The sequence below is a fragment of the Chenopodium album genome, chromosome 11, assembly GCF_948465745.1.
Source record: "Chenopodium album chromosome 11, dcCheAlbu1.1, whole genome shotgun sequence".
Lineage (NCBI taxonomy): Eukaryota > Viridiplantae > Streptophyta > Magnoliopsida > Caryophyllales > Amaranthaceae > Chenopodium > Chenopodium album.
In genome coordinates this window covers 19724893-19796981 of record NC_137844.1, presented here as the reverse complement: position 1 = coordinate 19796981, position 72089 = coordinate 19724893, and the positions used below count along the sequence as shown (strand labels likewise).

Genomic DNA, 72089 nt, shown 5'->3' with positions numbered 1-72089 from the left:
GCCCTTTGATTATGTTGATCTTACTCCAACTTTTCAGAAGTTTTGTGAGTAATGAATTCTCTTTTAAGGCACTTGTAAAGTTCTTTTGAGTATTCTTGATCAAGTATTCTCACGAAGCCCTTTTAAGGTCTTCCGAGATTCTCAGTTCTAGTTTGTTGCTAATCTTGATGGTCATCGAGTTCATTTTTCTCCCACTTGTCGTTTTGGAAATGTGTTACTTTCCAAAAAGACACTACTTAGAGCAACAAACATTTATGTTCTCAATTAGGTTGTGGAGGTAATGCCTGTAGTCTCACTTGAATGCTTACAAAGAGACATGTATATTGTATTTGGGTAAAAGTTCGTTATGAAACAAACAGTTAGCTCCCACTTGAGCTATCTTAGCCTTTAATGAGCCATTAAGCTCCCACTGAGCCACCTAGCTCTTGCTAAGCCGGTGAGCTCCCACTGAGCCACTTAGCTCCCACTGAGCCAGTGAGCTCCCACTGTGGCTAAGAGTTTTAGACATATACTTGAAAAGACATTTATAAGTTAATTCTATCCATAACTGAATATGGTGTCCTTTCTTAGCTCCGACATTTTGTTTAGTGTAACATTAGTCATTTGTGCAAATCTCTAAGAACTTTATAGGAAGGGATGTGATCCATCATTGTTCGAGTCATTTTCAAATAGCATCGAGGTCTCCGTGAAGACACACTATGTTCTTTGTGGAGTTATTTATGAAAATTTCAATTCATAACTTTGTGATAATCACGCTTGGCTCAAGCAAACATCGCTCGATCTAATCTAGACGTTTTGATATCTTGCCAAGTCGATTATGTACTTCACTGAACTCTTGAGCTACTTGAGTCAAGTTTTGTTCACATTTGATGAATATAGCCATATTCTTTCAAATTCTTTGTGAAACGTTGAAGTAATTGAATCCTCTTTAGCTTTCAGAGTCAATTGTCTATGCCAAGAACAATAGCTCTTTACTTTGTCGGTTTTTAACAAGTAAGACTTGCTTGTCTTAGAAAGATTCTGAATCGATCAACTGTCAAGAGCCTATATAGCCTTGATTACGTTCTTGTTAATGTGACATTGCTAAAGATGTTCAGAACACAAATCATGCCTATGATTTGAACTTTGTGAGTTTTCATGTAAGTGAAATGTTTGTTTATAATCAAGCATTCTTGACTTATGGTTTATATAACCATGCCATTCAAATAAATTCGCAGCTATTGCTCTTTACTTCGAATGTGAGTCTTTCCGTGTGTAAACGGATTATTTGCTGATTATGGAACATAATAATAACCATTATTTATTCCAGCCTTAGTTTTAAAAGGTCTTTAAACAAAGCATAAAACCTTACAACTGATGTAGCACCACTTGCTTCATTCTAAGCTTGTAAGTCAATAACTTAGCTCTATTTCAATGGTTTGAGGTCACTTACAAAGTGGAACCCTCAAGCAGTATCCAATACTTATGAAGATAACGAGTTGCTAAGTTAACTACAATATTATGAACTCTTTAGTAGAAATGGAATTTTATTCCTTTTCTTTTTTCCTCGTTTCCTATATTTCTTATCATACTTTATCTCATAATCTTTCAGAATCATTTGAGTTTTGAGTTTTATACTTTGTTAGGCATAATTAAACATCTAGTGCACCGTATAACAAAGTTCCATATTTTCCTTTAATTCGAACTTAAATTAATTCATCAATGAGTTGTACTCACTAGTGTATAAAGCAAAAAGATATGTTGGTTGTCAAAATTGACAATTTGAGTTTTCAACTCGATACTTCATGTTATCAAAACTACATAGTATTTTGAATACACGATATCCAACCGTCCTTTCGGACTTAGTTATAAAAGTCATTTATGAGAATTGTATTTTAGAAATGTCTTTCCTTTCTTTGAGAACTATTCTCAAAGATTTCCTTTACCAGTCATTGAAAACAATATAGTTTGATTTGGAATTCTACAAATATAAGTGCAAAGTATAACCATTTATCAAGAAAATAACATAATAAGTTTGAAATTTAAAAGCATTCATGCAAACTTTCAACCTTATTAAGCGTCTTATCCACGCATTAAATTTGTCCCCATTTGGCGAGAATAAGGCGATTCCAAGATCCAAAGAATCAATGAGTGATTAAGCATGCTTTGGCTTGTCTTAAAACTTATTACTCTAAGGTAAGTAACTCTTTGCTAATGGCTCCAAGCCACTCTTGGTTAGATAAATCATTGCATCTAATGCTCTCTCAATAATTTATCCCCTTTGCCATGACATGTTAGGATTCCATCACTCATATCGTTGAGTCTAACCAAAACCAACATGCATACCCAGTATGCCTTACATATCCTAGGGAAAACTAGTGATGCCTCGCTTTGGCGTAGCCCATCACTACTCTCAATAGGTCGGTAAGTGTTGTTTTGGAATGGCAAGTTTTACTCAATATTATAGGGACTTAGGGTTTCTTTGTGGAGTTATATATATATATATATATATATATATATATATATATATATATATATATATATATATATATATATATATATATATATATATATATATATATATATATATATATATATATAATCACAAATATATATCAAAAACATAAGTAAATGATGTATTTGGCAAGTAGCATGACCCCTTGAGTCTTCAAGGGTCTTCTTTTGCAACTTCATGCCTTCGTCTTCCAAGAACCTCCGTCTTCAAGACATGACCAGAATAGTGCAAATACTAGTATCTACGATTAGGACTAATCTAAATATTAAGGTACAAAAATACTAAACGGTTCACATACCGTATTTAGATTTACAAAAGTACATGACGGAACGCAGTTCGTATTTTCTATCCTAATCGTGTCCCACTAGTTGCCTTTTATAAAACCTGTGAGAGAATATACATTCCATTCATCCATTCACTATATGTGAATGGCCCATGCATTTTATAACAATAATCAAGTAACAATGCACAAACACGCGTAAACTAGTAACTAATTTAGGTGGTTAATCCAATTAACGCGCCTAATTAAAAACTAGTCAAAGTTGTTTAACCGATTATGTAATTTAGCGCAACTAAAATTGAAGCTCCCACTAAATTCTGCATCCATCTTAATTAATTCAATTAATTAAGCCGGTAAATCCAAAATTTTGCCAAAATAAAATTTTGCAAGTGCCGCTCAAAACCGAGGCCTAGTCTCCAAAATTTGAATTAAAATTAATAATTATAATTAAAATAATTAAAATAAATTAAATGGCCAAAACGCGAATAAACATAGCCTTAAAACTGGGGCTTATGTGCCAAGTGTGGGATTGTGCGCATCGTGCCGCAAGCACGCAGCACACCCCACACGCACTGCCCGCTGTTGCACTGAGCAGTGCACGCACACCGCCCGCACCAAGCAGCAGCCTGCGCCCACAGCCGCAGCATGCTGGTGCCTGGCTGCTGCTGCTGCTGTTATGTGGCGCACCAGCCACGCAGTTAGTGTGGTGCGCACCAAGCGCACCCAACCCTTGGCAGCCACATGTGGGCTGCTTAGCAGCCCGGCTGGCCGAGGGTGGTGTGGCCTCGGTTTGCGTGCTATACTCCCGAGATTAATTTTGAATTTTTGCGTAACTTAATTAATTAATTCCGAATTAATTTAATGAGAAAAATGAAAATTATAACAAGTCCAACTTAAATAAATTCATCCAAGTGCACAAAACCAAAAAAATTTCCAAGAACTATTCTTTAATAAAATTGGTTCAACTTGATGCAATAAAATGAATAAGGCTATTCTCACTATTAATTTAATTAATTTAAATTAATCATGAGGTTTGACAAAATAAAGGGGAGTTGGAATTATGAACACAAAATTCAAATAAAGATTCCAACTTTAACTTGTGAATCCTTGAAAAATTATATCTTTCAATATGAAGATAAATGAAATTTCTATCACAAGATTGAAACTTTATGATTCCAATCAACTTGATAAATGATTAAATCCAAAAGTTCAACAAAAATTCATGGAATTTAGTAACTCAAAGTTTCAACCACTTAAAACAATTAAACATTGGATCTTTAGTACTTAGATGCCTCAAATAATAAATTTTTCACACTTAATGCAATGGATTTGCAATTATGTGAAAATTTAACCAATCTTTCAAGAACTAATTACTACAAAATAACCATGCTTAAAGAGGTGAAAAAATGAAGAAACATTAAGGAAAGAACCAAATACATAATCACCATAAATATGCCATTAAGATTCAAGGTTAAAAGATTTAAAAATTTTCGTCAAAAACGAAAAACCCTCAAAAAAAGGCATTTCTGGTCGGATTTTGGCTTTTTCACAGTCCTTAAAAGGATTGAAAAGTTTCCAGAATGCTGCTTACACCCAAAATTCACTATTTTTGGGTGAAAATCTGGGTTCAGGGCTAAAAATCATATTAAAACGGGATTAAAATTTTTAAAACCAAACTACTAATCTAATTAGTAACATAAAACCTGAAAAATAAAGCCATAAAACACCTTGAAAATTTTTGTTATAAAAATAAATGAGCAAGGCTCCGATACCGCTGTTGGGTTTCGATGAGTCCGACTCACCGCGGAAATAAAACCCGAGCCCAAGGAATACTCACAATTAATATACCTAAAGACATAAATAACAAGATTAAGAAAAGACTAAATTACCTTTGAATCGTGCTTCGCTCGACCACCGGAGCTCTTACTTGAGAAAGCCAAGTCTCACAAAGGGTGATGACCTCCGATGGTATCCACCCACAATACGACCCGACCAGTCTACTACTTGGAGGTTAGCCAATCCGACCAAAAAGACTACCCGAGTAATTAATGAGCTTATAGGTTTTCTCTCAAGTGGAGATGCCTAATTGAGCTCTTACTCAAGTGAACAATCCCAAGGTATGCCTTGGCTATTTATAAGGAGTGCTTACTTGTGAATTCCTCTCCTCTTTCAATGTGGGACTTTTCACAAAAGGATCCCACATGGAAAGAATGTTGAATTCAATTCCTAGTTAAATAAATCAAGGAATAACTAAGTAACAAGTGTCACATGGTTAGGTGAGGACCACTTCCTCACTTGCTCCCCAAGGCAACTCACATCCATTGTGAGCTAACCATGTGGCATCCAACCTTGAGCCCCAAGATGGGTTCGGTTGGGCCGCCACCTTTCGGCCCGCATCCATGACCCGGGTCCGCGGCCCTTGCCACATGGCGCTGCCAATGTGGCGCGCTGCCACTTAGCACGCTGCCACTTGGTGGCTGTCAACGTGTGCTGCCACATGGCATTGCCACGTGTGCTGCCATGTGCGCTGCCACGTGGCGCACTTCTATTTGGCGCACTTCCCTAACCTTTTGCGTGGCTAGGGTTTTTACTTGTTACTTGAAACATTTTCCCGTCTCGCCAATTCCTAACTTTTAAGATTCGGTTCCGACGCTCTAAGCTCGGAATCCGACATCTTTGTTCACAATACTTGAGTGACTCATTAATTCCTTTCGTATTAATTCGTAGTGTCGGATCGTTAGTTGCTTGGGTGTGACCCGAAGGGTTCGATCAAGATTAAGCTGTAATATTAATTATACATTAATATTACTGATCGGAAGCCGCCTCCACCTAGGCATTCCGATCACTTGAACTTACTAAATAATTAGTTTTCTAATAGCTCCGAACCCTCTATCGAAATAATACACTTATTCGAAGGACACCATTCCTTTCAATGGTAACTGCTTCACCCCCATTAAACTAAAAAATACCCCGTTCACCCTCCATTCTAATATAAACATAAGAACTATGCTTAACTCCATCAACCACAGAATATGTAGGCTTAGGAAAGTCAAGATAATCAGTGAGCTGAACTAATAGTGGTCGAAAAGGAATACTAATTTGTTCACTACATGAAGAAGTCATATCCTGAAATGTCCAAATTATCATATTTTAGTCTAAGAAAGCATGGCAGTCAGTACAAAAAGACAATCTAGCACTAAAAATAATCTATGAATATAACCTTAGTTAGAAATCACATAAAGAAAATAAAGCTTCTGAGTTTGAGGAGAAACATCATGAAGTATAGATTCTCAAGATTATCATGAAAAGTGTACATGGAAAGATCATTTTACTCAGTTTAGTACCAAAAATCTAAGGCTTATCAGTAGTCTATGACTGTAGTGTACATGGAAAGATCATTTTACTCAGTTTACTACCAACAATCTAGGACTTCTCAATAATGTATGACTATATATAAAAGTAACCATAAGTGAAAGGATAAGAATGGAGTTCTTCACCATGGGAAAATAGGATGTCACTTAAAATAGAGATATCTAAGATATTAATTAAATTGAAGTAACTGACAAATATACAAGGCCTATCTTAAAATAAAAACAATCAAATAAGTAACATTGTTTGAAAAAGAAATGGTATTCAATACAATTTATCCACTTTTATAGCCATAGAGCAGATATCTGAGCTTACATAATTGTCAATTAAATCCTTACTATCAAGCACCATTGTTAGAAGTTTAATAATAATGAAAAAGAAGATATAGCCTAAACAATTATGATTTCTAATCTTGATTGATATGCATAACAATAATAGCAAAAAATTTCATGTCACTAATTTATATCTATTTTATGTTTAATTTAGTAATTCTTTACTTTTTATCCATTATAAGACAAGAATTACAAATTTTATAAACACATTTTCAACAACTCAAATAGTATTTAATAGAACCTAGAAAGGCATTGCAGATCATCAAAAATTTACAATTTATCACCAACAAAAATTATTATAAGTGTTTAGGCAAATCTCAACAAGGACATATGAGAATCTGCTAGGTTTGAGGGGTAATAACAATCATACTACCAAAAGCATATAAATTAACAATAAAGCAATAATAAAGCAATTGATAGGCAATGAACAAACAATAAACAAACAGAATGAACTCTATTGTGAAAAGAGAATAAGTTTAGAGATACAATACTGAATAAGGACAAGCCTCCTTCTTCAGTAGGGATGAAGTTCCGTAGGTAAATGCAGAGTAATTCTATTGTATTTAGAGTATATGTGCGTACATGAATGTTCAAAATGTCTAATTACACTTAGGGATCTCTAGGGTTTACAAATATATTCGGAATATATTTAAAATGAGGAAGATCCTCTTGATTTATCTTCTTCCCTGTTCTGTAGGTGTATCTTTGGCAAGTATCTCCTTGATTGATATCCTTGATGCTGCTTTCCTTATTTGCTCTATTCAAGCCGTTTGCTTATTTTTGCTGGATTATTGATCTTGGATTGATGCCCTAAATGTAATGGGTCGTATTATAATACGGGCCCAACAATTGCCCCTAATTTTTATTTCCAAGTATTGGAAGTGAAAATTACCTAAAGAAAAGCTTTAGAAAATATTTTGAATTTCAGAAATTATTCCAACGGTTAGCAAAATAGAAAGTGGTGGTGGTTTTAAGGCAACTTCCTCAAAAACTGTGAAGGGCGGTTTATTTCCGTCTTTGGTATTTATTAGGTGTGCAGGCTCTTGTCTAATCACTTCAATTGTTTTGCCCCAATTTCAATTTCATCAGGTACTTTTTCTCTCCTCTCTATTTGCTCTGTTTTTTACTTTGTATTTTTTCTCTTGTTTTTGCGATGGATGATCATGTGAGAGTGATGTTTGCTGGGGTGGATGAGGGTGTGAAAAGGCCAAACTTGGTGGTGCAGAACGTCTTTCTTGCCAAAGATGTCTATCCTTCCACCATTACGAAGGAGGAGGTTCAAAACATCGCTGCAATTGCGCGGTTACCTGAAGGGGTTGTGGTGAAAATTCCATCTTCTAGGGAGAGGGCTGACTGGACTGCCCCTGGTTGGGTGTGTTTCTTTGAGTATCCCTTTGTAATTGGGCATACTTTTCCTTTTTCTGCTCTTGTTCGTCAATTTCTTTCTAGAGTTAGGGTTTCACCTTGTCAATTACTGCCCCAAACTTGGAGGGTGTTGAGAATTCTGGATTTACTGAGTGCAAAATTGGGTATAGAACTTGATGTGAGGGATTTGTGTTACCCTTATACTATCAGGACCAGTGGTAAGGGTCGAGTTGGTCTTCGCCTGAAGGATGGTGTTGGTCCTTTGGTGACTGACTTGGAGAAGGCGTTTGACAAGAAGTGGTATCACAAGTTCTTCTTTGTGAGGATTGACTCGTTGGGTGATGATTGTGATTTTTTGATTGACACTGTTGAGGCTGAAGGTATTTTGTTTTCTTATTCTTTTATGTTCTTCTCTCCTTCTTTGTTGATTTGGGCTTATTTGCTTGTTGGTTGCAGTGAGTAAACTGAAGCAGCGCTCTCAGTCTCCATCCTTGATAGACAAGTTGTATGAGTTGAGTGCAGACGAGAGATCTTTCATCAAGTTGACATAGCCTGAAGCAGTTATTCAAATTAAGTCCTTGGACGAATCTGATTCTGAACAGAAAGTTGCCCCAACCATGTCTCAGGGTGTGTTTTCTTTCTTTCTTGTGTGTTTTGATGCTTTGTTGTACTAATAATTTTGTGGATGTGTGGTTGATGCTAGTTTGTTTCGCTTTTGATTGGCTTAGTTTTGTGGGTTTTTAATTTGTTTTGAATCAGCTGTATCCTTGTTGAATATACTTGTATACAATTGTTAATTTATTTGATTCAATTAGCATCCTTGCTGTATACATTTGTTGTGTTCCTTGTTGTGCTACCTTTGAATTCTTCTATGTTCCTTGTAGATACGTCAAGGTCACTAAGGTCTCATGATCTTCTTAGTTCATCTTCCATCTTGTGTCGTCTCAAGTCTCGCTCGTCCCCCCAGGCTTCTAAAACTGTTCCCATCAAGATGGTTGCTTCTAAGGGTGTCCCTCCTCCACCTCCGCCTCGTGCTAGTCTCAAGAGGAAGTTGGAGATGCCTATTGATGTTGACGCTGCTGAGTTTTCTTTTGACTCTCTGGCTCCGCATGTAGATACCCTGTTGTTTCCTTCTTTCAAGGATCACCAATCCTCGATGACTTTTGCTGACCTTTCACAAGAGGCGGCCGTACAGTCTTTCCAGGTATAGTATACTCCGAATTTTTTTTAATAAAATCAACATTATTGAACTATGCTTCTTACACTTCATCTTTGCTTTGCAGAGCCTTCAATCTTGCCTTGGTGTCTTAGGCAAGGTGTTAGAGTTTATTCGGGTGTATGAGGCTATGAAGAAGGAGCGTGATGCTTTGTCTGACAAGTACAAGGCTGCTACTGAGGCTCTGAAGGCTGAACGGACTAAGCATCGGGACTGCATTTCTGAGCGGGATGGGCTGAAGGGTACCTTGAAGGAAGCTGCTAACGAGGCCATTGATGCTGCTACGTACTACTACGGGAAGGCACGTCTTGAGATGATGGAGGAGTTTCAGAAAGGGAAGCATGAGGCTTGGGACTATGATGGTGACAAGGCGTCTTTTAAGAAGGCGTTTCCTGAAGGGACTGCTGCTCCTGGCTCACTGCTGCTAAGCTTTGCTGATGAGGAAGTGAACTCTCCTCACAATGAAGAAGTCAAGGACGCTCCAGAAGTGATGAAGCCTGTTGCTGAAGAAGTGGCCCCTGCTGACAACATGGGGGAGAATTAGTTTGGCTGGTGCTGCGTCACCTTAAAAAAAATGTGAAACTTTTGAATGTTGTTTCTGTTTACTGCCTTAGTGCAGTTTGGATAATTTGTTTTTTGTGCTACGCTTCTGTAGCTGGATGAGTTGTTTAATTTTGTTGCAATGCAACTAAGTATTTCTGTCCTTCTTGCTGTGTGGATTATGTTTCTGTATAGTGTGTTGTGATTGTATTGTAGTTGTATCACGATTGTATTACAGTTGTATCACGATTGTATTACAGTTGTATTACAGTTGTGATGCTACTTACATGTGTTTGTATGCCTTGTAAGGATAGCAGGTTTGTCCTGTTCAAGAATGACTGGTCATCGTTCTGTGGTGAAGGGACTTGTTTCATTCTTGCTCAGTAATGTCAGTCGTGCTCCTTGCAAAACAGAAGAAGGTGAGGGGTGGCCGTGGGTTTCCCCAACGGCCCTCCGATGCCAAAGTCAGTACTCGTAATGATCATAAATCAAATTGACAAAGAATAGGGAGAGATGAGTACCTTGTCGTGCTGATTTTTTTTTTTTTGTTTTTCTTTTTTGTAAATTAAAAGACAAAATTGAAATAATAACTACGTACTTTTCTTCAGAAATGATATAGTTTTAAATGTGTTGCGTTCCAGCTTCGCTGCACGTCTTTTCCTTCTGCATCCCTGAGTCTGTATGCTCCATTACCTACTACCTTAGTGATTTCATAGGGTCCTTCCCAGTTGGGTGCTAGCTTTCCTGCATTGACTTCTCTGGTGTTTTCATATACCTTCTTGAGAACCCAATCTCCTAGCTTGAAGACTTTGATTCTGACATTCTTGTTGAAGGATCTTGCCACTTCCTGCTGATATGCTGCCATTCTCATTTGTGCGTCTTCCCTGAGTTCCTCTACTGTGTCTAAGTTGTGAATTAGTTCTGCTTGGTTTCTTTCTTCTGTCATTAGCCCGTACCTTGTTGTAGGTACTCTCTGTTGGGATTACTGCTTCACATCCGTACACCAGTGAGAAAGGGGTATGACCAGTAGCGCCTTTAGGAGTTGTTCTGTCTGCCCACAATATGTTGGGTAGCTCATCTGCCCATTTTCCTTTGGCTCCTTCCAGCCTTTTCTTCATGTTGCCTATAAGAACTTTGTTGCTTGATTCTGCCTGTCCGTTTGCCTGTGGGTACCTTGGTGTAGATGTGATAAGGGAGATGTTCCATTCTTTACAGAACTTGGTGGTTTTGTTGCTGATGAATTGGGACCCATTGTCTGTAATGATCTCTGCTGGTACTCCGAACCTGCTTAGAATGTTCCTCTTTATGAATGAGATGACGTGCTTATCCTTGATTTCCTTGTATGCTTCTGCTTCAATCCACTTGGAGAAGTAGTCTGTCATTGCTAAGAAGTACACTCTCTGTCCTGATGACGGGGGTAGCTTTACTATATCCATTCCCCACTTCATGAATGGCCAAGGTGTCAACGTTGGGTGTAATTCTTCTGATGGCTTGTGTGTCAAGGGCGCATGTTTTTGGCATGCTAGGCATTTCTTAGCGAACTCTGCTGCGTCCTTCCTCATGTTGGGCCAGTAGTATCCCATTCTAAGTGCTCTGTTGGCTAGATTCCTTCCTCCGGAGTGATTTCCGCATTCTCCACTGTGCAGTAAGACTTGCTGGGCTTCTTTTCCTTCCAGGCATCTTAAGAAAGGTCCTGCTGCAGACTTCTTGAAGAGTACGTTGCTGATCAGGCAGTACTTGGAGGCTTTCTGAGCGAATGCTTGAGCTGCTTCTTTCCCTGTTGGTTTCGTGTTGCCCAAGAGGTATTCTTTCAGAGGCGTTGTCCAACTGTTGTCTTCTTCTTCTGTAGGGCTTGCTTGAATTTCGTAGACACTCATGGTTGACTCTTTCTCTATGGCTAGTGAGAGTACGTGTACTAGTGGGATTGCTCCAAATTCTTCTGGATTGATGTTTGACCCCAAATTTGCCAGTGCGTCTGCTTCGGTGTTCAGGTTTCGGGGTACTTGTTCTATCTTGAACTCCTTGAACTCTTTGATGAGCTTCTTTGTGACTTCTAGGTAGGCAATCATTCTAGTATCTTTTGCTGCATACTGCCTGTTGACTTGGTTTACCATGAGTAAAGAATCAGAAATTACTTCCAGGTGTTGTATTTTCATGTCCTTTGCAACGGTTAGCCCTGTGATTAGTGCTTCATATTCAGCTTCATTGTTGGTAGCCTTGAAGTTACACCTTATTGCCTGTGCTATCTTGTCTCCTTGGGGTGATGTCAGTACCACTCCTAAGCCTACTCCGCGTATGTTTGCTGCACCATCTGTATGGAGTGTCCATTTCTGCGCAGCTTTTGGTTCCTGTAGTGCCAGTACTTCTTTCTGCGCTTCTGCTTCAAGGGTAGGGCTGAAGTCTGCTACGAAGTCTGCCAAGGCTTGAGATTTGACCGCCGTCCTGGGTTCGTACTGTATGTCGTACCTGCTCAGATGTAGGGCCCATTTCTCCATCCTTCCTGACATTTCTGGCTTTCTCACGATAGCTCTGATGGGATAGTTGGTTCGTACTTGTATGGAATGGCTCTCGAAGTATGGACGTAACTTTACTGAAGCAGTGAACAAGGCTAAAATGATTTTTTCTAGTGATGCATACCTTGTTTCCGCACTGAGCAGGGTCTTGCTTACGTAGTAGATTGGAAATTGTTCCTTTTCTTCCTCTCTTGTGAGAACTGCACTGACCGTCCCTTCAGATACTGCAAGGTATAGCTGGAGTGGTTCTCCTTCTTTGGGCTTGGAGAGAATCAACGGGTTGGCTAGGTATTCTTTCAGCTTCTGGAATGCTTCATCGTGTTCCTGTTCCCACTTGAACTCCTTGTTCTTTTTCAGTACCTCGTAGAAAGCTCTGTTCTTTTCTGAAGACTTTGAGATGAACCTGTTCAGTGCTGCGATTTTTCCTGTTAAGCTCTGTACATCCTTCTTGGATTTTGGTCGCTCCAGATCTAGGATGGCTTTGACTTGTTCCGGACTGGCTTCTATTCTCCTTTGTGTAACCATGTATCACAAGAACCTTCCTGATTGTACTCCAAATGTGCATTTTGTGGGATTTAGCTTCATACCGTATTGTTTCAGGATGACGAATGCTTCTCTAAGGTCTCTGACGTGATCTTCTGCTTTCTTGGATTTAACTACCATATCGTCTATGTAACTTCCATTGTGTTTCCAATTTGTTCTTCAAACATCTTGTTTACCAACCTTTGGTACGTTGCTCCTGCATTCTTCAATCCAAAAGGCATCACCTTGTAGCAGTATATTCCTTGACTGGTAATGAAGGCTGTCTTCTCTTGATCATCCTTGTGCATGAGGATCTGGTTGTAACCACTGTAGGCGTCCATAAAGGATAGCAACTCGTGTCCTAATGTGGCATCTACCATGGCATCGACATGCGGTAAAGGGAATGGGTCTTTTGGGTAAGCTTTGTTGATGTCTGTAAAGTATATGCAGATTCGCCATTTCCCATTCTTCTTCCTTACTACCACCACGTTGGCAAGCCATTCTGGGTACTTTACCTCTCTGATCTTCCCCGTTTTCAATAGGTTTTGAATTTCTTCGTTGATGATCTTGTTCCTTTCTAGCGCGAATTTCCTTCTTGTTTGCTTCACTGGTGTATGCATTGGATCAACGTTTAACTTGTGGGTGATAACCTTTGTGGAAATGCCTTTCATGTCTTCATGGGTCCAAGCAAACACATCTTTCTCTTCTTCTAGGAAATTGTAAATTTGTTGTCTGAGTTCCGCTTTCAGCTCTGATCCTATTCTGACTTTTTGATCTGGATGTATGGGGTTCAGCTGGACTTCTGTAGCTTCTTGCTCCTCTGATATGCTTAATTTCTCTTGGCCCAGCTGACCCTCTGGTTGCTATGCTGAACTTTTCTCTGCAGATGTTGCCTTCAATGCTATCTTGTAACATTCTTTGGCTTCTTTAGGATTTCCTCAGATGTCTTGAATTCCCCACCTAGTAGGAAACTTAATGACTTGATGGTACGTAGAGGGGATAGCTTTCATCTCATGTATCCAGGGTCAAATTGTGAGGAATTTGTAGTGGAGAAAGATTTGTGAGTGATTTTGAGTAAGAATGTAGTGATTTTGGTGAGGATTTGAGTGTTTTTGGATGATGAATGAGGGTGGAGGAGTGCACACAAAGGAGGGTTTGAATGAGGGTATGAGTGAGGAAGATGAGGGAAGTGAGAAAATGAGGGGAAAAAGGAGGAAGAAGAAGATAAATGCACGTCCAGCATCTGTGCGGCTGCACAGCACTGATGTGCGCCCGTACACACAGGCTGTGTGCCCGCACATGCCTCGTGTGCGGCCGCACATCCCTGTGCGTGCTCCTTCCTTTTTTTTTCTCAAAGATTTGATACTTACTGCCTATTTGGGTGCGCACATGAATCATGATGGTGATGAGGAACATCATAGGCAGTAGCTAAAATCATTTTCAAAGTCCTCAAAGTTGAAAATTCATGTGCACACCACAAAAATTCACTAAGTATCAATTTCCTCCAACTTTCAAAATATGAAATTCCTATCTTACCTCTCTAAAATTCTTACCCTTTTACCTCAAATTTCGACTAGAATCGAACAAAATATGATTTGTGCCATGAACACCTTCCATCCATCATGCATATTTGTTGAATTCCAATCCCACAAACGGACATCCTAAAAATCCAAATAAAGAGAAAAGTAAAAGAAAAGACAAAGTAATAAAAGAAACAAAAATGAGAAAATTCAAAAATCAAAGAGAAAGGTTAGAAACTCCGGGTTGCCTCCCGGGAAGCGCTTGCTTAAGGTCCTAAGCTCGACCCTTCCTCCTAATCATGGAGGATCAAAGAACACCACCTTCTTCAAGGTGGTTGATAGAGCAAATTCTTCTTCAACCTTGGGCAACTTCTCATTAATGCTTGATGAAACTCTCACAAAATTCTTTTCAAATTCTTCTTTTTCACTTCTCAACTTCTTCCTTTTCCTTGTTTTCTTCGAGTCACGGGCCTTTTTCTTCGGCTTGACTTCAACATCCTTAATCATGGAGGCTTTCTCTTCCTCATGAGAATTAAGCTTGAACCAATTTGGAAAACCAATATCTTTCTCATCCTTTGGCTTTTGAATCACAAATTCTTCTTCACTAACGTCATTAATACTTGCACAAACATCATCAACAATCTCAAAAACATTGTTAGTAGAAGAATCAATCATGCACATACCATCAATGGAACGAGAAAGACTAGCACATGCGATATCTTGGACACAAGATAAAGACTCATGCATTGGTTTTATCTTAAAACTCTCTTCTAATTTCCCACACCTCAAAGTAATTTGACCTCCTTTGACATCTATTAAAGCTCCCGAGGTAGCTAAGAAAGGTCTCCCTAAGATGATTGGAATATGTTCATCCTCCTCAATCTCTAGAACAACAAAATCCACCGGAAAAACAAACTCTCCAATCCTTAAGGGGACATCATCAATTCTTCCCTTAGGAAGCTTAATAGAACGGTCGGCCAATTGAAGTGTTATCTTGGACGGTTGAAGCTCACCTAGATCAAGCCTTTCGAAGACCGAGAAAGGCATAATGCTAACACTAGCACCAAGGTCACACAAAGCATTTTCAAAAACCATTTCCTTAATTCGACAAGGGATTGAAAAATTCCCCGGATCCTCCATCTTCTTCGGAAGTTCACCATGGATAAGAGCACTAAAGCACTTCCCTCCTTCCACCGAACTACCCTCATCAAAATCCTCTCTCTCTTTTAAGATCTCCTTAACAAACTTGGAGTACTTAGGCATGTCGGGAATTGGTTCGGTAGCGGGTGTAGAATCATGAACATCCTTAAAAGCTTCAAGGAACTTCCCAAATTGCTCATCCATTTTGAATCTCAAATATTTTTGGGGATATGGTAGATCGGGAAATCTCTATATCTCACTCATCTTTTCACCAACACACTCTTCTCTTTTGTCAACCTCACAATAGATTTCCTTAGACTCAACCCTTTCCACTTCATTCTCCTTAGCACCACTCTCATCTCTTCCCTCTTTTGAACAAGAAACTCCCTCATCAAAATCATTTCCACCACTTGTGGCAATAGAGTACACGGGTTTCTTTGGTTCAACACCTTGGGAAGGCAAAGATGAAGGACTAGCAAAATCCTTAATAGTGCTTGCTAATTGAGTAATTTGAGTCTCAAGCATCTTATTGTGGGTCATCATCTCATTGAATTTCTTATCACTAACCGCCATATAGGTGTTAATGATCTTGGTTTGATTATCAATCAACTCTTCCAAGGTTGTCTTAGGAGAAGAAGGTTGTGAATAGGAATTTTCATTTTGAGTCTTTGGAACAAAACCGGGTGGGGGACCTCTTTGAGCATTGTTTTGAAAATTTCCCCTTCCTTGGTTGTTCCAATTACTCCTATTTTGATTTGAACCATAACCTTGATTATGGTTACCGCCACCATGATTATGGTTTCCATTACCTTGGTTATGATTTACATAACCTTGGTTTTGATTACCATAATTATGATTTTGATTACCATAGTTTTGGCTTTGATTTTGGCTACTATAACCTTGGTTATGGTTACCACGAGAACCTTGATTCCCTTGGTTCCTATAACCACCATTATGATTATAGTTGTCAAAATTGCCTTGGTTTTGGTAATTCCTATTCCATTGTCCTTTTTGATTATCAAACCTTTGAACATTGTTGTTTGACACAAAATTAACATGTTCACACTCATTGTTGTCAAATTCATCAACACATTCATTAGGACAAACACTAGATTCATGATCATACGATCCACATGCATCACAAAACAAGCAACCCAAAGGCATATTATGTGAAGAGGGAGGGGGTTGAGAGTTAGAAGGAGTACCTCTCCCCTTAAATTGGGAGGGAAGATTAGAAGCTTGAGAAGAGGTAAAAGTGCTCTCCAACTTAGCTTTGATTGCGGTGACCTCCTTTCCTAAGTTTGTCATTTGGGAGGAAAGGTTGTTGATTGCATTGAGATGGTCCACCGAATACAATGAAGATTGCTTGCTTGAAGAGTCTCTCTCCCCATCTTGCCAATCCCTATAATATGTCACCACGTCCTCAATGATGTCCACAACTTCTTCTTCGGTTTTGTTCATGATAGGGCCCCCGGCCCCTCCATCAAGGCATGACTTGCCTTGGGGACTTAAACCGCCATAGAAGATTTGGATCACTTGGTATGTGGGGATTCCGTGGTGAGGGCACTCCCTTTGATACTCTTTGAATCTCTCCCATGCTTCATAAAGGCTTTCACTCGGCCTTTGCTTGAACCCTTGAATCAAGGCTCTTGCCTCAGCCGTCTTCTTTTGGGGATAGAAACGGGACAAGAAAGCCTTTGTAACATCATCCCAAGTTCTCAAGGAGTTGGGCTTCACTTCCTTGTCTAGCCACTCCAAAGATCTTCCTAATAGAGAGAAAGGGAACAACTTGAGGCGGATGAATTCTTGAGAGACCCCCATTGACTTTGATAGTGTTGCAATATTTTTCAAATTCTTTCAAATGGTTCAATGGGCTCTCATTCTTAGCCCCACTATATTGCCTTCTCTCAATCAAGGTGATCATTGCCGGCCGGATTTCGAAGTCATTTGCCGGGGTAGTAGGTGGAGCTATTCCACTCTCAAACCTATATGCCCCGGGCACTCCAAGCTCCTTCAAGGCTATTCTAGGATTTTCACCCATTCCTTGTTCTTCTTGAATTTCTTCTTCACTTGAAGAGCTATAAGCCAAGGACCTATTATCCACTCTTCTTCTTGAAAGAGTCCTCTCAATTTCCGGATCAAGGGGAACAAGGGGACGATCACGGGTTCTATGCATGCAAAACTCACACAAAAATGTTAGTAGCACGGCTACAAATGTAGCCTAGAGAAACAAAATCTTTTTGTATTTTATCAAAATGAAATAGACTCAAAAACAACATACACTCAAGCACCATTCCCCGGCAACGGCGCCATTTTGATGGGACGGAGAATGGTAGGTCGTTGGGCTACCGCCCCACCCTATCAAACAAAATTTGTAACTTAACTAACCCCTATTTAGCATAGTGGCAAGTCAAGGTCGAACCCAAGGGAATGGATATCAAGTGCACGAAGTCTAGATCAAGCTATTTCGGAATCAAGAAGGGGTTTGAGGTAGAAGTAAAGCTAACTAGGTATGCAAACTTGTATTAAATCAATCTAAGACACTAGGGCAATGGATCCACATGCAATCATAATGGAAACGGTAATTTGGGAGGTCAAACCGACTAAGTCAAGCGATATGAAGGAAAATAATCATGTATCCAAAAGAGCATACTAAGGTGGTTCACCTAGAGGTCTAACTAGCGTCAACTACGCTAAACACTAACTAGGGAACGTCACAAAGCACCTCAATCGTGAAATTGCAAGTTCACTAATCAATGGTCCGTATCATAGCAAGCTTACAATGCAATCTAGTGTATTAATCAAAGATGGCCAAACCTCAATTAATCACACACATGCACATGAAATATCAACCAAATTTAATCATATCATCAACTCCATCAATTATCCCCAAATTACACTATTCCATCATTCATACATGCTTCACCATCTCCCTAGCTAGGAAACTACTCACTAGCCATAGAAATGGAGATCAAAACTACTACATTCATCAAATTCATTATCAACATACTTGAATTCAAAGATTAAACCAACAATCAATCAAAATCAATCAAAATTCAATCAATAACCAAATCAATCATCAACAATATGAAAAACTAATGAAATCAACTAAAATCAAACTTGTATTGAAATCAAGAAGAAGATCCTTACAAAACTTTGATCCAAAGATCAAATACAATGAGGAATCCTTGAGCAATCACCAAAAATCATGAGTTTCTCTCTCTAGTTCTTGAGTTTCTCTCTCTAAAATTCTCCCAAAAACTAACTATCAAATTCAATCTAAAACTAAAACTTCCTTTTTTCCAAAAACAGGTAGAAATAACTATATATACAAAGGAGAGGTCGGTAATGACGCCCAAAAATAGACCCTCGTAAGTGCGGGCGCTCGAAGGAGTGTACCCAGGAATGTGCGCCCGCACACACCTGATGTGCGGCCGCACACGACAGATGTGCGGCCGCACACTCCTCAAGTGCGCCCGCACATAGCTGCAGCTTCCTCCTTTCTTCTTTGCCCTTGCTCACGAGGTGCACGCATCCTAGATGATGATGATGGAGGACAAGGTAGGCAGCAACTTCCTTGAATTTCTTGAAGAAAATGAGCCATGAGGAAGGCATAAACAAGACTTTGAAGCATGCTCCTTGAACCTCTCATTGACTTGAAACTTCTTGCACAAGCTTTAGGCATGAAAATCAATGGAAAACTATAGAAAGGAAGCCCGGGAATTCTTGGACAATCAATTACCACCTACAAGCAAAAGATAAAAAGCAAGTAAAAGAGAAAAATAACAAGTAAACTAGAAAAAGACATGAAAAAGAGAAACTAACTACAAAAAGCATAAAATGAAGAAAACAAGAATAAAACTAAGGAAAACTAAAGAAAAGAGAGATAAAATGAAATAAAAATCATCCAAAAAGGAACCAAATGAGTGCCAAAAATGTCACACATCAAGGGTCTTCCCAAAATCATGTTGTATGAAGACAGAGTGTCGATTATTAGGAACTTGACTTGTAGGTTGATCCCTTTTGCGTATGTTACCAATGTAATTTCTCCACTTGTCTTTTTGGTTTCCCCGCTGAATCCTACTAGCATTGTTGATTTGTTGACGATATTTTTCTCATCTATGTTCATGTGCTTCAGGGTGTCTAGCATGATAATATTTGCAGAGCTTCCATTGTCAACTAGGATTCGCTTGATCATGCAATTTCCAACCGGGAGTGAGATCACTAGATCATCATGATGACCTTCAACTGCATCGCTCTCTTCAAACATGATAGGGATGTCTATCTTGGATTTTTCCCTTTTATCTGGCTGCTCTTTGTTGCTTTCTTTTGCATGTCGCTTCACTGCTGAATATGTTAAACCGCATACTTCTGACCCTCCAGATATGAAGTAGATGGTTTTGACAATTGGAGGTGGGGGTGGAGGACCTCCTTGCTTGGACTCTCTATCCTTCCCTGAAGCTTTAGATCTATCTGACAAGAGTTCTTTGAGGTAACCCTTCTTCAGCAAGTATGCAGCTTCCTTTCTAAGCGCGACACATTCGTCCGTAGTGTGACCGATATCTGAATGGAAATTACACCATCTGGATGGATCCTTCTTCTCCCCAGGCCTATCACTCCTTCTAGGCCATTGAACTGTATCTCCCATCTTGTTTAAGGTCCTTATTACTCCTGTAGGGTTGACATTGAAGCAATACTCATGCAACTTGGGTGGGAGCTCAGGATCTTCCCTCCAATCAGAAAACTCTCCTTCGACAGCATTGACTGATCCTTCATCAAAGCGGGAACGCTGATACGGCTTGAATCGATGATCTCTCCTGGGGAAGTTGTTGTTCCTTCTTAACGGACGATCTTCATCCTTTCTGAGCTCTGGAGTCTTTCTTGCATATGCATCTTCCTCGAATCTGACTTGGGCCATTGCTTTAGCTTGTACATCTTCAAAGGTTGTGCATGGATATTTGGTTAATTCCTTGTAGAGCTCACTGTGATCTAGCAATCCTCTTCCGAACGCTTCAATGGTTGTAGGAGCATCGCACTTGTGTATTCCAATCTTTTCCCTGATGAACCTGTTAAGATAATCCCTCAAGGATTCACCATGTCTTTGCACAACACGGTATAAATCCGATGACTGCTTCTCTATTTTCCTGCTGCTGGCGAACCGGACCTTGAATAGGTTTACCATTCCTGCAAAAGATCGAATTGTCCCATTATCTAAATTAATGAACCAAGTTAAAGCTGGACCTGATAATGCGGCTCCAAAGCCTTTGCACATGATGGCCTCTCTGATGTCTCTAGGGATTGAGCTGGTCATCATCTTCTGCTTGTAGAGGGACACGTGCTCATCAGGGTCTGTTGTTCCATCATACATGGCCATGTTGGGTGTGCTGAACCTCTTTGGCACTTCTACCATGGCGATCTCTTCTGAGAAAGGAGACTCTATATAGCCATCTGACGCCTCTTCCTCCATGGGTTTTGGCATTCCAGGGATCTTGGCGATCTTGGCTTCGATTGCTTTGAGGTACTCTTTGACTACCTTCTTTATATTTCCCTCCTCAGATCCTTCTTGGCTACTCTGCTTAGGGGTTCCTGCATTCAAAGAGTCTAGATCTAGGGCTGTTTCCCTAGTGTTAGATCCTTTTTCCCCATTAGGGGTATGAAAAGTACCTGACATATCAAGCTGCATGGCTATACTTTCAGTGCTCTTTCTGGTATTAATGGTTTTAGAAGCGACTGATTGTATTTGGCTACGAAGGGCTTCATTTTGTTTGGTGAGATTGGTAAGCTTGGCTTCGGTTTGAACCTTTTGGGCCAACAGTGTTTCAATCTGGCTTTTTTGTTGGTCTAAGGTTTGACGGAATGCGTTCATTCCCTCATTGATTTCGGCCATGGTAAAGGGTACTTGGTGCCCAGACATGGTGTTTGTATTGGTTTTTTGGCGAATTGGTAGGTTAATTGATTATCAGCCCCACGGTGGGCGCCAAATTGTTTAGGCAAATCTCAACAAGGACATATGAGAATCTGCTAGGTTTGAGGAGTAATAACAATCATACTACCAAAAGCATATAAATTAACAATAAAGCAATAATAAAGCAATTGATAGGCAATGAACAAACAATAAACAAACAGAATGAACTCTATTGTGAAAAGAGAATAAGTTTAGAGATACAATACTGAATAAGGACAAGCCTCCTTCTTCAGTAGGGATGAAGCTCCGTAGGTAAATGCAGAGTAATTCTATTGTATTTAGAGTATATGTGCGTACATGAATGTTTAAAATGTCTAATTACACTTATTTATACCTAGGGATCTCTAGGGTTTACAAATATATTCGGAATATATTTAAAATGAGGAAGATCCTCTTGATTTATCTTCTTCCCTGTTCTGTAGGTGTATCTTTGGCAAGTATCTCCTTGATTGATATCCTTGATGTTGCTTTCCTTGTTTGCTCCAATCAAGCCGTTTGCTTATTTTTGCTGGATTATTGATCTTGGATTGATGCCCTAAATGTAATGGGTCGTATTATAATACGGGCCCAACAATAAGTTGCTATCAAAATTGATTGAAAAATATTAAGCTTACCAACTGTATTGTAACAACAAGGTTCGTTGAAGACCCAATTGAATCCCACTCAGACCAGCAATGTGTTGAAAGTTCCTATACAATACAAAAACCAAACAATAATCAAAGAGTTTAGTATAATCAAGAATATAGTTGATGAATGAAATAAGGTAATAATAGTTATATCTAAAAACAGTGCGAACCTTGAAGAATTAGCATGCAAGGTGAAACTGTGAAATTGGAGAGTTCTAAGTCTAGCAAAACAAATTTGTATTTATTATATATATATATATATATATATATATATATATATTTGTCTTTTTTTTTTCCGATTTTTATATTATTTAAAGACTATAGGAAATGTATATACTTTTTTTTTTCTATATGACAAGTACTTTTCAATAATATAATAATCAAAAGTATTATAAGTTGGGAAAAAAAATTAATAATTATAATAAGCTTGGAAAACATATTGGACAAGCAATCAGAAGTTTAAGGGAAAAATTATGTAAAAGTACACTCTACATCAACTGTGTCAAATCACCTAACCTTCCTTTATGTAGTGTACAGTACTGTAGCATACTTGATAGAGCAGTGAATTTGCTATCAAATATATCATAAGTAAGTGGCGAAAAGCAATATTAAATACTGAAGGAATGATTAATATAGCCATGAATACTTGTTTATATATATATACAATGTAATAAAATCTTGGTATGACTTTATAATGACCAATAAATTTGAGTTGTTGTATGAGGCATAGTTGTAGCAAAACAATTCACCATAATTGTGGGTAAATATATTATTATTCAAATATTGGATTTTATTTAAAATCTAAGCAAAGTTTGATGGAGTTTAAGAGATTGACGTATGATTTGAAGGTCTTTGAACCAAATTTTGTGACCTAATACATAATTATTGGATAGAAGGAAATTGATCGTAATAGTTGTTAAATATATCATTCTTATTCGATTTCATTTAATATGATTTAATTAAGGATTAAGAAATGGTGACAAAGTATAAGAGATTGACGCATGATTAGAACCTCTTTGGACCAAATTTCGTAACACAATCAATGGTTATTGAAGTTAATTTGATTTATAATGATTAACCAAGCTTAACTGATTGACGCATGATCTGAAGGTCTTTGTACCGAATTCCATAACTCAGTAAATGATTATTAGAGGTAGGCAACTTCACACTAATAGTGGCTGAATATATAATTATTAACAATGTAATTAACTTGATTTCATTTGATTTCAAGATTAAGCAAGAGTTGACAAAGTATAAGAGATTGCGCATGATTTGGAGGTCTTATGACCCAACGGTTTATCCCAGTTGACAAAGTATAAGAGATTGCGCATGATTTGGAGGTCTTATGACCCAACGGTTTATCCCTATTGGAAATGTAAATGTACTAGACCTTGTTCCATATACATATCATATTATAAGTTGGTATAATAAGTGGCATTAAGTGTGATTGTAATAGTGCATTAGTTTTCTTAAATGGAAAACGCTATTGCTTTTTGAAAGTATAGTACAACTAAGTTTTAATTTACGGGGGGAATGATCTTGTCACACATTCAAATAGGAACTTTGAAATTGAGCAGGGCATCAAGGGAATTACCAGGAAGCTTACTGAAGATCAGAGAGACTTACTCTCACAGCCGTATACGAGAAGAGAAATCAAGAACGCCCTTTTTGCTATGAAGCCATGGAAAGCTCCGGGGCCTAATGGGATACCAGCCGGATTTTATCAAAAAAATTGGAGTTGGATACAAGATGATGTGATTGAGGCAATGCAATCAGCTCTTAAATCAGGTAACATCTTGAGAGAATTAAACTACACGAATATAGCTCTTATCCCGAAATATGATCACCCTGAAACAATGGATAAGCTTAGACCAATTGGCCTCTGCAATGTCACCTACAAGATCATTTCAAAATGCATTACAAACGGATTAAGGAAGGTGATTAATGAGTTGGTGGGTCATTTTCAAAATGCTTTTATCCCGGGTAGAGCTATTTCTGATAATATCTTAATTGCCCATGAATTGTTAGAAACAATTAGGAAATCCAAGAAGGGGGTTAAAGGTAAGCTAGCCATTAAAACGGACATGAGTAAAGCTTATGATAGGATTAAGTGGGATTTTCTTGAGGAAGTGTTATTTAAGTTCGGTTTACCTGACTTGATGATTAGAACGATCATGAACTGTGTGAGCTCAGTTTCCTTCTCTGTAATCATTAATGGCTTTCCTCAGAAAAAATTTTCTCCTAAGTGTGGCCTACGACAAGGGGACCCCCTATCCCCTTATCTTTTTATTCTCTGTATGGAGGGCTTGTCTGGATTAATTAAGATTGAGGAAGATAAGGGCAGCATTGTGGGGATTAGTGTGGCACAAAAAGCTCTAAAAATTAGCCACCTATTTTTTGCAGATGACACGGTTTTCTTCTTGCAAGGAAAAGACAGCAATGTGCAGGCCTTAAGTGAGGTCCTTGACACTTACTGTAAGGCCTCGGGACATGTGATCAATCAAGAGAAGTCAGTGTTATTATCTAGTCCTAACCTGGATGATAATGAGTCCATTAGATATAGTGAGCTGCTAGGAATTAAAAGGAGTAGTAAGTTTGGGATTTACCTAGGCATCCCAGCAGATTTTGGTGTGAATAAACAGCAGATTTTTGGTGGACTAGTTGACAGGATGAAAGAGAGATTAAATGCTTGGAACTCACTTTTCCTCTCCCATGCTGGTAGACTTACTCTCATTAAGTCTATCCTTTTAAGCTTGGGAACTTATGTTCTATCTGTCTTCAAATGCCCTGTAAATATTCTCAAGAAAATAAATAGCATAATTGCCAAATTCTGGTGGCTAGGAAACAAGATAGGCAAAGGTGTGTATTGGAGGAAATGGGCTCATCTCACTCAAATAAAAGAGAAGGGGGGATTGGGCACTTTGGATGCTCGTTTTTTCAACCAAGCTCTTCTTGCAAAGCAAGGGTGGCGAATCATTCATGACACAGATTCCCTGATCAGTAAGGTCTTTTGTCCTAAGTATGGGATTGATAAAAAATACTCTTTTTGATTATGCTTGGGAAAATAGGAAATCTGGTTCTTAGGGCTGGAAAGGTGTTAAGTGGGGTTTATAGATTCTAAAGCAAGGATGTGCGTGGTCCATAGGTGATGGGTGCTATGCAAAAATTCACCATCCTTGGGTAAATGGCAGGACACCTGAATGGAAGAATCAAAGTACCTACACAACTGAAAGAGTTAGCAGCCTTCGTAAAGAAAATGGGGAGTGGGACTTAGATAGGTGCAAGCTGTGGTTCTCAGAGGACACAATAAAAATGATTCATAACATTACTCCAATGGAAGCAGGTATTGAGGACTTAATAATATGGAAGGGAAATCATGGTGGATCCTACACTGTTAAAAGTGGTTATAGACTATTGTTTGATTCGAAGCATGACTCGGGGTCAAATCAGTTCCCAGAGAGTTCAAGTAATATCAATTGGAAGCGCTTCTGGAAATATGCTGGCACTCTAAAGCAGAAAAGGTGCAATTTGGGTATAAATGTGGCTTTCCAAGACAATATCCCAATTGCTGACTGGATTCACAATTGGCAAAGGATCCTTGGAGGAAAGGATGAGAGTATGGAGAGAAGCTATCAACTTTTCTTAGCAGGCTTTGAAAGCATATGGGAAGCCAGGAACAACCGGATTTTCAAGAACTCGAAGCTGAATCCATGGGCATTCATCAAAATAATGGAAAGCAGGGTGGTCATGACTATTAAAAAGAGGAATTCATGTGAGGACTACAGTGATCCAACCCAAATCCAAGTGTATGATAGTCCCCCAGGATTTGGTCCTAGTCGCATAGAAGAGAAGCGGTGAACAACAACCTGCTCCTAATTACTGGAACGGGAACTTGCAAGGCTATGAAGCTGGAGGTGTAGAAAGGGAAACGACATGGGAAGCATAGAAGCTGGTGCTGGTACCTGAGACTACTGAAGATATCTTGGACCAGGGTGAAGAGAGCTGTCACCAGGAGGGAGGAGCTACCAGCATACTTACTGCCATATACAAGGGTCTCAAGTCTGCACTAAGGAGCCACATCTGGCATCTGCAGGTCTGCTGTCAGGATGCTAGGGCTATTAAGTGGCTGCAAGGACAGAATACAGGAACTTAAAGTAATAGAATTTTGCTGCATAAAATTTCTTTTCTAATGCCTAACTTTCATTGTTTATCTGTAGGTGATCTAATCTTTGGGGAGTAAGTCCCTTTGTACTAGCTGTCAAAAAAAAATAAATAAAATAAAATAAAATAAAATAAAACAAAATAAATGAAAAAAAATTATATTTAGATTGAAAAGTAATTATAATAGTAATAATGTAACAATACAACTACATAATAATTATTGAAGCCCTGACTTTTCTTGTGGACAATCCATAACCCAAACTTTAGAAATCTAACTCCATCTTTTTAATAACAAAATCAACCACCCCAATTGACTTGTCATATGGGCTTGTTACACAGGCCACAAAAGAAAAGCAATGACAATAATCAGTGGGAACCAAAACATCTATAGTACCAACAAACCTTTTACAAGGGCATAACTGGAAAATCGATGTTCCTAAGCTACAGTGTCGTAACAACTGTTCATAAGCTACAATGAAGATATTGCTCATATTTATAGAAAGGGTTAAGGATACCACAAAACAATAATAAGCCTTTATAAATTGGAACATAAGTTTGAGCATCCGAAGGAATTATTTCAGGGTTGGTTTCTTGTGGCTTAGAGCTTGGTGCTGATAACGTGTTGTAAAATAAGGAGAAAATATAAGACATGAAGTGAGAATTAATCTGCGTGTTTAATCCACATAGTAGGGGATATATATACAGATACAATGTTAGGGTTTGCTTTAAGAATTATAAACCCTAGATCTAGAATGTTCCGGACAGTACAGGAATATATAGACATCCACAAATATTTCATAACACACCTACAATTATTGCTATTTTATTAGCAATTATAACCTACAGTTTTTATTTTTATTTTTATTTTTTATTTTACCACCAATTATTTTTTTAAAACATCAAAACTTTCCACCCTACATGACTCTCAACTCAAATGTGACGTCATGTGGGGCCCATTAACTACCTTTTCCCTCCCTTTCTTTCTTTCTCACTCGATTTCTCATTCTCATGTATTGTACTCCTCTCAAAATTGGGGAAAATGTTGACATGGATTTTGCTAAATATGTGCAAATATAAGTTGACTCTTGTCGTTATGTATAGTAAGCTTATGTCCTACAGAGTATATCTAATGACAAAAAAGCCCCTTACTTCCATTGTTATTTACCTGCACAATGAAAATTTCGATCCAATTCTAGGTAATTAAGGTAAGTTTTTTCTCTTTAAAATTTCTTAGTATTGAATTGAGACTCTTTTTTTCTATTTTTTTTTTTTTTGAAGGGAAGTATTGAATTGAGATTTAATTGTGAAATATGTTATTGAATGTTTGTCAAAAGAAATTAGATATCTTTTTATTTTTAATAAATTTTGAACTATTTCATTAGATAAATTATAGCAGCTTGTACACATTAGACCAGAAAATCAAAACAAATATACCAGAGGATGATTAAATTTTTTCAAAGATGAGATTTTTTTAATTTATTTGTTTTCGACAATAATTTATCACATAAAATTAACATTAGTTACGAAATATATTATTTGGCAAAAATATTACATAAGATCTACATATATGTAGATTCTTAACTGTATTTTAGTTGAATAAAAATAAAAAAGTTGACTAATAGTTAGTAGACTAATATTCTTAAGTACATTTTTAGTTCTTCAAAAAAAAAGTACAGTTTTAGTTAACTAATAATCTTGGATTTTATAGATTATAAGATTGTTCTATATTATGCAATATCATAATCTTTTCATAATTCTTTATTAGGAGTATATAATATTTATATTATCTTATTTCATATAATGTATATTTAATTTAGTTGATATATTTAGAGGTGAAAAATTAAGTAGGAAAATTTTTAACAACAGAGTGACACGTGTCAAGGTGTAGCTCAAGTGTCCTTTGTTTTAGTATAATTATAGGTATGGATAGATAGATAGATTGTAGGGTAGAATTGGACCTCATGAAAATAATGGGCTAATTAAATAAATGAAATGAACTAGGCTTTGTCTGTATGGGTATAAATCATAAAATGAACGTTCATAAAATAATTTGTGCTATAATAATTTTGACCCAAATTCATAATTTGAAACTTTTGGAATTTAATTCCGAAAAAATACAAATAACTATTATAAATAAAATAAAATAAAATTTATAAATTAATAAAAAAAATACGGGGGATCACAGGAAGGGCTGTTGGACTAGGCGGGGTTGGGTGGGTCTGGTGGACTAGGCGGGGTTGGGTGGGAAGGCTGCTGGACTAGGCGAGGTTGGGTGGGAGGGATGCTAGTAAGTTAGGTAAGGTGGTGGTGTGGTGGTGTTGATAATGGTGGAGCTGCTATTGAAGAGGTTAGGGAGGAGAGCTTAAGAAATAAAATTTACAAAAAATAATATAAACCGGCTAAATAGGTTATGGGTAAAAAGGATTATTTTGAGCAGATGGGGGGTCAAAGGTGGGATTGTTTTCGGGTTTTGAAAAGGTAGGATTGTTTTAAGCTAAAGTTGCAAAGGTGGGATTATTAGTTTCCATTTTTCCTATATTTTAATTAAGGTAATTTTGTAAAAGTATTTGCATGATAATTCTATTATTAATAATAATAATAATAATAAATGTTTTGGGTAAAAATACCCATGTCGAGTGGCCCTATTAGAAGGTGACACGTGTCACCCAAAGAGAGGTTCCAAGTGGACCAATCTCCCTTTGACAAGTGTCCCTCCTAGTGGTTGGAAAAAAAGACGGCCTTCCTGGCCCAATTCCAGAGAACGTCACAAAACGGCAGAGCCCATCCGTCCTAGGTTTCCTTAACCTAGGCAAGGGCACAATTCCCGATGACCCTATAAATAGGGAGATTTCCCCCATTTTTAGGGCACGTTCATTTATTATAACATACCTACATTCTCTTACATCAGAGAAATCACCTGATCTCGGAATCCGAGAAGATCTCACTTTTACCTTTTTCGCACTTTTTACCTTTCTCCGTACATATTCTAACTTGATCGCCGGATGCGGAGCTCCTGCCACCCGGAGTCTCCGTTATTTTGTAGGTACAGATAGAAGACTCCAGACTTAGTAACGTAACTCTCCCTAAGGACCAGAAAAACCCTAAAACATTTGGTGCCGTCTGTGGGGAAGGGATTAGAACCCTTGACCTTTGGTAGACAAGTTCATGTTCCAACCACTAAGCTACTAGTAAGTTTGCCCAATTCCCGAGAACGTCGCAAAACGGTGCAGCCCATCAGTCCTAGGTTTCCGTAACTAGGCAAGGGCACAATTCTCGATGACCCTATAAAAAGGGAGATTTCCCCCAATTCTAGGGCACGTTCATTTATTACAACATACCTACATTCTCTTACATAAGAGAAATCACCTGATCTCGGAATCCGAGAATATCTCACTTTTACCTTTCCGCACTTTTTACCTTTCTCCGTACACGTTCTAACTTTATCGTCGGAGGCGGAGCTCCTACCACCTGGAGTCTCCGTTATTTTGCAAGTACAGACAAAAGACTCCAGACTCAATGACGTAACTCTCCCTAAGTTTTCTAAGGCTCAGTCGGGGCACCCTGACCATCCTTCTCAGGTAGAAGTAGAGCAGAGTTCTCGGGAATGTTCTCTTCTTGCTCCTGTTCTCCGCCTGCATTCTTAACCGGCTCCTCCTCCTCCTCTTTAATCTCCTTGTTTGCCTAGGAGTCGAACGATTGCGGCTCTGGCTTGCCCTCTTCCCTAGCTGCCATGACCTCGTCAGCATACTGATAGGCCAAGGACCAGATGCAATACTCCTTTCCCGGATGTAGGACATCCCAGGCCATCTTCATGCGCTCAACACAGTCTGACTCGTTCTCCTCAATGAGATGGTCCTGCTCGGCTCTCAAGGTTGTTTTGAAGTTACTCTGAGCCACAGCCATCTCAATTTTCAGCCGGTCGACGTCTGCTCGGAGAGTTATGTTCTCCATGTCCGCCTGGGCATTCTTGAGAGCAGCCTCGAAGTCAGTAGCCTTCTTGTTGGAAATCTTCAAGGCAGCCGTCAGACGCCTTATGTTGTCCGCCTGCACCATTTCTAATGCTTTAGACTCAAGATCATTTATTGTATTTTGATATTGGGCAACGTTTGCGGAATCTTTTTTCCGCTTTATTGGCCCGCTTTACCTCTTCTTGCTTGCGAGCATACGGCTTCTTGAGCCTATCAACTCTCAACAAAGCCTATGAAAAACGGTGTGTTATGCGTGCAAGCGGAAATGTACTTGAGAAACTAAATGAAGATGTCATACCTCAGACAATAGGGCCAAGATCCGTTCAACATTGAACGTCTGTATGCTAGGGATGGCGTCCTTCTCTTTATTGGGGATGGCCCCAAGCATGGACTTGGTGTATTAATGCACATCCGACCATTGGGGGATTGATCTGCACCATAAGCAAGATTGGGTGAGTGAGCTATATAGGTGGCACCAATCTGCTGACGGCTACCTGACGATCCTTCAAACGTCTGCTGGGAGGGTGATTTCACCCACAGAGGTCAGCCCAACTCAAACGGAGTATCGAAAGGGTTAGCCATACCTTCAAGAATCTGAGGGCTATCATCGCCTGCAGTTGCTGCAGAACCGGCTACAGTCTTGGGTGGTTCGCCACCCTTCGGTACCACAAGGGCACTCGGCTTCTTCCCTAGATCAATGCCTAGGCCAAAGCCCTTCAAGCTGATGCTCTTTCCCCCGATGCTCAGGCGGCCCGGTTCAAACAAAAGATCAGGAGTCGTCTGAGTAGACGACACCCTTTGAGATTTTGCGGAGTTGGAGACATCGTCGTCTCGTGTCCGTTTGATCAGCTTAGTGAAGGACATAGGAGGCTCCTTGTTTCCACACTACAAAGGAAGTTGCTCATTAAGCATACACCCGGTAGAAATCGTCTCCATAGACAAACAAATTCAAGTATTCACAAAAGAACGGGCAAGTGCTTTTTACCTTGGCCTTTATCTGGGCCCTTACATTGTGCTTAAACCATAGGTGGATAAGAACGCCTCGTCTCTCAACCACTCATGTTTAGGTATCCAGTTCTTGGGAACGCTTATTACTTCCCCGGTTGAGAAAGTGTCTGTTGTAAGTTCAAAGAACCTCGCCTCTATGATTTTTTCGTAGTCCTCATCCAAGATAGCAGGGAAATTGCCCTTTTGACCCAAAAGGTAAGGTTTCTTGTTATACCAACGGAACTCATAGTTTTCCCGCCGTTTGGGGGCCGAAACCAGATAGAATCGGTTCTTCCAGTTATCCACTTAGACGGTTTATCTAAGGTCAATTGGTATTTGGGGTAAGTGGTTAAAGTGTACCATGCCTTCCAGCCGCCTGGGTTATGGCTAAGATAGTGCATATGGGAAAAGGCCTCCTAACCGGGGTGCAAGCCCTACATCTCGCAGGCGGCGACATAACCTAGAATGTTGACCCATGAGTTTGGGGGCAACTGCCAAACGCCTAAGTTATAACCCCACAAAATATCTTTCACAACATCATGCAGGGGGGACCGGAGACCAGCCAAAAATGTCGCCTCACAGCAGCTAAAATATTCGTTGGCGTTTGGTTGGTCGTCTTTCTAGGCAATGGTGCCTTTCTCAGGCGGCACTCGGATCTGATAATTCCTGCCAAGGGGCCGTTTGAGCTTAAAGTGCTCAAGGCCTTTTTCCATACTTTCTCTGTCTCTATCTGAGACATGGATCCGAAGGGGATCTCCTTAGTTGTTCCATTTTTTCCTCTCCCCAGCCTCGTTGTCCTCAAGCGGAGTAAGGGGGCCATCGCTGCTATCCTTAGAGCTAGACCCAAAGGCAGTGTTCAACCCGTCTCTCTCCTAAGAGACCTCCTCATCATCAGAACCTGAGGCAGAGGTGGCCTCTTCACAACTTCATCTTCGGGTTCCCTCTCTTGAGAGCTAGTAGTAGAGACGACCTCTTCACCGTCTTCATTTTCAGGCTCCCTCTCTTGAGAGCCAGTAGTAGAGACGACTTTTCACTGTCTCCCCCCTCAAACTCAGCTAGAATCCCATCACTGGGTGTGCTGGGCGTTCCAAGATGGAAGTCATCATATTGGTCAATCGAAATTTCTTCTCCATCAACCGATGAGACCTCATCAGATGGTACTTCCAACGTACCATCTCTCCTTCGCCTTCTGGTGGCCGTTTGTTTAGTTCGAGCCATTGTGTCCTGCATATACATAGAGACGGTCGGATTCGGGGATGTATGACAGGCTCAAATCGTATTCACCCAATCAAAAATAAAACCTAAATCCACTAACTATGTAGATAGGGAAGAAGGGTCGAACCACAGGGAAACAAGTCAATTTATTCCTAATTAATTAAAAGCAATCTAAATTATCAAGTAACCAAATTATTATTAAAAAGGTAATTAAACTACTAATAGTAAGAGGTAAATCAGTGAAAGAAAAGCCTAGGGCATAGGTTCACCAATAAACAATATTCCAGGGTAAAACATAACAATCAATCATCAATGCATCAATTAAACAGATCATAAAGGGCTTTCGCTACGTATTACAACCACAGAGTTAATTTACCGGTATTAAATCTCATCTCTTGAATCTCGACTTAACCATTTATAAATTAGTCCGCCTATTGAAACTAAGCCTAAACATCAATTCTCATCTCTCGAATCTCGAATCAATATTGCTAAACTCATACAATTAAATCTGGCCAAACCTAATTGCATACCATTAAATCAATCAATAGGAAAATAATTAAGCATTGACAATCAACGATCATAAATTACCCCTTCATATTATTTATTTGATCCTCATAAACCCTAGAAATAAAACTACTCACTCATAATTAAATCTAAACTAAATAAAACAATTAAATAAGCCATAAGAGAATAAAGAAATAAAATTGCTGAAATTAATAGAGAAGAAATCGTTACCAAAATCAATAGAACTACAAAGTTGAGCAAGAACAAAGTTGAGAGAATTTTTAGAGAAAGAAAAATAATCTAAGTAGAGAGAGAAAGTCTAAAAAAAAAGGGATTTCGTTCTAAAATCGTACTTAAACAACTCTAAAAAAAATCCTAATTAAAAACTAAGAATTCGGCAAATCTGAACCCTTAAAAACACGCGCCCGATCGGGCGAAGGGCCGCCCGATCGGGCCCGCCTTTTTCTTCGCAACTCTCCTGGGTAGCCCCGCCCGATCGGGCTAATGCTCACCCGATCGGGCGCGCCTTTCCTGATGCCTCTGACTACGCGCCCGCCCGATCGGGCGTAAGCTTGCCCGATCGGGCCCGATCTCTTCCTCGAGGCTTGGACTTCGATTGGGCTTGATTCTTCGGCCCAATCTGGATTTCCTCTTCGGGTCTTGAATACTTGGTCCAAATGCCCCGGTATCACTCACTGAGCTCTAACCGGTCCTGGGATTCAAAGATGGTCGTGTCCTCCTAATGTCCGTAGTTGCTCCATGAAAAACCCGAAAAACGCTCCAAAGATGCAATTTCCTATAAAACTCAAGCAAAACTACAAAAACACTATAAAACACCAATTAGTAATAAAAGTGGCTCTAAAGAGCCAAAAACACTACTAATTATGACCAAGGGACGGGGGTAAAATACTATATAAATTGGACACATCAATGTACAAGGCTCCTCCAGACACCTAGAGCCGGCACCCTTTATCCTAGACTCAACCGTACCAGGAGACCAGCTGACTACTGACTTAGGCAGTGTCGTGTGTGTTGGTGATGAATCCATTTATTGAATGTAAACGTACAAACGAAAAAAACAAGAAAAAGCTGAGAAGAGGAGAGGCGATACCTTAAAATCTGACTTTTAAAGGTGTCAAGCGTTAACCGGCTGTAACAGGCGGACAGAAAATCAAGCAGCTGTTTGTGATTAACATAGGCGGTTGTCATAAACTCTTTCACTTTCTCTCTCTAGAATTTTTTGGAAACGTCCAAAATAAGGGGGTGTAGACATCTACTTTTGGCCTCCTGTCCCGACAGGAAGTGCAATGACGATAAATAAAACCATATTTGTGTTGGATCAAAGTGAAGAATACTTATGGAGAACTGGTTAAGCCACAAAACACAAAAGACTAGCCCAAATTAAGGATAAAAGCCAAAACAAAGGTCCAATTAACTAAACCCGATCATAATTAGGCTTAAGCCCGTGCTTAAAACCCAATAATGACGGATTTAGGAGCGCCTAGGTTAAATTTTAGTGCTGCCGCAAAAAAAGCCACGCGCATCTCAAACAGTCGCGCTGGGCTGCCGCGCGCAGCTAATTCAGTTGCACGCGACACCCAACGCAACCTCCAGAGTTGCGCTGCGTAAGATTCAGAATTATACGGAAAATATAAAATCGAATCTTACCATAAAGCCACGCGCAAGACAATTAGTTGCGCTGCCATAGCAGTGCAACCTAATCACTTGCACTGGGATGCCGCGCGCAACTCATCTTGTTGCGCGCGACAGCTGCTGCGACAGAATGCTCGTAACCCTAAACCTAATCATTCCCTATAAATAAGAGCTTAAACCAAGGCTTAAACAGACAGAAAATAACCTAAAAAACTCTGGCGAAATACTTGTGAACTTGTGCAACCTAGCTCCTCTTCTCCTAAACACTCACCCCTTTTGATATTTTGTTACTACAGTGGAGGTTCCCCAACAAGAAGGAGTCTATAAGTATTCTAAACGGAGATCTAGAAAAGAGAAGTGGTAAATTCCCGAGCACTTAGTTAAATCACATTTATTTTCTTGTTTAAAAGAACCTTAATTAATTAATTAGTGTTGTTTGATCACCTTTAAAATAATTAATTAATCAATTCCACATAGTATCTTGCGTTAAATAAAGATTAGAATTGAATTAAATAATTTTTGGTTGATCACTTAAGCCAAGGCGAATATTGTTTATTTTCTTGTCCTTTTCACGAATTTGATTAAATAAAGAATAACGACATTACGATGTAATTCCTACATGAATTGGTACGTGTAAATAAAATCAACTAACATAGTTTTAGGTATCGCGTTGCATATATTGTTTGGTGATGAAATTGTAAAAAAGGAAGAGCTAGTAGAGGCCGCACTAGGGCTAGGATAACAATTCCCCTCTAAAGGGAACGTTATTTTAGTACCCTCGCTCCCGAACTCATTTCTGGTTTACAAAACCAATTTGGGCATGGGTAAACTTATGATTCGTGCTAATTATTCCATGAACTCCACATGGAAGAAAGGCATGAACGAGGTTTATGAGTTTTTCCTAAAACTCATTGGCGACTCCCTACTTGTTTCTTACAAAAAAGCGTAATGATAGAATCAATTCTAATTCAAGGTCCCCCAAACAGTCAGGAATTCAAATCCTACTACACCCTAACAAGTGTAAAGTCCTAGGCTTTTAAAGGGCCATGGGCATTTAAGGAGAGGACCCCTTACGATGGGAACCCCCTCCTTACAGGGGGGGTAAAGTTATATTTATAGAGGGGTAAATTCAGGGGCATTTCTGTAATTTCCCCAGAAGGTGAAAGTTTAAAACTAATTCACAGTTAAAACTAATTCACCAGTAACAGAGTGACAAGTTCACAGATTCCACATAGCACGCCACGTCACATATGTGAAGGGCAGATGTTTTGGGTAAAAATACCCATGCCGTGTGGCCCAATTAGAAGGTGACACGTGTCACCCTAAGAGAGGTTCCAAGTGGACCAATCTCCCTTTGACACGTGTCCCTCCCAATGGTTGGGAAAAAAGACGGCCTTCCGGCCTAATTCCCGAGAACGCCGCAAAACAGTGCAGCCCACTAGTCCTAGGTTTTCGTAACCTAGGCAGGGGCACAATTCCCGATGACCCTATAAATAGGGAGATTTCCCCCATTTCTGGGGCACGTTCATTTATTACAACATACCTACATTCTCTTACATTAGAGAAATCACCTGATCTCGGAATCCGAGAAGATTTCACTTTTACCTTTTCCGCACATTTTACCTTTCTCCGTACACGTTCTAATTTGATCATCGAAGGCGAAGCTCCTACCACCCGGAATCTCCGTTATTTTGCAGGTACAGACAAAAGACTCCAGACTTAGTGACGTAACTCCCCTGAGGGACCAAAAAAACCCCAAAACAACAACAACAACAACAACAACAACAATAATAATAATAATAATAATAATGGTATTAAAAATAATAATAAAATAATAATCATAATAGTTTTAGATGCCGTATGTCTTTAATTAATGAAATTTAGTGTACTAATATTCCTGCCCATTAGGTGTACGTAATACATAAATATTTTAAATACTTATTTGGTTATGTTACACCTAAAAATTGAATTTTTGACTTTTTATTGACTTTTATTGACTTCCTTGACTCTGACCAAATAAAATGGGCCTTAGAGTCAGTGGAAAACCTTTGGGCTAAGTTAGCCAAGAAATAAGACGAATTAGGCTGATATAGTCTAAAAGCCCAATGGACGAAAATCGGTTTAGAGGCAATGGGTATATTAGTTTTCAAATAGAGTTGGCGCCAAGAAACATAATTGCACAACAGTTGTGGGAGTCAGCCATAGGAGTCAGCCATAACTACTCCATTTTGCCAATAAATAAAAGTGTGAGGATCAAAGAAGGACATAAGCAAATCAATCAATAACAAGCATTTCATTTCTTTTAAAACTTTCTTTTAGCTTTCTTAGTTTCCCTTGGCTTAGTAGCTGTGAGTAGGGTAGCCCATCATTGGGGATCCCACTTATTCTATGCCCATGGCCCCTTAAAGCCTTACAGTTTTTAGGGTGTGTTAAGATTTGAATTCTTGACTATTTAGGGGGACCTTAAATTAGAATTGATTCTATCATCAAGCTTTTTTTTATAAGAAACCAATTAAGAGTCGCCAATGAGTTTTAGGAAAACCCATAAACCTTGTTCATTCCTTTCTCCCAAGTAGAGTTTATGGGATATTTAGCTCGAATCATAAGTTTACCCATGCCCAAATCCGTTTACTTGTACCACAAATGAGTTCGGGAGCGAGGGTACTAAGATAACGTTTCTTTTTTTAAGGGAATCGTCATCCTAGCCTTAGTGCGGCCTCTACTAGCTCTTCTTTTTTACAATTTCATTACCAAACAATATATGCATGCAACGTAATACCTAAAACTAAGTTAGTTGATTTTATTACATGCGTGAATCATATAAAGATTACATTACAATGAATGTCGTTATTCTTATTTATTCCAAATTCGTAAAAAAAACAGTAATAAACAAGATTCGCTTTGGCTTAGGTGATAAAATAATCAATTAATTAATCCAATTATAGTCTTATTTAACGAAAGAATACCATTTTTAATTAAGTATTTATTTAACGTGATCAAGCAACACTAATTCATTAATTGAAGTGATTGGGGCAAGAAAAGTAAAGTGATTTATCTAAACGCTCGAGAATTACCATTTTTCCTTGCTAGATCTTCGTTTAGAATGTTTATTGACACCTTCTTGTTGGGGAACCTCCACCGTAAGAACAAAATAATTGAAAGGGTGAGTGTTTAGGACAAGAGGATTGATTATTGCATAAGTTCACAAAGATGTTACTGCTGACTCTTAGGCTATTTTTCTGTCTGTTTAGAGCTTATATTGAACCTCTATTTATAAGGAATGGGTGAGATTGGATTTTGGAGATTCTGCCGCAGCAGGTGGCGTACACAACTTAAAAGGTTACGAGCGAAAGCCGCGCACAAGTGATTGAGTTAGTCATGCGTGGGGTTGTATGGTAAGATTTGATTCAGTATTTTTCTAAAATTCTGAATCTTCCGCAAGCGCATCTCTGAGGGTTGCGCTGCGTGTCGCGCACAATCTTATGAGTTGCGCGCGTTAGGCCAGCGCGATTTCATGAGTTGTGCGTGGATTTCCTCGGCAGCCCTAGATTTTATTCTAGGCACTTTAAATCAGTCTGAAATTAGGTTTAGTCTTTGGATTAGGTCTAATTCGGACCGGGCTTAGTGCTAATGAGTTTTAGTTCATTGTGTTTGGGCCAAGCTAGCTAGTTTTATATTTTAGGCTTTAATTAGTAGTCGATAAGCATTCCTCACTCCAATCCAGCACAAATATGGAATTATTTATCGTCATAGCACTTTCGGTCGGGACAAGGGACCAAAAGTAGATGTCTATAATAACTAAGCGATAGTTTAGTTTATCCCTTAGCATGTATTGAAGATCGATCATCTTTTCCAATTATATGATCATGGAGGTAACCACTCATTCAACTTATACAATTGTAGACCTGAATTTATCCTTTAATTAATGGAATGCATTTGAATCTTTTGTCATATGTTTATCTACTCATTTCTTTGAGCAATCTAACTTGATTTACTTCTTTTGGGAAAGCTTCCTTATTTTCTATGTTTTTACGTTAGCAAGGTTATCAATCTTGAAATCGGTAACTCGAGGGGCAGCCCCCTACTACTCTAGAACAAGATAGAGTATTTAACTTGTTGCCAAAGAACAATATTTACCTCAACAGGTTTAAATAGAAAGTTGATATTGATTTATCATTGATTTTTTAAGACACTCATATGGTCTTACATGTAGTTTTAATATATATAGTCATTTGTTTAATTAACTCTTTCTTTATATTTCATGTTTCATTTTATTATGTATGCAAAATAAGAAAATAATAAATATATTCTAGATGTATTTTATTTATATTATTTTTAATACAATATCCTTGTATTAATTAAATGTAGTGAATTTATCATGCATGGCATAGGACCTATTCTAGTATATTTGATAGTTGATTTGAAATTTAGGTAACAAATTAGCTTTATTAATAAATTTTAGGAAATTTTGGATTTTAAAACCAGAATAAAGACTAAAAATGGTTTTTAACAACTTAAAAAAAAAAAATTTTACTTTAACACCAGAAAAATTTTAAAAATTGGATTTTGCCACCACTTAGGGCATGTTCTTAGTTACTGAGCTGAGCTGAGCTGAGCTGAAGTGAACTGAACTGAACTGAATTGAGCTGAACTGAACTGAAGTAAAATGAACTGAATTGAGCCGAACTGAACTGTTTATGAGAGAAGAAAATTAGGAACTGAACTGAACTGAAATTAAGCTGAAAAGAACAGGCCCTTACCGGTCCCCGTCTAAAAAATCTGTTAAGTGGGGTTCACAGTGACACGTGTTACCATTTCATTGGTTTAAAAAAATAAAAATAAAAAAAAAGAAAAAATTTACAAAAATAAATAAAATTCCTAAAACTACCCAACCACCCTAGCCCCACCACCACCATCTTCTTCTCCATCTTCACCCAACGCAGTCATCGGCGCATCCCCTCCCCCTCCCTTACCCGACCCACCTCAACCTTCCCTCTCCCTTTCCCCCAAGCCCTAAACCGCCCCATCACCACCAAAAAAAGGTCATACCGAAACCCTTCGTCCCCAAAAATGGCCACGAATTCGACCACTAATGACTGAAATCGACCAATTTAGGGCTGCGGGAAAAGGAGGAGGAGTGTTCAGGTGGGTCAGGTTTAGATTGGTGGGAATGGATGCACCGATGGCGGGTTGGTGGGTGGTGGCTGCGCCTAGCAGGGGCGAACAAGAGGGTGGCAGTGGTGGGGCTGGGTAAATTTAGTTTTTTTAATTTTTTTTTGTTTTTTTTTTTAATTTTATTTATTTACCTATAACAAAGCGACACGTGACTTTATAGCCCCACTTAATAGATTCTTGGACGGAATCGGTTAAGTGGTGGTTAAATTAAATTTGTTAAAAAAATTTTGGTGTTAAATTTTTTTTTTTTAGTGTTAAAAACCACTTTTCGGGTTTTTTTTCCTGGTGTTAAAGTCTAAAATTTCCTACATTTTAATAATGAAATTTTTTTTCGAGCTTATTCATGAGTTTAGGAGTCAAGTTATGTATAGTTTAGGCTTGGCTTATTAAGAACTTGAGCCGAAACCGAACTCTAGCGAGGTCCACTCAAGCCGAACTTAGATCGAGTAGTTCTAAGCTTCTAACTACTACTTCTAAGTTTCTTCTAACCAAGTCGAGCATCAAGTAGTTCACGAATAGGCTTTGCTTAGTAACGTCCCTAATTAATAAGAAAAATCTGGGAATTTCTCTGATATTACATGTGCGTATTTAATCATCTTCCTGTTTTTCAATTTTAGAGGCAATTAGTGCATTAGATCTTTTCACTTTTACACCGCACCTTCTCTCTCACCCATTCAAAATTCAAAGCGTGCTCTTGAGTTTCCATTAAATCGTGCTCTGACTTCTCCATTGAAGCGGCTTCTGATCTTCTCCTCCATTGAAGCAGTTTCTGAGGTAATAGTTTATTTGTTAACATTGAATTTCAATTCAAAATCTAGGGTTTTGTTTCACAATATCGTCGATTCAATTGTCAATATAGTCGATTTAGGGTTCTTATAAAGCGGACTATTGAGCTATTGGCTTTACTTACTGAAGTTATGAATATTTATAAACAATCTTGTTGCTAGAATTTTGTTATGTGCAAACATATTCTTAGAGAGAAGATTTAATGTGAATTTTTTGACCCTAATTTGATGATTGAGTTAAATTTAAATTTGATTGCTAATGTGTTGCATTATTCGAGCCTAATTTAGTCCACGAGCGGAGCCTTGTTGGGGCAATTGGAGCCCGAGTTGAGCTTGGGTTTTGAGGCTGGTCGAGTTTCAGCTCGAGCCGAGTCTTCCTAAATTTTATTGATTTCGCGCCAAATCTACTCTTATTCAGGCTTGGCTCTATGGTTTAGTATCCCCAAATGAAACCCTCTTAAGAATTTTATGATTAGCAAGGCATCAATAGTCAATACCATTGAGTCACTTCAACCAATGAGCTTAAATTTGCTGGTTAAAGTTTTTATCCTGATAATGTTAGGATGGAACTACGAAAATGGGCCTATTCTCCCCAGGGGCTATAGGATTGCCCAATGCTAGGCAGATTATTGCCTGGAAGCTTCACAGAGTATTGGTTAATGACAATAGGGTTGCTATTTCCCCCCCAAAGCAGACTTCAGTGGGCCTGGATTTCCAATCATAGCCACAGAGAAGTCACCTCTCCTGCCCGTAGCATAGGGATGTGCTTGTTATAGACAGATATTGGTCGAATCCTAAAGTTTTATAAATATCATTTTCTTTGTTGTTTGTCATTTATTAGCTGATTTCAGATTTGCTGTTCATGTGCAATTGGCTGATGGGAGATGTTATATGTTAATAAATTATGAATTAATTGCTATATATATTGTTATATTTTTAATTTCGTGAACCTAAGATGTTTTGAATTTGTTCACAATGCCAACTACAGCTTTATCGTGTCTTAAGAGAATGCAAATGACATCGGATGAGGAGCAGCCATCTGTCTATGTCAAATATCGTTGCTTGTCAAGGTTGGTTTGAGATTGTTGCGTTTTTTTTAAAAAAAAGTTGAAGGGTGTCTTCTCATTCCCATTATTTTGTTTTGGGGGTGGGAGTGAGAGGTGGGGGGGTGGATGGGCTGTGGTGACGGGGATGTATTTAACAAATATTCAGAAAAAAAAGAAAGTTGAGAGTACAAGGAAATACATTAACCCCTCTTTTAGTCCTTTTCAGTTTGAAAGATCCATTGGACTCTCTTCTTATGGTAAAAGTCTACAGGTTAAAAGTCATTGGGGCATCTGATTTGATGTTTTGAGCATAGTGATGAGAAGTGTCCATTGTGAAGGGTGGGAAAATGGTGAAGGGTGAATGAGAGAAATTTCTGTATGGTGAAAGAGTCAGTCTTGTAAGTGAAATATTTTTTATCATAAGTTGATAATGGGAATCTTAAGGTGATGCTTTCCCATAACAAAAACAAAGTAGCATAGCTGCATAGTCACTGTAGAATGAAGGTTACACTTATATCATTAGTGTTGTATTGCTCATTGCTCAATGTGCATAAATTTTGAACATAATGTGCACGTTTTCTGATTTTTCTGAAAAATCAAATTTTTAATCAGTTTGAAAATCAATTTTGCCCATTTAGTGAAAAAAATATGCACATTTAGTGAAAACCTTTTGCACATCTCATCCTTCTCATTCTTCTTATTTTAAGAAACTTCTCATTGGATCTCTCTCTCTATATATATATGTATATATATATGCAATTTCTTGTTGGTTAGAGCCTTATGGGTCAATTTCATTTCAGACAAAGTAAACAGAAGCTTGAAGAGTTGTTACGGGAGTGGTCAAAGTGGCACGTGCAGAACTCTTCTGGAACTCTAGTAAGCTCTCATCACTCTAGCTTGTGGGTTTCCCCTCTCTCGCCCTTTTTATCTGTATCCAACACTAAGGTTGCTTCTCTCTCTTATACCACTAGAATGGCAGCTTTTTTGAGAATTTTGACAACTATAGAGTAGCTTCTCCCCCTTATACGCTATTTGCAGCTTTCCTCCCCTAATTTATCTAGTGCTATCCTCGTTATTATGTCACGTACCCATAGTGTCAACTGCAAATAATGCCTTGTCAAAAATCAACTTGAATTCAAACCAATCCAAAAAAGCGACTCATGAACAAGCTATAGTGACTTGGAAAACTTTTTTACGTAGAACTAAATAACCCAAAAAATAATGTTCGAACTATATTGAACCTACTTTGACCTGACTACTGAAAATCATCATATCTAAAGAGAGACTGTCATTAACTACTTTTTGCAAATAATTTTTTTAAATCACTACCCTTATACTTTATTTATTAAACCACCTTTTCTCAAAGTCTAAAATTTATATTTCACTATCCAGAAGAAATCCATGCAATATTTTGTCACACGGGGTCCATGTGCTAAAGTAGTGCTTACTTAGTACCAATTAGGATTTTGGCTTTGTTGGTACCAATTCACTTCTTTGTTGGAACCGAAATTGTACCAATAATGTAATTTGTATCAATAGGAGTCTCTTCCATGTATTTATTCAATTTAGTGCTCATTGTTTTGCATTTTACCATAGCTTATATGCCGTGGGAAGGGTACAATTTTGAAGATGCGGTACTCATTCTAATTCAAATAAACACCCTCTTAATTGGCCAAATCGCCAAGCTAAGTTCACAAAATTAATATAAAGATGAAACTCAATTCTTAGACTTAGTTTTTCTTATTTTAAAGTGGATGTAAGACGATTGTGAGCTTTGATGTAATTAAGGAGTATTTTTTTTTTAGGTATGGAGTGGGGTGGGGTGGGTGGAGGTGGAGGGCGGGGTGTTGTGGATTTAGGCCAAGTACATAGGATCCACCCCCACCCCATCCATGGTGGGTATTACTTTTATCTCCATCCCTGCCTTATCACCCCCCCAAATTAGGACCCTTCCTTGCCAATGATTTAGTTATTTAATTAATACCATTAATAAAAGGTAGCCATTGACAAAATTTACCTTACATAGAAATGAAATAAAATTATTAGGACCTCTCTACAAAAAGTGAATTTAACTATTATAATCATTGGGTATAACATTGTCAATGCATAAAAAAGATATTAGGCACATCAAGGTGATTGGGAGTTTTCTAGCACTTAGGTGCCTTATTGCGCCTCGATAGTTGACATAATACACAATAAGGTTATTCGATGAAACGAGAGAGCTACAATTAACATCATAAAGGAATTAAAGTCAACCTCTCGGAGATGCAGTGCTGACTCTGCTCATGGGACTAGCACAGTGGTGTAGTCCTATCTGATGTGGACCAAAACCTGCGAGGGAGTCCTCAACGCATCTCGCTCTCTATATACGTCATCAACATCCTCGGATCCATCATAGAGCGAGGAGATCCTTCGGGATTACAAACTGGTCTGGGTTGTCATGTCACTCTCTCCCAAGTATCAAAAAGAGTATGTCGGCACCCTCGATAACGTCCCAAGGCCGATAGCGAACGATGACCACAACAAAACAAGATTTTCATTGATAACAAAATAAGCAAATCAAGTTAATAAGTAAAGTCTAAGAGACTTACATTGTCAGGATTAGCGTGTCACAATATGCCTCTTAGGGAGGCGATATTCCTCGTAGACGTAAACTAGCTCTCACCAAGAACAAGCGTGTTCCATTTACTCAGGAGCCCGTGTCGGAAAATACTCGTAGAACCACAACTGCAATAAATAAAAGTTGAGATTTTGTTCTCAACAAAGATCATGGAAAAAGATTGAAGAAAAGATGAATACCACTATAGAGGCCAGTCACAGTGAGCTTAGAGGTATGACAGTGTCTACATATCTGCAATGCAAAGCCAAACCCTACCTGTCACGAGTGCTGACGTGGGCAAACACCCGTACCGACGACAGATAACGCAACAATACACGACTCCCCTCGGGAGAGACCGTGCCAGCAAGAAAAATGAGTACAAATATATGAACCCTATTAAAGCCGGCTAGCAGGGCTACACCAATGAGCACAATTGCCGGCACGAGTCCGACTACGCAAAGATTCAACAAGGCAAAGCAGTTCCAAAACCTCCGGAGATGACAACCTGATATCCGGTAGTCGTAGAGAAGTCTATGGACTATGGGGGTAATGGCCATCTCACCTTAAGGAAATTGGAATGTGTTGTAGACTTGTAGTATCCCAAAAGTACTCTTAACAACGTTTGAACAACAGTGCCACTCCCACGAGGGCTAGAAAACCAGTGATAGCTCTCCAGAAATCTGATGTGATTGTTCTGATAAAGTCTGGTTTGTTCTGATGTGAAATAGGTTATTAAAGTCGGTAAATAATGTGTTGTTAATGAAGCCTTGGTATTCTTTCAGTGTTTCTGTTTGTTCATTTGTTTATGAGCAATTTTCACTGCTGTATTCTTAATTTTGATTGTAAGTTTGGATGTCTAACAACTTATACAGGATCGAAATGGAAGATCAGAAACTGGAGAAGGAACATACTTTCCAGCGCTAGATATTGGCACAGAAATGAATACTGTTGTGGTGAGTGTATTAACTTGCTTCTTATTTCATGGTAACAATTTGCTTTGTAGAAGTACATTAGGAATGGGTAGATGGCCTAGATGGTATTAATTGCACCAATAATCGCTTTTATGCATCTTCATTATTGTGAGAATCTAAGTTTACAATTGTTTATGTATTTAATGCATGTGTCCTGACTAATTTTTTCGTATCATTGTCACCTACAAGCACCTCTCTAAGAGTATTTTAGCATCAACGCAGTTGACTCCGTTGTGCTTCCACCTTTGCCTTCAAACAAGATTTTTTAGTGTCACACAGTCAGCACTCCTAAAGTTGTTTTCCTCTGTAACTTTCATTATAGACTTTATTGAGAAGTGAACCATCTTACCAATGTACTTGACAATCATAGAATGAGCTTGTCTGACATATATCTGTTTCAATCAAACTTGGGCAAATTGTCATAGGGCAGCTTCTAAAATAGAATAAAAGGGTTGAGACTCAATTTGCAAGTGATAGAGGCTATCAAATTTTAATTATAAGGCTGTTCATACACGTGATGCATTGTTTTTTGTAGACGGGTGGTAATGATGTGTATATGGACCTCTCACTAATGGTAGTTCTAGACTGTATAGCTCACCAATGGTAGTTCCAAATTGGGTGTTTAGTACTTCAGTGTATTGGTTTTACTTTCAATTTGAGGTGTTGATTTACCTTATGTGGCTATGCAAAGTTGTCAGATTTTTTTTTTTTATTTTTTATTTTTTTTTAATATACTATTTATTTATTTATTTATAATTTTTTTTGTTACCTGATTGTAGAACTTCTGGATGGAGGATGAAATAAGGAAGCCAGAAGACGAGGATTTTAAGCCAGTTGAGGATGCATTTGTGCCTCTTTATGATCGTGAATTTGCATTGGGTTCAATGTCAGTTGATGGATCAAGTAACTTGGAGGGGTAATGATTTTATTTTTTGACTTCCTGTTGTAGTGGTAGTAGGCTTGCAATGGGTTACCATGTTCTACTTATTGATATTTTGACCGTTCCCCAATCATTAGCTGAATTTTGGCTGGTTCTTATGTAAAGTGGGTTTTGAGCATTTGTCAATCCCTGTTTATTAGATTATTTAGTATTTACTCTATTATCTAAAATCAAGGCATGTTGCAACTTTGAAAGAGAAAAAAAACGAATCTGTCCAACATTTTTAGATTGGTGTAGGACTGTAGGCCACACTAATCTTCTCTTTTCACATTTCTGAGTTAGGCATGTTGTAGTCCTATAAGGAGTGACTTTTTTTAAAAGCTTGAATCAAAGTTGTTGCTGACATAAATTGGGTGAAAATATAAACTCAAAAGCTCATTGATGTTTCCAATTGCCTGTCTTCCTTATTTTTTTTACCTGTGCATATGGCCCGTATAATCTCCAGGATTGTCTTCTTGTTGTACATGCTTTGATTGATTTTGTCTTCAAGCTATTTCATGATGTTGTAGGTTTCTGTTTTCTTTGTCAACATTCTAGGGGATTGGAGCTACTGGATGCCCCTCGTTGTTTTAATTGTGGTTCTTATAGTCATTCACTTAAAGAATGCCCAAAGCCTAGGGACAATTCTGCTGTTAATAACTCTCGCAAGCAGCTCAAGTCTAAGCGTAATCAGACAGCTGGAACGCGCAATCCTACTAGATATTATCAAGACACCCCTGGCGGTAAGTATGAGGGATTAAGGCCTGGTGTTCTTGATGCAGAAACAAGGCGACTTTTGGGTCTTGGGGTAAGATATATCCTAGTTAGCTGATGTGTACCTTTAAAGCTATACAATTCATGTCCGATATGGTGGAAATTGTAAATGTTTGTTTGTTGATTTGAAAAATCCTTGGTATTATGTAAAAGCTAACTACATTAAGAAAATTAGTAATCAGATGTAGAGCAGTGATCGGCTTGCTTCATTTTGTTTTGTTGTAGTTTATCTTCTTTTGCTGCTAGGTTTTAAGCTGGTTGAAATGTTTGTTTGCTTTCTGTCCAAACAAAAAAAAAAAAAAACAAAAAAACAGTGAGAAATGTTCTTTCTGCTGGTCTTATAATATATAGTTTCTGCCTTATTAATAATGTGTACTTGCATCACTTTAGCTGTCCATTTATCTAATATGTTCCCAAATATGGTTGAAGCTAGTTTTATACTATACTTCTTTGAGTTTGTTCTATTTGATGTGTATACTATTATAGAGTTGTAATATACCATTGTCCCAATAAAACAGTGAGGTAAATTTGGTTGTCCATTAACATTGGGTGACTAGTATACAAGAATAACGTAGTTTTTATTTCCTGTTTGTATTGGTTTTTTATGTAATCTTTTCGTGGGTATGGAATCTGTAGATACAAATTTTTTTTTTTTTTTGTTTTGTTTTTGTTTTGGTTTGTTTTGTTTTGTCTAATATTCCTTTCACTTATTACTCTCTTTGTACTAACATTGTTTTTTTTTTTTTTTTTAACCTTGGTTAAATCCTTAACTAGGGCTGGCAAAATTGTTTTTGAAATATTGTAAAATGTTAAAATTAATTACTTCCTTCGTTTATTTAGTTGACACACTTTGCCTTTTGCACCATTCACATCCTACACTGTGATTAGCTTTTGTGATTTTTAGCTTTGATAAAACAGTCATATGGGATCTTGTTTGAATGTTTTGATGAAAATTTTATCAACATTTGCTTAGTTTACAATGTTGATAATTATAGATATTATTGTTAAAATTGTGCATTGATAAGTGTGATAAAAGAAAGGTGTCAACTAAAAATACGGAAGTAGTATTTTTTTGAATTGTCATTTTCTCAAGTCCAAATTTTGGATCCTTCTTTGTGAGTGTGTGTTACTAGTATACAATCAAGGATATTAAGGACCAAAGTTCTATATATTTACACATGAGAAGGTGCTAGAATGAGATGATTGAGAAATATTTTATGTGCATTTATTTTGAATTTAACAGATAGAGTGAGGAACTTTATGGAACAGAGAAAGTACAAAGTAGAAAGATGTATATTTACGATATAGCACTGATTTCTTGAATTTTCCCTCTTGCTTTATTGCATTAAGCTGTCTCATACCTGGAAGCTAAAAATTTCCATTGATTTATTTCTTTTTCTTTGTTGACAGGAATTTGATCCACCCCCGTGGCTCAATAGAATGAGAGAAATTGGGTATCCTCCCGGGTACCTTGGTAAGTGAATTATTAAATTCAAATGCATATTATTCTCCCTCCTTGTTATGCCTTTGTCTTTTTTCTTTTCTTTTTGGGTGGGAGGGCAAAGAGAGGGGGGGAGGGCTTGCCGGCTTGTATAATGTTTCTTCCTCTATTCCTAAATAAAAGGATCACTTGGGATTGCGCATTTGCACAGAATTTAAGGATAATTTATTTGTATTAGTATTTATATTGTTCAAGTGGTTGATTTATTTATTTTCATAAAAAGACAATGATGTCCATGCAAGAGAATGTGAGAAAGTGTGGTTAAAGATTAGGAAAATTTACAAATTGCAGCCATTTAAAATTAGTATTTTGCAAATTGTAGCCATTTAAAGCAAAATTTGCAAATTGCAGCCCAAAAGTTGTCATAAATTGTAAATTGCAACCTAATTCAATTTTTTCATCAGTTTGCGCGTCGAAAAATGTTCGGTTAAGGTTTTAGGGGTCATTTTTGCCCTTAAGAGTCCGAATTGAGGTCGGAATTAGCAAAATATTAACGTAAGTGCCTCGTGTGTGTAACAAAAATGTATCGATTTGTGGACAACTATTTTTTTGTGGTAAAAACGAGACACCTACGTTAATTTTTTCCCACTTCCGAGCTTAATTTGAAACCTTAAGAATTAAAGTGGCCGCTAAAACCTTAATCGAACATATTTTGACACGCAAACCGATGAAAAAATTGAATTAGGTTGTAATTTACGATTTATAACCATTTTTGAGCTGCAATTTGTAATTTTTATTTTAAATGGCTACAATTTGCAAAATACTAACTTTAAATGGCTGCAGTTTGCAAATTTTCCTAAATATTAATAATATAAGTGGGCATCATCATGAAAGAGTAAAAAATGATGTAATATATTGGGTGGAAATTATGGGAATAGAGAGAAATAATAGAACTTTCTAGTAAGTTACCAAGAATTTAATTGATTCATTTATTTTGAAAGAGATAAATCAGGCAAGTTACGCAAAAAAAAAAAAGAAATTTAATTGACTAATGGTAATAGTGATTGATAACTCCGCCAGTGGGTTTCCCGCTGCCAGTCCCAAGCCTGGATAAAGGAGGAGGGTTACGGTAGGCCAGTGACAGCCAGTATAAAACTTCGTCACATCCCATGACATGAGCCAAACAGATATTTTCGTGGGGGCGTTCCCTACTCAGCGACGCGCTGCACTTCCTAGACCCGGGTGTAGTGATAAGTATGCAAGGGTTGCTAGGTCGTCGCCCAGAAGCGACGCGCCACATTGCCCGAGTGTGGTGTCAAATGAGCAAGGGCGTGCCATTGGGGCGTTCCCTACTGAGCGACGCGCTGCACTTCCCAGACCCGGGTGCAGTGATAAGTATGTAAGGGTTGCTAGGTCGTCGCCCAGAAGCGACGCGCCATATTGCCCAATTGTGGTGTCAAATAATCAAGGACTTGGAGTTGGGATCAGGAGGGAGCGTGGGAGAAAAGAATTTAGTTTGCGGATTGGTTCTTGGAATGTGGGGTCTCTTACGGGAAAATCAGCAGAATTGGTAGAAGTAATGAAAAGACGACGCGTGAACATCATGTGCCTCCAAGAGACAAGATGGACAGGAGAAGGAGCTCGAGGCTTGGTTTTGGGGTATAAGGTATGGTATGTTGGGCAAGAAACGAGCCACAGAACAAGGAATGGTGGAGCTAGGAACGGAGTTGGTGTGGTTCTCGATGAGAGGTTGGCAAAAGAGGTGATCGAGGTCTATCGGAAGAACGATAGGTTGATAAGGCTGAAGTTGCTATGTGGCAAGGAGATTGTGAATGTTATCAGTGCTTATGCTCCCCAAGTGGGTTTAGATGCAGAAGAGAAACGACAATTTTGGGAGGACCTAGACGAGGTGGTGCAGGGTGTCCACCACTCAGAGAAGTTATATATTGGAGGGGATCTAAATGGGCACGTTGGGGCGAGCCGAGATGGCTATGAGAGTGTCCATGGAGGCTTTGGGTATGGGCAGAGGGACGCCGGTGGTGAAGCTATTATGGATTTTGCCCAATCATATGATTTAATTTTGGCTAATACTTGGTTTAAGAAGAGGGATTCACACTTGATAACTTTTCGGAATGGAGCAAATGCAACTCAAATAGACTTCCTGCTCACAAGGAGCATAGATAGACAAAGTTGCATAAACTGTAAGGTTATCCCTGGGGAGAGTGTGGTCACCCAACACCGGCTATTGGTAATGACTATTCGTCTGAAAGAGAAGGCGAAGAAAAAAGTTAGACAAGAAGAACCAAGGATAAGATGGTGGACCCTAAGGGATGCAAAAGCTAAGGTTTTTACAGAAAAGGTAATTGAAGAAGCGGATTGGGATGGAGAGGTGGATCCGGACATGACCTGGTTACGAATGAAGAACTGTTTCCTAAGAGTGGCCAAAGAGGTCTTAGGGGAAGTAAGGGGAAGAACTTCGGTACAGAGAGATACTTCGTGGTGGAATGAAGAGGTGAAAGCAGTAATTAAGCAAAAAAGGGAATGCTATCAAGCCTTAGGAAAATGTAGGAGTGATGAAACCTTTGCAGCGTATAAGGAGGCTAAGAGTAAGGCAAAGGCAGCTGTTCGCCAAGCAAAAGAAAAGGCATATCAGGAGGTTTATGAAAAGCTTGATTCCAAGGAGGGAGAAAGGATCATTTATAAGATGGCAAAGAGAAGACAAGAGGCAAGGAAGGATATTGGCATGGTGAAGTGTGTCAAAGATAAGAACCAAATGGTCCTAGTGCAAGAGGAGGGCATCAAGGACAGGTGGAAGGGGTACTTCGATGAATTATTTAATGGAAGTAATGGAGTTGTGATAGGAGATACCTCTATGAGTGATGAAGAAATCAACATGGAGTATGTGCGAAGGATTAGGAGAGTAGAGGTGGAGATTGCACTGAGGAAGATGAAACCTAAGAAGGCGGTTGGCCCTGATGGGGTACCGATAGAGGTGTGGAGGTGTTTGGGTAAGATTGGTATTGATTGGTTAACAAACCTTTTCAACAAGATATGGACGGCTACAAGGATCCCACAAGATTGGAGGAAGAGCACCTTGGTCCCGGTTTATAAAAACAAAGGAGACGCTCAAGATTGTTCTAACTATCGAGGAATTAAGCTTATGAGCCATACTATGAAGTTGTGGGAAAGGGTGATTGAACAAAGGTTGAGGGCATGCACAAGCATTTCAGATAACCAATTTGGTTTTATGCCTGGGAGATCTACTATGGAGGCAATCCATTTGATAAGACAAATGATGGAGTTTTATAGGGTAAAGAAGAAAGATCTTCATATGGTCTTTATTGATTTAGAGAAGGCATATGACAAGGTGCCAAGAGAGATACTTTGGTGGGCAATGTTGAAGAAAGGTATCCCACGAAGGTATGTAGACCTAGTTAAGGATATGTATCGGGATGTGTCAACAAATGTGAGGACATGCGGAGGGTTGACAAAAGATTTCCCTATTACAATCGGATTGCATCAAGGGTCTGCATTAAGCCCTTTTCTTTTTGCAACGGTTCTAGATGAATTAACTAGACCAATTCAAGATGAGGTTCCATGGTGTATGCTGTTCGCAGATGATATCGTTTTGGTGGATGAGACTAAGGATGGGGTTAATGTCAAGTTGGAGCAATGGAGGCAAAGGTTGGAATCTAGAGGGTTTAAGCTAAGTCGGAGTAAGACTGAATATTTGGTATGTCGTTTTGGCACTCAGAGGGGGACAAGCAATGAAGTGGTGAGTTTGGATGGAAAGGATTTGACCATGAGTGAATGTTTTAAGTACCTAGGGTCGATCATCCAGAAGAATGGTGACATTGATCAAGACGTGACCCACAGGATTAAGTCAGGGTGGCTTAAATGGAGAGCGGCCACGGGAGTGTTATGCGACCGCAGCATTCCCTTAAAGTTGAAGGGAAAATTCTACAGGACTGCCATAAGACCAGTGTTGCTCTATGGTACAGAATGTTGGGCTTCTAAGAAAGAGCATATTAAAAAGATGGAGGTTACGGAAATGCGCATGTTAAGGTGGATGTGTGGAAACACTTTAAGAGATAGAATCAGAAATGAGGTTATTCGCAAGAAAGTAGGTGTGGCGGGCATTGTAGATAAATTAAGGGAAAATCGTCTGCGTTGGTTTGGACATGTAAGACGGAGACCCGAGGGTGCACCGGTGCGAAGAGTGGAAGAGTGGGACCATGGAGGGATTAAACGAGGAAGAGGGAGACCAAAGATGACTTGGTTGGAAGGAGTGAGGAAGGATATGAAGTGCATGGATTTACGTGAGGATGAAGTTTTGGATCGTAAGGGATGGAGGAGAAAGATTTATGTTGATGACTACACGGAATAATCAAATTTGGTTCATGTTAGCCGACCCCACTTTTGGGATTAAGGCTTTGATTGATTGATTGATTGATTGGTAATAGTGATTGATATGTTGAATATAGGTATTGGGGGTGTGTGGATGGCCTTTTGTGTTTGATCTTTTGGTAACAACAATCTACCAAAGGGTAGGTCAGGTATTACAATTATTTTTATTTTTCCTATTGAGAACGTAAATAGCTAAGAAAGTTAGAATGTATATTAGGTTTTGACACATTTCGTTGTTGATAACTTGATATGTATTTTGAATTTAGTAACATATACTTCCTCCATTCCACAAATATTGCAACAATTACCATTTTAGGAAGTTCACAAATATTGCAACATATCCCTATTTGTATATGTTTTATCTCTCCTCATTACACGAGTCTTTATCTTTATTCCTCTCTATCTCTCTCTTCTTTAAAATCCGTATCCCCTCCCCATGTTGCAATATTAAGGGAACATAGGACATAGTATATAGATATAACAAAGTTGACATTATTGCTAAACCGATAAAGTAGGTTCAAAGATAATTGAAGGATAATATTATTATAGAAAATCTTGGTAAAATAAATATATCAATCAATCAATCAATCAAAGCCTTAATCCCAAAAGTGGGGTCGGCTAACATGAACCAAATTTGATTATTCCGTGTAGTCATCAACATAAATCTTTCTCCTCCATCCCTTACGATCCAAAACTTCATCCTCACGTAAATCCATGCACTTCATATCCTTCCTCACTCCTTCCAACCAAGTCATCTTTGGTCTCCCTCTTCCTCGTTTAATCCCTCCATGGTCCCACTCTTCCACTCTTCGCACCGGTGCACCCTCGGGTCTCCGTCTTACATGTCCAAACCAACGCAGACGATTTTCCCTTAATTTATCTACAATGCCCGCCACACCTACTTTCTTGCGAATAACCTCATTTCTGATTCTATCTCTTAAAGTGTTTCCACACATCCACCTTAACATGCGCATTTCCGTAACCTCCATCTTTTTAATATGCTCTTTCTTAGAAGCCCAACATTCTGTACCATAGAGCAACACTGGTCTTATGGCAGTCCTGTAGAATTTTCCCTTCAACTTTAAGGGAATGCTGCGGTCGCATAGCACTCCCGTGGCCGCTCTCCATTTAAGCCACCCTGACTTAATCCTGTGGGTCACGTCTTGATCAATGTCACCATTCTTCTGGATGATCGACCCTAGGTACTTAAAACATTCACTCATGGTCAAATCCTTTCCATCCAAACTCACCACTTCATTGCTTGTCCCCCTCTGAGTGCCAAAACGACATACCAAATATTCAGTCTTACTCCGACTTAGCTTAAACCCTCTAGATTCCAACCTTTGCCTCCATTGCTCCAACTTGACATTAACCCCATCCTTAGTCTCATCCACCAAAACGATATCATCTGCGAACAGCATACACCATGGAACCTCATCTTGAATTGGTCTAGTTAATTCGTCTAGAACCGTTGCAAAAAGAAAAGGGCTTAATGCAGACCCTTGATGCAATCCGATTGTAATAGGGAAATCTTTTGTCAACCCTCCGCATGTCCTCACATTTGTTGACACATCCCGATACATATCCTTAACTAGGTCTACATACCTTCGTGGGATACCTTTCTTCAACATTGCCCACCAAAGTATCTCTCTTGGCACCTTGTCATATGCCTTCTCTAAATCAATAAAGACCATATGAAGATCTTTCTTCTTTACCCTATAAAACTCCATCATTTGTCTTATCAAATGGATTGCCTCCATAGTAGATCTCCCAGGCATAAAACCAAATTGGTTATCTGAAATGCTTGTGCATGCCCTCAACCTTTGTTCAATCACCCTTTCCCACAACTTCATAGTATGGCTCATAAGCTTAATTCCTCGATAGTTAGAACAATCTTGAGCGTCTCCTTTGTTTTTATAAACCGGGACCAAGGTGCTCTTCCTCCAATCTTGTGGGATCCTTGTAGCCGTCCATATCTTGTTGAAAAGGTTTGTTAACCAATCAATACCAATCTTACCCAAACACCTCCACACCTCTATCGGTACCCCATCAGGGCCAACCGCCTTCTTAGGTTTCATCTTCCTCAGTGCAATCTCCACCTCTACTCTCCTAATCCTTCGCACATACTCCATGTTGATTTCTTCATCACTCATAGAGGTATCTCCTATCACAACTCCATTACTTCCATTAAATAATTCATCGAAGTACCCCTTCCACCTGTCCTTGATGCCCTCCTCTTGCACTAGGACCATTTGGTTCTTATCTTTGACACACTTCACCATGCCAATATCCTTCCTTGCCTCTTGTCTTCTCTTTGCCATCTTATAAATGATCCTTTCTCCCTCCTTGGAATCAAGCTTTTCATAAACCTCCTGATATGCCTTTTCTTTTGCTTGGCGAACAGCTGCCTTTGCCTTACTCTTAGCCTCCTTATACGCTGCAAAGGTTTCATCACTCCTACATTTTCCTAAGGCTTGATAGCATTCCCTTTTTTGCTTAATTACTGCTTTCACCTCTTCATTCCACCACGAAGTATCTCTCTGTACCGAAGTTCTTCCCCTTACTTCCCCTAAGACCTCTTTGGCCACTCTTAGGAAACAGTTCTTCATTCGTAACCAGGTCATGTCCGGATCCACCTCTCCATCCCAATCCGCTTCTTCCCCTAAGACCTCTTTGGCCACTCTTGGTAAAATAAATAATAAAACAAAAATTGTAAATGATGAGAAATGTAAATATTACCTTAAGTTCATCTTTTTATTTTTTCCCCTTTTTTCTCTTTTTTTTTTCTTTTCTTTTTTTTTTTAAAAAAAACAAATACATAAGATAAAATATGTTGAAGATATGGACTAATAATGTAGTTGAATATATGTAAAAGATATATAACAGTAACAGCTATATTAGAAAGAATAGTGTGTTATATACATCCTCCATTTCTTTTAATTTGATGCATTTCATTTTGGAGCACATATTAAGAAAAGAGAAAAGCAAAAGACAAATTACCCCCACCCACTCTTGTCCCATGGCATCGACCAAGGCCCACCACCAACCCTCGTCTTTCATTTGTACCTAAGCCGCCGCCGCTACCCCACCTTTGTCAACACCATCAGTCTTACCACAAACCTTCTATCGTCTTTTTCAAGCTCACAACCACCAAGTTAAAACCATCAAATCTGAAACCATCACCTTCAAAAACAAAAACACTAACAACCTGCAAGAGATCAGCCCAGGCCAGTAGTGCATTTCACATATGCTTGGAGAAGGCCCAAGCAGAAGTCAAATAAGGAAATAGGAGCTGGACCGTGAGCTGGAAGTTAGTTACAGGGAGGGGTAATTTGGTAATCTAGGAAATAAGTTTGTTAGTCCTTGTTTTGTGGCTGAGTTTGTTATCACAGCTGGTAGTTAGTTTTGGGAATATAAGGAGGGATTTGTATTTGGGGAAATCATCTAGAAAATTATTGTGGAAAATATTCCTTGGAGAGCATCCTTTCCTCTCGAAAGAAGGGAGTTGTATTGTGGTTATTCTTACTTGCTATACAATCTATCGTTGGTTTGGCTAATTTCTCTTGCTCTGCTTGAATTACTCTGTTTTTTCTGAACTAATCTCTAGCACAGCCATGGCAGAAGACAGCTTTAATTACATGTGATTACAACCCAAGACATCCCAAATCCTTTGAGGTCTTTGAAGTTTCTCCGGTTTAGAAGTATAATTCATGACTTAGTCCAAAATGAATTTGGCACTCTCCTTTTCTTCTATTGCATGTTCCCACTTGTGAAACATACATCGACACTGATGTTTTTTCAGGTGGCAAGAAAATATTTGGGGCAGTGTTAAAATCACTTGCATCTAAACATAAATTAGATGGTGTGCCTGGTCAAACTGATGCTCTTTAAGTTTGAACTATATATATGTTTACTTAATGTTCTTTTCAGTAGGGACCATATTCTTTTACTTTATGTACATTTCAATTGGTGCACAAACCAATAATTACTAATTAGCTGTCCAAATTATTCATAATTTGAAAGAAAATTTATGTGTTCATGTCTGCTAGCTGAAAGCTTACTTTGGAAATCTGCATTATGTGAGATCACACTAATCTTGTGGAGCTTATCCATGGATAGTTTGCCTTAGAGTTGGTGCAATATTGTGTCAGGAGTCTATTTTTGCATTAGAATTTCAAATTACTTATGCTTCTTTGATCTATTATTTTGCTTTCATGGTCTAATCTTGTGAACATTTGAAATTCCAGTGCCAGATGATGAGGATGTGCCTTCTGGAATTACCATATTTTCTGATGAGGAGATCAAAGAGGACAAAGAGGAGGGGGGCCAAGAGGAGGGTGAAATTCTTGAAGCGGAACATGTTGAAACACCACAGAAAATGAGTGTAAAGTTTCCTGGCATAAATGCACCAATCCCGAATGACGCAGATGAAAGAGTTTGGGCAACTAGACCTTCCAATTCTGATCGGAATCGGTTTGTTGATGGTGCTTACTCAAATTATTCTGCAGAGTCTTATAGTAGGGGACGCCGCCGAGAGCATAATAACCGTGATTTCAAGGACAATGATTCATTAGGCTTTGACAGAGCTTCCAGGTATACACCAAGGTATAATGACCACGACTATAGTTCCCCATCCCACAACTCAAGAAAAAATATTTCTGCACCTAGGAGTCCTAGTTCTGGAAGATCTGCAGGTGATAGAGTTAGAAGTGATCCTTTGGATTCAGAAGATACCTTAGCTCACCGATTATACAGCTCATATTCGTATAACTCAAGTAGACGTTTTCCAGAGCACAGCAATGATTTAGATGGTAGCAGGGGCGATCAACCTGATTATTCATCAAGAGGTAGGGATAGAGATGACAAACATCGCCATCGTAGTGGTAGTGGGCGATGAGCAGCATAACTTATAATCACTCGTCAATAATTGTATAAAGTTGTGCCTGCTTATATCAGATTTGTTGTACTACTGGGTTATCAGCATCTTCATTATTATTATTATTTTTTTTTTCTCTAAATCATTTTTAGGCCTAATTCAAATTTTGGTTTGCCATTGTAATACTCTAATTCTTTGTTAATTTGTTATTTTTTTATAAGCTGAACTTATAACACGAGGGAATAGAGTAATTATATAACTAAGTCTTTTGAATACCCGTCTTCAAGCAAGAAGAGCGGCAAAAAATTCAATTTGCATCTCGAATAAGCAATGGAGCTTTAGATTTGTGACAATGGAGGAAGATTGGGAGAGTGGAGAAGATGTTAATGGAGGAAGCTGAATATGATGGAGATTTAGAGACGGGGATTGGGAAGATGGAGGAAGAAAGCACTAAAATTACTAAGTTGCCCGTAGAATTAACGGATGAAAAGATTATCATATCCCCATCATATACCAATTATGTATATCAGGCTAAATAACTTGTATGGGGTACTAATTTTCTTTACCTCCGATGTTTTCATTGTATTCATTTTGCAGCCTTGATTTGACTATAAGCTACACCCATTTTAAAATTTGGTTTGGCCCATGGTATTAGCAAAGTCAAACTTGTCAAACCCACCTGGACATGCAAAATCTTTCTTTTGCGACTAGGGCTGATTATGATGTGACTAGCTCAACGGTCAAGCTCGAACTCAAGCTTGGCTCGAGCTCGATTAGAGTTCAACTTGATTTTGAACTCAATAGCATGTCTCAATATAAGGCTCAGGCTTTATTTGGTTCACCTTATTTTTACTTATTTTAGAAAAAATAAGTTTAGCTCAGATCAGATTAAAAAAATAAGTTCAGATCAGATATCGTTTTATGTGAAGTTTTTTATTGCTAAATATCTTTAATTTTGTAATTAAAAAAATTGTGAAAATTACATTATAATAAAATACACATTATTACAAATCCAACAAGATCCCACTTGATATATTTTTTCCTTATAGTTTATCGTACATTTAAGGTCAAAATTTAGTCAAATTTGACAATCAGATCAGATCAGACAAGATCAGATAAGCAAAAATAAGGTGAACCAAACAAATCCTCACACTAATTATCTAGTACAATATTGTGTTACTTTTATAACAAATCTTACCTATCTTCTTTTCCAAAACTTTAATGTGAGAGTATGGGATTGTACTTTGTAGAACATCTAAGACCATCAGTGTTCTCTTATATTCTCTCATTATAATTATTCGATATGGTACAAGTTGTGTAACATCATAGTATTATTTTTATAATTTTGTACAAGTATACACATATACACACCATCAACATTCTAATATATGTACCATTTTATAACTGATTGTTGTTTCAATGAATTGTACAAGAAAGGGGGGGGGGGTTGAATTGTAGTATGAGAGTTTAGCCAAACTTTTTGTGGAATTAAAACTAAGTAAGCTAAAGGAACAGAAAGATAAACTGAAGGAACTAAAAGATGCAAGAGAGATTTTTACGTGGAAAACTCCTTGGCCCTAACAAGGAGAAAAACCACGACCACTTGGGATTTTGGGAAAAGAATCTTCACTAGAATAGGGCAAATGGTCCTATTACAAACTAAAGACTCAAACTTCAAGTTCGTCAACGAACTTGAAACCCCGAGGAACAAGTCACCCAACTTGTTACTCTTCCCTTCTCTTTCTCTCTTCTCTTTCTCTTCTCTTTCTCACTTACAGAAATTCACTCAAACTTCCCCATTCCCCAAATTACAACTCGAAAAATAAATAACTCTAGTATAAGAACATAAGAACACTCTATATCACTTATGTGGAATTGACACTTAACTCGATTAAAGCTTGAAAACTTATGTGAGTAAAGGTAAGTTTTTCCAACTGATTTCAAAGACTATTTATAGATTAAATTCGTTTAGGAAAAACTTCTTTATGCAACAATTCCACTACGCCACTACTCCAACCTACTAAGAAGATTGTGTTCCTAAAATTAAGGAAACATGAACTCCTCAATGTGCAAGACCATGACTTGAAGAAAATCATGGAGGAGTAGGCCGCAAGTTTTTAGAAAACGTGGGAAATTTTATTTTCAGAAGATATTTTCAAAATCAGAAATTAAATAAAATTCCTTTTAATTTGGAAAAAGATAAACGTTTAGAAAACAGTTTTCCTAAAAATTAGCATGCACAATTTTATCAACTTAGACCAATTCCACACAGCTTTTTCGAGTGTAACTAATTTCTTATACTTACATAAATCCTAAAATATAAAAATATATTTAGTCTTCATGTCCTCTGATGAAGCTTCTACTCCGAGGCTTCTTGTTCCTTGGGAGGAACTTCTCTTCTCTGATGAAGCTTCTGCTTTGAAGCTTCTGTTTCCTGAGGGGAACCTTCTCTTCTCAAGTCTTCATTTTTGAAGCACCAGTTCCTGCAAAGGAACTCTTCTTTATGGATAGCTCTGCTTATGGCCTTCTTGTTCCTCATGGTATCTTTACAAGACACTTAATTCTCCTGGTCTTTGCAACTAAGTACACACTTAAACAATTAAGCACTTATTAGTTTGTAAGTAAGTGAGGTTGTGTCATCATCAAAATCATTAAGTCCAACAATGTTCCCCCTTTTTGATGATGGCAAACAAACCAAACTTACTTACAAGGAAATAGAGATAATCCAACTTATTCTTAAAGAAAAGAAAATGCAAAAACAAAGTACAATGCAGAAAGGGAACTAATACTAAGAAATGAAAGCAATGCTGAAATGAAAAACTAAGAAAAAAAAACTTGTATATACATTATACCTGTTTAGAGAGTAGGCAGCTTGTGAAGATTTCGAACAGAGACCATAGAATGATTAAGTTTCCTTGATAGTTTGCATCTCTTCCCCTTTTTGGCATTATCAAAAACCAACACACAAGCAATAGTACACCATAACACAGCACCATCTAAGTGGTTTGGTGTTAAGACAAGAAGCATGCATAGAGAGAAAACATTCACAAAGCATATAGGCAGAATAAACATAGGTATTAATCATCCAAAACTGATTTAAAACATCGGCCAAGTGTACCAAATTTGCAAGTTCACCAAAAGAAAATTGAAAGTGCCCAAATAAAATTATTCCCAAAAGCAGATAAAATATAAGTTTTATCAACATAAAGAGGCTGCAAAGAAAGATAGGTTAAGAAGCAATGCTCTGGTCATCATCAACAGCAAGATCCTCCAGTTTCTTGCTGATTTGAGACACTATGTCCTTGACAATGGACTGTCTCCCTTGTTCAGTGCTTGAGACCAGCTTCTTGACATCAGCATTCAGAGTGAGCACACTCTTCTTCAATTCCTCCATCTGCAACTTTGACTGCTCTTGTTCCTTCAGCACCTTAAGGAGCGTGTCCTTCAGCTCCTTCACATCTTCGCTGGGATCCTTTGGAGGGGAACTGAAAGCTGCAAAACCTGTTCCTGCAGATGCATACTTGCCCGAAATAGGAGAGCTTGTGACTTTCTGCAAATCCTCCTACACCCCAGATATATCAATGCAAATGGGTGCAGAGGTCTCCTTTTTCTTCATCAACCTCAAGCTCTTCCTTTTCTTCCTTCCCCCTATTTCAGTGAACTCCTCAACTATATTTTCCTCTTCCTCTTCCTAAATATCCTGCACCATTCCCTCAACTATCCCCGTAGCCTTCTCTTCTTCCCCCTCAGATAATGCTCTTACTTCCTTTGGCCTTTTCTCCTTTTCCTCCAACACAGCTTCAAAACATCCATCCACAACCTTCATCTTATGGTTTTCAAGAAAAATAGGCTACATGTATTCGGTGTTTTTGAGGGGCTGGGATTCTTTATCAGCAAAGGAGATACCAAAACTTTCGAACACATAGGTGAGTAGGTTTCCATATCCCACCTTCCATCCTTTTGGAACACAGTGGGAAAGGTGTTGGATCATGATGTAGGGAAAGTTGATTTAGATCTTTTTGGCTAGGCAATAAATCAAGACAGAATCAAGCTTGTTGGCACTGTCTCTCTTTTGAGAACGAGAGATTATATCATTGAAAACAAACTTTAGCAGGATTTTGTCAAGAGGGGTTAGGACATTGTGATTTATGTAGGTTTCTTCTGGGTCGCCGCCTAGAAACTTCACTATTTCATCAATATTGGCATCAGGAAGAGGGTTTCTTATCACATTACTTTTAAAATATATATCATACCCAGTATTAGGAACATCAAACAACTCAGCCAAGTACATCGCATCAAACTCAATTTCTTTTTCATACACACAACACCGAATAGTACCTTTAGAGTAATTGAAAATTTTGCAAAAATCCTTCATAGCATCAACATACAAACTCCGATTGAAGTATTCACTCAACAAATTCACCCAATTTTGAGATTCAATCAAATCAAGCAATTCATAAAGCTTAACAGACTTACACCAAGGGAGATTAATAGCCAAACCTGTCACAAAGTGATCCCCAATTTTCTCTTGCTTTTTCATGGCTGCTGGCTTATCCTGGTAATTGACCCCTAGTTCCGGAGCACTTTCTTCTTCATCTTGCATGTCATCAGACTTCCTTTTGCGAGAAGACTAAGATTCGGTAGTCGATTCGACTTTTGGAGGCTCTTGAACTTCAATGGGAGTGATTTCCGGTGGAATTTCCATGGTAATGTCTGGGATAGGGTTTGTGTTTGAGTCGGCTTCAATTTGGGTTTTTGGAGAGGTAGACATTGGAGAGTAGTTTTGATCGGAGTGATGAGAGAGAAGGTAATTTTTATGTGGTGTAAATTTGTGTGAGGCTGACATGTTTTATGGTGGAGGTAAATTGGTGAAGTGAGGTGTCGTTTGGGAGGTGAGGTGAATTAAGTTGATTTGAAACTCATATTTATTGCTTAGGGAAACGCAAAGCGTGTTTTAAGAGAGTAATGTGAGTGGGCTACTTTTGACAAAAGATAATGATGAATATTTGATGCATTCATCCGAATTTTGTGTTTAGATAAAAAGAATTTGGAATTTTGAAAAATAGATAAACACAATAATTTTATCTCTTGAATTTAATCAGTTAAAAATCACTTGCAAATGCAACTTGATACACAGAACAATTCAACAAGGCTCATGCAACCAATTTTGGACTTTCACATTCTATGTCTTTCAAATTTACATGCCCTTAGTAAATATTATTCCTGCTCACAACCTGTCTTAACTATGTAATTAAACATATAACACTTGTGCACTATATACCATGATTAAGCACGTCAGTTTGAGTTTCATACCTGAGGGAACTTGATGCATTTTTCTTAATATAACTTAATCATCCCAAGTTCCATTCTCATCTTCTCATGCCTTTCTCTGTTCAAGGGTTTTGTTAAAATATCTGCAATTTGATTGTCAGTTTGGCAGAAATCTAATTTAATCAAACCCTTTTCAACATTATCCTTAAGGAAATGATGCCTTATATGAATATGCTTGACTCTTGAATGATGGACTGGATCTTTAGATATGCAAATTGCACTAGTGTTATCACAATAGATAGTAATGCAATTAAATTTAATACCAAAGTCACACAACTGTTGTTTGATCCAAAGGATTTGAGAGCAACAAGCAACTGCTGCTACATACTCAGCCTCTACAGTCGACAATGCAACAATATTTTGTTTCTTGGAACCCCAAGAAACTAGACAAGAGCCAAGGAACTGAACCATACCTGAGGTGCTTTTCCTGTTGACTAAGTCACCATCATAGTCAGCTCTGTAAATCCTCTAAGCATAAAGTCATCACTTCTAGGATAGAACAGACACAGGTCATCTGTTCCTTTGAGGTATCTTAAAATTCTCTTAACAGCCGTTAGATGTGATTCTTTAGGATTAGACTGAAATATAGCACATAATCCAACACTAAAAGAAATGTCAGGCCTACTGGCTGTTAGATATAGCAATGAATCAATCATACCTCTATAAGTGGTTTGATCCACACTTGTTCCTTGTGGATCCTCATCAAGTCTTGTTATTGTTCCCATAGGTGTGTGATTTGTCTTGGAATTCTCCATGTTGTACTTCTTCAGAAGTTCCTTGACATACTTCTGTTGGTGAATCATAATTCCTTCTGCTGTTTGCTTTATTTGAAGTCCAAGGAAGAAATTTAATTCACCCATCATACTCATTTCAAACTCACCACCCATTAGCTCAGCAAAGTACTTGCACAAACCATTGTTAGTAGCACCAAATATAATATCATCTACATAGATCTGTACAACTAATAAATCAGTTCCTCGAGATTTAAGAAAAAAAGTTTTATCTACTTTTCCTCTTTTAAAATCATTTTTCAGTAGGAACTTTGAAAGCCTTTCATACCAGGCTCTTGGAGCTTATTTAAGCCCATAGAGAGCTTTATCAAGCTTAAAAACATGATTTGGAAATTTAGGATTTTCGAAACCAGGAGGTTGTTCAACAAATACCTCCTCATTTAAGAAACCATTTAGAAAAGCACATTTCACATCCATTTGATAGAGTTTGAAACCCATAAAAGAGGCAAAAGCTACTATCTAGCTACAGGAGCAAAGGTTTCATCGAAATCAATAACTTCCTGTTGGTTGTAGCCCTTCACAACCAATCTGGCCTTGTTCCTTACTATAATGCCATGTTCATCAAGCTTGTTCCTGAACACCCATTTGAGCCCAATTAATTTCTTATCCTTAGGCTTTGGCTCAAGGTGCCAAACTTTGTTCCTTTCGAACTCATTTAGTTCCTCTAGCATGGACACTATCCAGTCAGCATCTCCCAAGGCTTCTTGATGATTTCGAGGCTCTAGGATGGACAGAAATGCATGGAACGCACAGAAGTTCCTCATCTGCAATCTTGTTTGAGTTCCTTTTCTTATGTCACTGATTATGAGATCAGTTGGATGGGAAATTTTATACTTGAATGTCCTAGGTTGAAATTCCCTAGCAGGAACTCCAATTTGAGGAGCTTCTGGATCTGTTCCTTTTGCTTCTTCTGCTAGTTCCTCATTTGCCTGTTCATCTGGTTGAGGAACTTCCTCATTCTCTTGATGATCCTCTTCTGGAGCAGGCTGCTTTTCTTTGGTTTGCTTCTGAGTCTCTTCTTCATCCCTATCTCTTATCAATCCAATTTCAAAATCATTATCATCTTCTTGTTCCTGCACACTCACAAACTGGTTAACTTCATCAAAGATTATGTGAATGCTTTCCTCAACACACATTGAACTTTTATTGTAAACTCTATAAGCTTTGCTATCAGCGGCATATCCAAGAAATATGGCCTCTTCACTTCTTTCATCAAATTTCCCTAGGTTTTTCTTACCATTTTTATGTACAAAGCACTTACAACCAAAGGCTCTAAGATGAGATATGCTTGGCTTCCTTCCCTTGAATAGTTTATAGGGAGTCTTGTAGATGATACTTCTGATTGAAACCCTGTTAAGGATGTAACATGCTGTATTCACGGCTTCAGTCCAGAAGTTCCTTGGCAATCCACTTGTAATCAGCATCGTTCTAGCCATTTCCTCAAGGATTCGATTCTTCCTTTCTACAACTCCATTTTGTTGGGGAGTCCTTGGAGCTGAGAAATTATGATTCATGCCATTTTCCCTGCAAAACTCATTGAATCTTGAGTTCTCAAATTCAGTTCCGTGATCTGATCTGAGATGGACTATGGAGTGACCACTGATTTTCTGTATTTTCTTGGCAAAAACAACAAACTCGTTAAAAGTTTCATCTTTACTAGCAAGAAAAATAACCCAAGTGAATCTGGAATAATCATCAACAATAACCAAAACATATTTCTTGCCACTCCTGCTTTGAATCCTCATGGGACCACACAAGTCCATATGGATTAATTCCAAAGGCTTTGTAGTGCTTACCATTTTCTTCAATTTAAAAGATGAACGAACATGCTTGCCTTTCACACATGCATCACAAACTTTGTTCTGTAGGAACTTGATTATAGGAAGTCCCACAACCAGGTTCCTTGATCTTAGCTTGTCTAGTAATGAAAAGCTAGCATGTCCAAAACGTTTATGCCATAGCAGGGGATCATCTTCTACAGCACTCAGACATGTAAGGTTGTTCCTTGGGATTAAGTTGAGGTCAACTGTATAAGTGTTCCCTCTTCTTGTTCCTTCTAGAACAACCTTTCTTGACTTGTTGATGATGTTGCAAGAGTCAAAAGTAAAACTTATAGATTTTCCTTTATCACAAAACTGTGATATGCTGAGCAAATTGTGCATTAAGCCCTCGACCAGGAACACATTATCAATGGAATGAGATTTTGATCTTCCAATTTTGCCTTTTCCAATGATCTCGCCCTTCTTATTATCCCCAAAGGTTACTGTTCCTCCAGGGTAGTCTTCTAGTGAGAGGAATTTTGATTTATCACCTGTCATATGCTTTGAACACCCGCTGTCGAGATACCACGAGTTATTCCCCCTCACTAGGACCTGCAAGAAAACTAAGCATTAGGATTAGGAACCTAGGTTTCCTTGGGTTCCTTAGACGTGGATGCAATATCAGTTTTCTTGACCCACACTTGTTTTACATTTCTTTTATCAGCTTCTTCTCTTATTCTACATTGATCATAGAGATGTCCAGTCTTACCACAAAAAGTACATACCTTCATGCTAGAAAGCTCAACATATTTCTTTTGCTTACCTTTTCTCTTGGTCATGTAACCAAGGCCTTCAGTTCGTTTTCCTTGAGCTTCAACTATCCACTTAGGTATGACCTTTGGGTCAATGCTTCTATCCTTTCTAGCATTCAGTTTCGATTCAAGTTGATCCTTTTGAGTTTTTAAAGTAGAGAGTTCATTTTTCAAATTTTCAAAATCAACATTGAATTTAAGCAGCTGATCGCTTGAGGAACTGCTAGAACTGATATCAGAATTCATGAGCTTATGCTGAGTTAATTCAACATTCAGAAGAATACTTTCATTCTTGATTCTATCAGCTATCTCTGTTATGTGTTTATATTTAAAATCAAGCTCTCTTAATTTGCTTTGAGACTTTGCATAAGCTGTTTCCAACCAAGCACCATGTTCTTTGCAAACCTTAAGAGCTTTTTCACATTTGTTCAGTTTCACACAAGTATCTCTAAAGAATTCTTCTTCTTCTAGACATATATCTATTAGGACCTATTTAGAGAGAGTTTTAAGCTGTTTAGGATCAAGAAATACCTCTTTCTGGAGTTCCTCGAGGTAGGCCTTTTCATCATCTGATTTAGCCATCAGACAAAGATTAGCCGTCTCCTCTTCTACTTGGTCATCCTTTTCTTCTTCACTGTCTGAGTCTCCCCAGGCTGTTATCATGGCCTTCCTCATGTCTGACTTTTGGTAGTTTGCCTTGTTGAATTTTTCTCTTCCTTGTTCCTTAGCCTTTCCTTTTCCTTTATCATTTTCCCAGAGGGGACAGTCTCTGATAAAGTGTTCTGGGGATCCACACTTGTGGCAGCTGTAGTCAGGTTTTGGATTTGAGGTCTTTTTCCGAAGTTCCTTGAGGTGCGGCCTTTCTTGAACATCTTCTTGAATCTTCGCACAATTAGGGCAGCCTCATCCTCGTCTACTTCTGAGTCTTCCTCCTCATCAGCCTTAAGAGCCAATCCCTTGTTCCTCATGGATTCGTTGTTGACTCCAAGGTGCAGCTCATGAGTCATGAGAGAACCTGCTAGTTGTTCAATGTTAAACTTGGTAAAGTCCTTAGTTTCCTGAAGGGCTGTCACCTTAGCTCTCTATTTCTCATCTTGCGGAAGACTTCTAAGAACCTTCCTAACCTGCTCATCTGTAGGAATCTGTCTACCAAGGGAAACCAACTCATTTATGATGTTAGTAAAACGGGTTAGCATCTCTTGGATGGTTTCCTTAGGTTGCATCTCAAATCTTTCATACTTTAACATAAGCAGATCGATTTTTGAGCGTTTAACCTCATTGGTTCCTTCATGAGTAATCTGCAGCAAATCCCAGATTTCCTTAGCGTTCTTGCACCCCATAACACGATTGTGTTCGTGAGGTCCAAGTCCACAATGGAGCAATTTCACAGCCATAGCATTGATTTCCATTTTATCAAAATCCTGTTTCTCAAATTCAGACATAGGCTTAGGGATTACCTCATTTTGAGAGTTTGTTTTGGTGACTTCGAAATCACCAACCTCGATGACCCTCCAGACTTGGTAGTTCTCCGCCTTGATAAAGATTTCCATGCGGTTCTTCCAGTAGGTATAGAACTTGCCGTTGAACATAGGAGGCCTCTGAGTTGAGTATCCTTCCTCGAGCTTCTCATGAGTATTCATTTTCTCCAAGACCTTTCTTCTTCAGGGTTTCCTGATTTTCCTAGAAGTTAGGCTCTGATACCAATTGTTGTTTCAATGAATACTACAAGAAGGGGGGGGGGGTTGAATTGTAGTATGAGAGTTTAGCCAAACTTTTTGCAGAATTAAAACTAAGTAAGCTAAAGGAACAGAAAGATAAACTGAAGGAACTAAAAGATGCAAGAGAGATTTTTACGTGGAAAACTCCTTGGCCCTAACAAGGAGAAAAACCACGACCACTTGGGATTTTGGGAAAAAAATCTTCACTAGAATAGGGCAAATGGTCCTATTACAAACTAAAGACTCAAACTTCAAGTTCCTCAACGAACTTGAAACCCCGAGGAACAAGTCACCCAACTTGTTACTCTTCCCTCACTACTAAAATACGGCCAAATTGCGACCGTCTCTGACGGTCACAGATTATAGTAAAAACGGTCGCAATTAATAATTGCGACCGTCAACGGTCGTAAGGTGGTGGTCGTTATTCACGTGGTCGCAGAAAATCAATATTACGACCGTTTGACGGTCGCAGATTTTTTGCGACCGTTTTTATTATTTTCAACGACTGTTTAGAAAACGGTCCCAAAAATTGAAAATTGCGACTGGTTAAATCAACTGTCGCAATTTTTGGAATTAGCGACTGCCATAAGCCGTCGCTAAAATTTTTAAAAAAAACAAAAAAAAAAGAAAAAAATCGCACTACTGTACTTCACATCCAGCCTCACCAACCACCGAAACCACCTTTACCCACCACCACTGCCAACCCAAACCACCTTTACCCACCACCACTGCCAACCCAAACCACGTAAACCCACCGCCGCTCACCCGAAACCACCTAACCCACCACCACCGCCAACCTAAACCACCTTTACCCATAACTTCCCACCCAAACCCTCTTTACCCACCACCACTGGCCACCCTAAAACACCACCAGCCACCGCCCAGCCTTAACCACCTTTACCCACCACCACCACCACCCATATTCAACCCAAAAATTGTATAAATTTATCAAAAAAAATTAAACCCAAAAAAAAAAAAATACCCACAAAATTTCAAACAAAATTACACAAATCAAACCGAAAATTGAACAAAAATTAAATCAAAATTCGAACAAAATATAACCCACAAAAACTAATTAAAATTTGAACAAAAATCAAACAAAATCAAACCCACAAAAACTAACAAAAATCGAACAAAATCAAACCCACAAAACTTAACAAAAAAAATTAAACCCAGCAAAATTGAAACCCACAACGAACAAAAATCACAAAAAATTTCGAACAAAATTCGAACCAATATTCGAAAAAAACAAATCAACAAAATTCAAAAAAAACTTCGAACCAAAATTCAAATAGAAATTCGAACAAAAACTAAAATGAAGCAACAAAAATCGAAAATAAAACAAATTTTTTTTTAAAAAAATCAGAAAATCAACATACCTTTCCTAATATTTCTTCCTCATGGGGTTTATATGGTCAAATTCGACCATGAAAACTCCAGATCTGAAGTTTTCATAGTCGAATTTGACCATGAAAACCGAAATTCTTGAAAAGGATGGTGGCGGTGCGGCTCGTTCATTCGTTGCTTGCTTGTGACGGTGGGACTTGATGTGATGGCTTAATGAAGAAAGGAGATGAAGAGAAAGAAAGAGGAGATGAGAAAGAAAGAAAGAGGAGAAGAGAAAGAGGAGATGAAGAGAAAGGAGGGCGTGAGAAGGGAGAAGGAAGGAGGGCGTGAGAAGGGAGAAGGAAGGAGAAGATGAGAAAATGAGGAGAGAGAAAATAATGAGAAGAAACGGCTGCTCCAACAAAAATAGGGTTAGGGTGGGTTGCGTAGCACTTTTATACTCCATTTTATTAAAAAAAAAATCATTACTTTATTACAATCGCTCTTAGCGGTCGCAAATGGTCGCAAATTGCGACCGTTTCTATAACGGTCGTAATGGTCGCAATTTGCGACCGGTTGTGGCGGTCGCAAATGGTCGAAATTGCGACCGTTTCTATAACGGTCGTAAATGTCGCAATTTGCGACAATTATTTTTAACATGTATATTATTTTTAAGACATTTTTAAATACTTTTACGACCGTTGAATAGCCTAAAAACGGTCGCAAATCTGCGACCGCCTTGAAAACGGTCGCAAATCTGCGACCGCCTTAAAAACGGTCGCAAATATTATATTTTGCGACTGTTTAAATGACGGTCGTAAAAAAACAGTAGTAATTTGACCGAATTTTAGTAGTGCCTTCTCTTTCTCTCTTCTCTCTCTCTTCTCTTTCTCTTCTCTTTCTCTTCTTTTTCTCACTTACAGAAATTCACTCAAACTTCCCCATTCCCCAAATTACAACTCGAAAAATAAATAACTCTAGTATAAGAACATAAGAACACTCTATATCACTTATGTGGAATTGACACTTAACTCGAATTAAAGCTTGAAAACTTATGTGAGTAAAGGTAAGTTTTTCCAACTGATTTCAAAGACTATTTATAGATTAAATTCGTTTAGGAAAAACTTCTTTATGCAACAATTCCACTACGCCACTACTCCAACCTACTAAGAAGATTGTGTTCCTAAAATTAAGGAAACATGAACTCCTCAATGTGCAAGACCATAACTTGAAGAAAATCATGGAGGAGTAGGCCGCAAGTTTTAGAAAATGTGGGAGATTTTATTTTCAGAAGATATTTTCAAAATCAGAAATTAAATAAAATTCCTTTTAATTTGGAAAAAGATAAACGTTTAGAAAACAGTTTTCCTAAAAATTAGCATGCACAATTTTATCAACTTAGACCAATTCCACACAGCTTTTTCGAGTGTAACTAATTTCTTATACTTACATAGATCCTAAAATATAAAAATATATTTAGTCTTCATGTCCTCTGATGAAGCTTCTACTCCGAGGCTTCTTGTTCCTTGGGAGGAACTTCTCTTCTCTGATGAAGCTTCTGCTCTAAAGCTTCTGTTTCCTGAGGGGATCCTTTTCTTCTCAAGTCTTCATTTATGAAGCACCAGTTCCTGCAAAGGAACTCTTCTTTATGGATAGCTCTGCTTCTGGCCTTCTTGTTCCTCATGGTATCTTTACAAGACACTTAATTCTCCTGGTCTTTGCAACTAAGTACACAGTTAAACAATCAAGCACTTATTAGTTTGTAAGTAAGTGAGGTTGTGTCATCATCAAAATCATTAAGTCCAACACTGACGACCTTAACATTTTATTACTTATTACTAGAGGTGTTAATTCGGATAATCGGATAGAGTTTGGATCAGGTTTATTCGGGTCGGGTCTGTTTTAGGTCGGATATGTTCAGGTCAAAATTATTCTTTTAATTCGGATCGGGTCAGGTCGGGTCAAATTCGGGTCGGATCAAATTCGGGTCATGGTCTATCGAGTTCGGGTCGGATATGGGCCGGGTTAACTCTAGATCGATTCATGTTTGGTTCGGATAAATTCGGATCAGGTTCAAAACGGGTTAATTTCGATTCAGATGAATTTGGGTCGGGTTGATTTCAGTTCGGTCAAGTTCGATTTGATTAAGATAAGGTTGATCCTTTGATTCATTAATTGGTCAATTTCAATTCAATTCTTTTCTGTGTTTGGCTGGATTTAATCGAGTTGACCCAATTCATATCCAAATAAGGTTATTTTTTAAGTAGAGCTATTATTGAGTTTTTACCTTATTATTGAGTCAATATCAAGTCATTCATGTATCATTTTTTTATCGAGTCGAAAGAAGAGGTTTTAATGTTCAAGTATTACAAATTATTTGTAGCAAATTTTAGATGAGACAAATATAAAGCTTAATTAGAAACTAATTTTACATAATTAGTATATAAATGAAGTAAACTTGTTACTCCAGATTATTTCTTTGTAGTAAAAAAATTTAACTTATTAATAATTAGTAAATATAGTGGTATAAGAACTTGAATAAAAAAGTCAATGATTAATTATGGTCGGGTTAAATTCGGATCCGGTAAAAATCAAATCGAGTTAAAATCGGGTCGAGTTAATATCAGTTTGGGTCAAAACAAATCGGATTAGATCGGTTATTTGTCGGGTCAATTTCGGATCAGGTTGAGCTCAGGTCGGATCAAATCGATTCGGTTTGAGTTCAGATCGGGTCAAATCGGATTCGGGTTGAGTTCAGGTCGGATCAAATCGGTGTCAGGTTAAGTTCAAGTCGGGTTAATTACAGTCGAAACGGATAGTTTTTTTTAAGTTGGTTCGGTTTTGACACCTCTACTTACTACCATTTAAAATTGCTTTATTTTCTTAAAGGATTGTAAATATGATTTAAGTAAAGTAATAGTGTGTTTTTAGTTTATTATTCTTGTAAATGATATTGTGGTTACAAAAAATTATATTGTTATTATTTTT

General features: G+C 38.3%; 2 protein-coding genes and 1 pseudogene across 3 annotated transcripts; 2 read left to right on the top strand and 1 right to left on the bottom strand.

The window, feature by feature from the left end:
• Nucleotides 1-10363: 10363 nt before the first annotated feature.
• Nucleotides 10364-12634, bottom strand: LOC145566420 (uncharacterized). The gene is made up of 2 exons (XM_081625846.1): nucleotides 10881-12634; nucleotides 10364-10769 (listed from the first exon to the last, which is right to left on the bottom strand). Exons 1-2 carry the CDS (start codon nucleotides 12632-12634, stop codon nucleotides 10364-10366), a joined length of 2160 nt encoding a protein of 719 aa, XP_081481972.1.
• A 4206-nt stretch (nucleotides 12635-16840) lies between these two features.
• On the top strand, nucleotides 16841-16939 carry LOC145569620 (small nucleolar RNA R71; annotated as a pseudogene).
• Nucleotides 16940-39574: 22635 nt separating this feature from the next.
• LOC145567479 (uncharacterized) lies at nucleotides 39575-57690 on the top strand. Of its 2 annotated transcripts, XM_081626772.1 has the most exons (8): nucleotides 39575-40319; nucleotides 41319-41400; nucleotides 42177-42252; nucleotides 44848-44928; nucleotides 45726-45862; nucleotides 46424-46673; nucleotides 48050-48113; nucleotides 56735-57685. In XM_081626772.1, the coding sequence occupies exons 2-8, from the start codon at nucleotides 41339-41341 to the stop codon at nucleotides 57382-57384; spliced, it is 1320 nt and encodes a 439-aa protein (XP_081482898.1). In that variant the 5' UTR covers nucleotides 39575-40319; nucleotides 41319-41338; the 3' UTR covers nucleotides 57385-57685. The 2 variants fall into 2 exon arrangements, with proteins under 2 accessions (XP_081482898.1, XP_081482899.1); XM_081626773.1 differs by lacking the exons at nucleotides 39575-40319; nucleotides 41319-41400; nucleotides 42177-42252; nucleotides 44848-44928 and having other exon boundaries at nucleotides 45740-45862; nucleotides 46396-46673; nucleotides 56735-57690.
• Nucleotides 57691-72089: the final 14399 nt, after the last annotated feature.

Bases quoted from the DNA above. Each gene is read 5' to 3' on its own strand.
- LOC145566420 (XM_081625846.1), bottom strand. From the start codon at position 12,634: ATGGTTACACAAAGGAGAATAGAAGCCAGTCCGGAACAAGTCAAAGCC. The intron at 10,770-10,880 runs GTTCGGAGTACC...ATCTACACCAAG, and splicing joins AAGAGGAACATTCTAAGCAG to GTACCCACAGGCAAACGGAC.
- LOC145567479 (XM_081626772.1), top strand. From the start codon at position 41,339: ATGCAAATGACATCGGATGAGGAGCAGCCATCTGTCTATGTCAAATAT. The intron at 45,863-46,423 runs GTAATGATTTTA...TCAACATTCTAG, and splicing joins GGATCAAGTAACTTGGAGGG to GGGATTGGAGCTACTGGATG. The intron at 48,114-56,734 runs GTAAGTGAATTA...TTGAAATTCCAG, and splicing joins GTATCCTCCCGGGTACCTTG to TGCCAGATGATGAGGATGTG.